The sequence below is a fragment of the Phodopus roborovskii genome, unplaced genomic scaffold (genome assembly GCF_943737965.1).
Source record: "Phodopus roborovskii unplaced genomic scaffold, PHOROB, whole genome shotgun sequence".
NCBI classification, from domain to species: domain Eukaryota; kingdom Metazoa; phylum Chordata; class Mammalia; order Rodentia; family Cricetidae; genus Phodopus; species Phodopus roborovskii.
In genome coordinates, this window is record NW_026125700.1 from 1,797 (window position 1) to 73,885 (window position 72,089).

Genomic DNA, 72,089 nt, shown 5'->3' on the forward strand with positions numbered 1-72,089 from the left:
TGAATTGTAAGAAAGTTTGAATTTACATAGATTCCGTGTTTGTGTGAAAGAATAAATTGAAGTTCAAAAGAACATTTTTTCACACTAATAAATAGCTTATGATTTGAACAATCATTTGCCCAAATGGGAAGAAAAAAATTAAACATTAGTGAAGCTGAGTTCATTTTAAATGCCAGTTAGATTAGACTTCTTAAACTCAAGAACAATTTTTTATGCAGTCAACTTTGAAGCAACATTTATTTGTTTAATGAGGTACAATTGAATATATATAGTCACATAGTATCATTTCGTTTGTTAGAAACATTTTTTATTTTTACATACTTGTTACAAAGTGAAAGGTGAATTTTCATAAATCAATACATGGCAAAACATGTTGTAAACATGTAATTTATGTGAAGATTATACAATGATTGCAATCTTTACTACACTCTATTAGCATAAATATTTGTAATGACTGTCACTGGTCACTGAAGGGAGAAGTCAATAGAGCACACTCAGGAAAAATGGACACAGCTTTTTAAACAATGAGACCCACACACATTCAAACAATAAAATAGAAAAATATTTCACATTGATTTTAACAACAAGTATGGCTATGGAAGGGGAGTTTTCTGCTGACTTCATTTTCTAGGTTTTTTCTTTCTCTTCATAAGGAAATAAACAAAATAATATGTACCATGTATAAAGAGTTTAAAATTCAGTAAAATTATCAGGAGAAGCACAAAAACATATCCCTTTATTTGAAGTTGGTTACAGAATGCTACATAATCCTTAAGATCACCAACAGATTAATGTTTTTAAAGAAACAGAAAGAAAAAAAACAGGATTAGAAAAATTATGTACAAGATTAAAGAGATAGCTCAATGGTTAAAAGCATTGGATAGTCTTCCTTTTTTCAATACACAGTGCCCACATGTAAGCACATAATCTTTGAACTTCAGTTCTAGGGTATTCAATATTCTCTTCTAGTCTCCTCAGACAAAACACCTATGAACATTTATAAACGTACACTAGTAAAGATCATGGTATGTAATATGGACATGGTATTTCATTTTAAAGTTGTAAGACTTTTAGAAATAAGCATGAAATAACTTGATAACATTGTAATTTAGTACAATCATGATGTTGACCCAACATGAAGTACACAATTATGATGAATAGAAGAATAATGAATTTGATGTTATATTTGAAAATATATAACATGTGAGTATTATTAAAATTAGAAAGAGACATTTACTTTCATAATATAGCTCCAAATTATATATCCACAAATGATAATAAAAATTTAGGAACACTCAGTTGAAGCTAGTCTTGGTGATATTAATTGAAATTTCAGCACTCCAGAGGCAGAGTTAAGGAAATTCATTCAAGTTTGAGGCTACCATGGTTTGCATAGTTAGTTCCAAGGCATTCTGCCACTAAAAAGGTATTACTATCACACACACACACACACACACACACACACACACACACACACACACACAAATAAATAAATAAATAAATAAATAAAATAGCAAAATAATTTAAACAGATGCTTTGCTTAACAAAAACAGTAATTTTTTTAAATCAAAGACATCAAATTTAAAATACAAACCCCACAACTAAATGTTACTATAGTTCTGTTAGAATATTGGTGCTCATTTGGTTTCATCCTTATTTTCCTTTCTTTCAAGGATCCTAGTCCATGGTAAGATGTCCCCTATATTCATAAGTTTATATAAGAAATAAGTAAGTTTGGGGAGATACAAGTCAGTAAAGTGTTCTACAAGCATGAGGAGCTGTTTTGTTTTGTTTTTTTCCTGAATTTTGTCACCTAATACCGTGCACATTACATTCTCACTATGAATGAGCTAGCCTAGAGGGATCTTTCAGCTCCATTCCAGGTTGATTTTCTTATATTCCTTATCCAGGATGTGTAGTGTCTTCAGCAATATGGTCTTACTGTCTCCTTGAGTGGGCAATTGACTCTAGTTTAGGGAACCTCTGGTCACTGGGAATTTTACTCTTCATGGATGATTAAAACAGTTTCTAACAAATCATAGACTTTTCAATAAGCATCCTAGTTGCAGTTCTAGGATGTTCACTAAGTGCCCACATCATTTGGCTTACAATCACTATAAACTCAATTTCCAGGGGAGCCAATGTCCACTTCGTGTGGGAACCTACTCACTTATGGTACACATACAAACAGGCAGGCACACACACACACATACATAAAATTAACTAAAAATCTAGATGTGGAGGCACTCATCCATAACCTCAGAAATGAGGCAGAGACAGATAGATTTTTGTTGCTATCTGGCCTAATCAAGCTAATTTTAAAGTTAAGTTGGAAAGTAACTGTGGAAAGCACCACATGTCCACCACATATATGGACACAGATACAAGCAAGCATGTCTCAAAATCTCTCTTATTTTTAATTTGATGTTTAGAAACAATAAGAATAATGTTAAAATGTCACCTCCATCACAACCATTCAAAATGAAATCTTATCACACTGAAATGTAACTCTATGAATTTTATGCTTGGGCACGAATGTTATAATGTATAGCCAAATTTATTTCTACACAAGTAAGTTACATATATACTAATATAGTTTGAAATGAATAAACAGTGTGGCAATTTAAACTACCTGCTAAAAACGTATTTTGCAAAAGTAATAAGATAGTGATTCTCATTGTCTTCTTCGAAATCTTCACATAACTTAAATGTGAGATCAGGAAGGAGGGAGTGTAAGGTCAGAGTTTAGAAGCACATTGACATTTATTTTTTCTCAGAAAAATAATGACCAGATACATCCATTCAAAAGAAATTGAAGGTGGTTATTTCTAGATTTTAGCAACAATATACTGGTTTAAGCAGATCCAGGTTGTAATGACAGGACTGGACCTCTAACTTGTTCATTTAGGAAGACCTGTAGGTATACTTTAAAGTTTGGCTCATGCAGATATGAAAAACTCTCTAGTCACTGAGAAAGAGGTTGACTTTCCTTATAAAGTTAAGATTTTTATATCTACTTACAGATAAAGAAGTATATGATTAAACTTTCACTGGATTAATTATAGTTAGCTATAATATTCTTAAACCATTGTACACAAATCATCATAACTGACAAAGCAATAAAATTTTAATTGAGACTACAAGAAATTTATTAGTAAAGTATTTACACTATTAATGCATGTCAGCTATAAATGTGAAAAACAAGTAAGGATTTTTATTTTCTTATTTCTATGTACAATGTTTTGAAATAGCTTCTCTACAAATAGTACATTGCTGCATATGTCCTACTATCATGCCTGCTATCACTAGGCATATCACTGGATTCCCTGGAACCAGGGATAAGGACAGTTGTATTTGACAATGGGGATAACTGAACTCCTGCCTCCTGCAAGAGACCTATGAACCATGTCCCCATTCCCATTTAATCTTAAAATTGAGGGCAGCAGAAGCTGGCCACAAGAAAACAAAACAAAACAAAAATATATGTAGAATCAATTATTGTTTAAAATGTTCATTTTTAGTGTGTGTGTGTGTGTGTGTGTGTGTGTGTGTGTGTGTGTGTGTGTTTATGAGTTTCATATGTGTAGAGATCAGAGGACAACTTTTGGAATACAGGTCTTTCTTTACATCTTATTGATGAAGAGCCTGTTTCACTGTTTTTGGTGTGTGTGTGTGTGTGTGTGTGTGTGTGTGTGTGTGTGTGTGTGTACTCCATAGTAGCTAGCCCATAACTTTCCAGGCAATTCTCTATGGCTACCTTGTATCTGAATATGGGAGTGCTGTGATGAATCAATATTTAACTTTTTCTGTGTTCTTGGGGCCAAACAATAGTTATCCTTGTATGCTATTTTTTTATGTTTGTATCACATCACTGACCTTAAATTATTCTTTTAAAAAATATGTGTATATGTGAATATATAGACCATAGAAGAAGCTCAGATCATCCTTAGGAATCTTATGTACATCTTTAGAGTCAGCATCTCTCATTGCCCTTAACCTCACCAATTGTGCTATACAGGAGGATCATTTTGCAGGCCTTATCCTAGTGCTGTGAATACAAGTACACATCACCATATGCAGATTTTTTTTGTGAATTTGGGAGATCAAACTCATATCCTTCTGCTCAAAAAACAACCGATTTACAAATTGTACTGTCTCACCACTACTAATATTAATTAACATCTAGTCACACTGTATGTCTTTCAAAGCATCAACAGGGGAATTTGTAAATATTGTATGTACATTAACTGTTATGGGACATTTGTGCACTGTGTAAAGATATATTGATGTGGTTGGCTTAATAAAGAACTGAATGTCCAAAGCTAGGCAGGTGAGAATAAGTAGGACTTCTATAGACAGAGAGGAACTGAGAAGAGTATGAGGTATAAAACAAACCAGTGAGACACTGAGGAAGTCAGACATATAATATGTAAGATAGGTAAACAAGCATGTATTAGAATATAGATTACTAGAAACTGGATAATTTATGTTATAAAGAGCTAGTTGGTAACAAGCCTAAGCTAAATCCCAAGCTTCCATAATTAATAATAGGTATCAGTTTCATGTATTTGGAAGCTAGTGTTCTGACAAGAAAGTCTGGCTACATTTTCAGAGAAGGCTACAGATGCACATAAAGTCATGTCCAGTCTATGGAAACCACTTGACAGGTACAATATATTTGGAAATTTGCTTAGATGCAGATTAAAGAAAACAAAATGTGTATAGACAGTAACAAAAGTAAATACTTAAAAATATTTTTTTAAAAAGGAGTTAAGTAGTGTAAGGAGACTAAGCCACCTAAGGATGGAAAGTACACAGAGCATCTGGATAATACATGGTGCTTCATTGACTTTGATTCACTTGCTGGAGAACCAGCTGCACCCTGCTCCGTGCATGGCTCTCCACAGCTGATGGCTTTTGGATTCGATATAGGCACAGAAAGACTCATCCTCTATTGGAGGACTGATCACTAGGAACTTTTCCATGCTGCAGTGAATATATGCACAACACAAAACGGATTTGTTTTTGTGGGTGGGAGGTCAGAAGGGTAGAGGCAGACATGGAAAGAGAAGAAGAAGCCATAAAAATAATTCAAAGTAATAAATATATCAGAACTAAAACTGATGCCCCTGACCTTATAAAAACAGCTTTAAAGGATATCAAAGACATATCAGTTCGTGACATAATAATAATGGGTGATTTAACATCCAAAATTTTTATGTGTGTTGTACAACCCAAAATAAAATCATTTGTGTAAGAGGGAAGTGTAGCTTCTTACTGTACTGCAGTGATTTTAAGAACAGTGGTCCCTTTACATTGATAATTTTATGCTTGTTCCCCACATGGAGGATTGTTAAGAAAGAATTAGGTGGGGACTCATAGATACAAAGTGATTTCTCAGCTACTGCCCCCCAGCACCATGCTTGCCAACTGTCAGTCTATTCCATGATGGTCATGTACATAATCCCCCATAAAATCCTTTCTTTTGCAGGTTGCTTTGGCCATGGTGTCTCCGCACACCAATAGAAATGTAACTTAAATATAGCCCCTCCACCTTGAAGTTCCCTGAATCTTGGATAATAGGAGGTTGATATAGGTGTCTCACCAATATTTGAGTACTCAGAATCACTGATAATTGTCATTTTTGCCATGTATGGAATTTTACATTAATGATTACCCACTGGGGAAAAAGCTTTTCTAATCAAACTTAAGTACAACACAAATGTATGACTATAACATGAACAGAGCATAAATATGTAGAAAACCCACAGTAGTTTGCCCCCTGCAGCCTATGTCTCCATAGTCATTTTTTAAAAATAAGATTTATAGTTCTAGAATAAAAAACCCTCTTGTGGTGCAGATCTCATGCCCTGTGAGAAACAGGTTGGTTATTTCCTGAGGTAGATTGAATGAGAATGTCACCACAGGCCCTTATATGTTGCAAGATAATCTTTTTGTGCACTGTCTTTTCCAAGGCACCTTCTGATTTCTTTAATAAAAAGAGTAATGGACATATCTAGGGAGACAAATCTTATAAAAGACATCTCAGCAGAGTGAGAGGGAGATGAGATGAATCTAGGCATGGGAGATGCAGGACATGCAGAAGAGGTAAAAGCAAAAATGCAGTATATAGATGAATAGAAATGGGTTAATTTACATTATAAAAGCTAGTTAGAAACAAGCATAAGCTAAAGCTGAGCTTTCATAATTAATAGTAAGTCTCTGTCATTCTGAGCTGGTGGCCTAAAGGAAAGTACTTCTACACTTACATTTAAACACTTTGTTGCAAGAGAGTATAACTCATTGGAAAGATCTGAAAGGTGTAGCCTTGTTGGAGATGTGTCACTGGGAGTAGGTATGTGTTTTAAACAGCTTACTCCTATCTAAGTATCTCTCTCTGTCTGATTATCCATCTCTCCATCCATCCAACAATCTATCTAATATCCCTATTTATCAGAATGTAAATCTCTCATTCACTGCTCCAGAACCATCTCTCTGTTTCCCACCATCATGGTCATGAACTAACCCCCTGAAACAATAATTAAGACCCCAGTTACATGCCTTCCTTTATAAGTTGCCTTTGTCATAGTATTTATATACCATACTAGAACAGTAACTAAGACATCTCCATAATTATCATGCATATTATACTAGTAGGAACATTTTTTTCCAGCCTGTTCAATATTGTAGCATGCAGTTATAGCACTACATAAACCCACTGATGTGTTTTCTATACCAGCAGTCTACATAGTCCTGTGTTCTGGTACTATGTAAATTAGAATGTAGAATTAATGTAAGAGGAAAGAATTTAAGAACTGGTTGGTCATGAGAAGAGTTCTGAAGTATTAACTTTTGGACATTATAAGCCTGTTAGAAACAAAATCCCACAGCAGCTATGTATATCTGAATGATACCTTCACAAGATCAAATCAATGAAAATTACAACATGAATGGGGGAAGGAATACTGTGGCACTTTGCATAGCAATTGAGCTAGTGGCAGTTGGTGGATGCTGAAAAAGGAAAAGGGACTAGTTTTTGGGACATGGCCAGTGGCAGGCAGGCTGTTCATGCCCAGAGTGGGTGACCAACCACTCATCCATGTGTTAGCAGCAGTAATTGTACTTAGAGGGGTTGTTAATAACAAATAAAGTAAAGGAGGACATGAAGTTGCCAGAAAGATGTATATGAGACAGTAAGGGAAACCCTAGGGGAATAATGGTAAGGAGATACAATCAAGATACTTTGTATAAATGAATGTGTCCAAGTTTCTTTTTCTGTTGATGTGATTAAACACTAAATAATAAAAATTTGGGTGAAGGAAATATTTATCTTAGGTTATAGATTGTAGACTATCACTAAGGGAAACCAAGGAAGGAGTCCAAGTCAAGAACCTCCAAGTAGAGCTTTGTGGTAGTGTTCTACCACAACAAAAGAAAAGCAAACTGACAAAAAGTGGTACCAAGAAACAAGGGTGTTGCTGAGATGTACAAGAGTATTGTGGGAAAATTTTAAACTTTGAACTGGAAAAGCTTTTGAATGTTTAGTGTATAATCCTTAATAGGATATTCTTTGGGAATTTGCAAGATAGAAATACTAGAAAAATGTAGTTTTTGGAGATCTGGATGGTGAAGTTTCAGAGAAGAGTTAGATAGTCCTTCAAAGCTACATCTGGGCTAGTTGCATGCTATTATAAATTATGAATCTATGGTCTCTGGTCAAATGATGCTGGAGAATGAGCTTTGGTAAACAAGAGACAACTACTCCAGAACCAAACCCTTTGCCTTACTAGGAAAATTGATGCTCATTAGCTGGGGCTGAAAATATAACTGTGATTAATAAGAGATCAGCATCATTAAGTGAAATCTTCTAAAAATATTTCCTCAGGGATAACACACAGAGGCTATGGAATAGGAAGCCAAGGCTTTACCACAAACTTCAGTCAAACATGTAAAATTAGCTATACATGTTATAAATCTGAAGAATTGCATGGGATCAATGATTGATATGCGAAGGTCCAGCACATTGTGGGTGTTACTACCTTGGGCAGGTTTTCCCAGGTCATGGAAGAAGTCAAGCTGAACAAGCCATGAAGAGCAAGCCAAAAAGCAGCTTTCCTACATTGTTTTTGCCTCTCTCTGTTCCTGTCCTGAATTCCCTCACTGAACAACTATGATCAGAATGTATAATGAAAATAAATATGTCCTCCAAAAAATTTTTGGTTAGTGTTTCATTCCAGAAACAGGAAACAAACTAGCTATGAAACTTTCAAAGAATAAAATTATGATTAAAATAAAAATACTATATCCTAAACAAAATTTACCTAGAGTTAAATATAGAGTACTTCATCCAACTGATAGAGAATACAGAATCACAATAACTTATGCTATTTTCTCTAAAATAAAGTTCATACTGGGTCACAAATAAGTCATAATAAATAGAATTGAATTCATTTCTTGTATTATGTCAACGTCAGGACATGAGGGAATAGCATTAGAAATCAAAGCCAATGACACCATAGAAACAATAAAAATAATTGAATACTGAACAATTCATATCTGAATGAAAAAAAATGAATCACTGAGGAATTCCAGTAGGATATGGTAATATCTTGCTTATACTCTAACACATAAAGATTGCCTGAAGGTCAGAGCGCAGAACAAGCCACTAGCTAACCATAGAGCTCTGGAGGTCTGTACAGACAGACAGGAATTGATATGGCTGGTCAGATAAAGGAGTATAAGTTGGGAGGAGACAGGAGCTTGATTTCTGTCCAGTCTGAGAATTTTGTAGAGGTAAGAGCTATGGTGGCTGGGTGCTCTGCTTTTCTTATCTTTCAGTTTTCATCCTCTAATATCTGACTCCAGGTTTTTAATATTAATAACAATTAGATCTTGTGCTACTGCAGGAAAATTAAATGTTCTTAGAATCAAACAAAATTGAAACCCAATCAATAAAAACTCCTGGGATACAGCTAAGGCAATTATAAGTGGAAAGTTTATAGCCATGAAATATTCTATTTTAAAAAATCAAAAATAAATAACACATTGATGTACATCAAATTCTATTCTTTCTTTTTCATTTAAATTAGAAACAATCTTATTTTACATATCAAGCTTAGTCCCCTCTTTCACTCTACCCTGTAAAAGAATAAAAATAAAATCATATATGAAAAAAAATGAAGTTACTCTAGTGCACAAAGGACTTTAGGAGCCCATTTCCCATGGAGGGATACTCCCTTAGCCTAGAGACACTAGGGGAGGAGGGGTGGCTAGGCCCTATCCTACATGACTTGACAGATTTTGATGATTCCTCATGGAATGCCTCACCCTCCCTGGGGAGTGAATTGGGCATGGGATGGTGGTCAGTGCAGGACCTGGGAGGATGGGAGGCACAGAGAACTGGGATTGATATGTAAAATAAGTTTGTTTCCAATGTAAATAAAATTTATAAAAATTAAAAAAAAAAATTGGGGCATTGGTGTTGCACTCCTTTAATCCCAGCACTTGGGAGGCAGAGACAGGTGGATCTATGTGAGTTTGAAGCCAGACTGTTTTATGTTGCTTGTTCCAAGCCAGGCTCTAAATGAATATAGAGAAACCTTGTCTAGAAAAATAAAACCAAACAAAAACAAAATCAAAATAACAAAAACAAAACAAAACAAAACAAACAAACAAACAAAAAAAACAAAACAAAAAAAAAAAACAAACCAAGGAACTATGAAGTTCCAGTTGATCTAAATATCCAGAGGATCACTAGGCAGACTCATTCCTAAATCTGAAAATTTAGGAGAAATATATACATTCAATAAAATATATATAAACCACATTAACAAGTCCTGAACAAGCAAATATTTTGAAGAAATAATTGGAAATCTCTTCTCAAAGTAAAAGGTCAGGATTGGGGGGATGTGCTGCTTAATTTTAGCAAACATTAAAAGAAGAACTAAGATCAATATTCTCAAAGTGTTAGACAGAAGACAAAGGGCAAAATTCCTACGAGTTCCATTTACCAAGTCAATATTAGCCTGGTATTAAAACCAGGTAAGGATAGAGAATATAACTATAGAGGAATTTTTTGTAATGAATATGTGCAAAATTACCAGTAAATTATGCAAGCAATAAAAGTAATATGAATATCATACACCGTAACCAAGTAGGTTAGTTCCAGGGAATATTAATTTAGCTTCAAATAAACCTCATTGATAATTGTGATATATCACTTTAAAATACATAAAGGTAGAAATTACCTGGCTAGTTGGCTAGATAGAACAAAGGCCTTTGATAGTGTTCAATGAGTCTTTCTACAAAAATCCTTGAAGTAACTAGTAATAGAAAGAACATATCTCTAGCAAAATAAAATGAATATACAAAAAAGCTAGCAGAGAAAGAGTAAATGTTGAAAAACTCAATGAAATCCTACTGAAATAAAAAGCAATGCAAAACTGCCTTTTCTTAATATTCTTAGTCAATATGTGTCTTAGCAAAAATGATAAGACAAGGGAATGAAATAGCACAGATATGGGTAGGAAAGGAAATAAGAAAAGAACCTGTGTTTGCACATGAAATGTTCTGATGCTTAAAAGACACACAGGACTACTACAAAATCATATCTGATAAATAATTTCAGCAAATTAGCTAAACACAGCATAAACATGCAGAAATCAGAAGAGATAGTTGTGGTGTTACATGCCACTAGGATATGCTTAAGAACCCGAGGCAAGTTGATAATGAGAAACAAGTTGACTACATTTACACTAGTAATTAAATTTCCAAGGCAAAAATATAAGGAAAAAATAAACTATCCATAATAGCTTAAGCAACAGTAAACATATGGAGGAATAAGTTTAGCAATGGAGGCCTCAAAATTTATCCAATGAAAAATCAGCATTGGCAAATGGAAAAACAGACATTAATTTTAGTATATGGATGGCTCAAATGTAAAAATCTATTCTCCATATACTAAAATGATTTGGAGGGAAAGGGTTCACATAGTCATGATGGGGGTTTGGTAATTCTTTCCTAGTTACTGTTGTACAGTAGTAGGTGCTGGTGTGAATTTGATAGTTACATAAAAGACAAGTGAATGTGAATATTAATAATATGTGAGAAATACAGTCCTGTTCAACACACAGACAACATACAAACATGCATGCACATATGTACATATGGATGAATTATTGTACATATATACATGAGCAGTACAAAGTGTTTAGGGTCAGCATCAATATTACATTAATTTTTCAGTTTTCATTTCATTACACACTGGGGCATGCTTTTGGTCAAAATGAGTTTTTCAGACCGTGATCCAAACAGATTCTCACTCATTTTAGTGTTCCCAGATGCACAAATACAAACAGAGTTGTACAGATGGCAAACAAATAAGCCTCTGATCACTGCAGCCTTCATAGACCAAATCCTTCTTTGCTTTAACGCAGTATCTCTAAACACACTGCTCTACTTCATGACTGTCTCTGTCTTAGTTACCATTCCATTGCCATGAAGAAACACAATGTCCAAGGCAGCTTATGAAAGAAAGCACATATTCCATTGTGTAAAAATGCATCATTTTCATTTTCCATTCATTAGGTAATGAATCTTTAGGTTGTGTGTAGAATAACTCTGACAAAGTAAGAACAGGTATCTGTATAGTAGTACTTGTAATCCTCTGGGTATTTGCCAAGAGTGGATCATATGGCAGATAAATTTTTAGCTCTTTTAAAGTGGACATTTTCATGTTGCTTAACATGACATTATGACATTTAAAAATGTGGGACATCCTTTATTTAATGTATTATACACAAAAGGCTGAGTAATAGTTATCATTTCATTCTACTATATTTCATTTTAGAGTTTATCTTCAAGATTATTATTATTGTCAATATAATTTCTCTATACAGAGTGGTGAATTGACCCAATTTTATCTTTTTTGCATGTAGTTTGTCAGTTGTTCTAGTATTATTGATTAATAAGTCAATAATCTGACCTGAAAAAACAAAGTGCAGCCTTTCATGCACTTAATTGACAAAATAACTTTATCTAAAACACACCAATCATAAATGCAAAAATTATCTTGTTTCTTTCCATTTGTTTTATGGATATAAGTTTCCACACCTAAATCATATCATTTATTGTCATTATGATGGATATTTTGCAATAGGTATATGTGAATCGTCCAACATTTTTCTCAGTGTTATATTGATTCTCTCAGTTCCTTGCATTTTCATATGAATTTTAATATCAGCCAGTTAAATTTTACAAAGGAGATTCCAGTGAGTCTATGCTTTTTAATTTATAGGTTAATTTGGTTAAGACTTGCCTATTTCAGAATGTTTAATCTTTCAATACATAAACCTAAAATGTTCAAGTAAATTTATTTCTAAGTACCAATTTTATTCTTTTGATGCTATTGCAAATGGAAATGGCTTCATAAATTATTTAGGAGACTAGTAATGTATACATGATTGTAATTGATTTTTGGATATTGATGCTGTATGCTATTACTTGACTGAATTCATCAGTCATAATCAGATCTTGGAGAAAGGGAGTTCCTTGGGATTTTCCACATTTAGTATAATGATATGTATGAAAAAGATGGTTTTATTACTTATTTTCTGGTACTGATTCCTATTATATATTCCATTGCCTTATTTTGCTGAAAAGGTTTCTAATATAATGTAGAACAGAGATAATCAAAGAAAATATACTTTATTGTTCCTAACTATAGGAGTAAAGAATTTAGTCTTTCATCATTTTACATAATTTCAGCTGCAAGTTTTTAATGAATACACTATATGAGGTAGAGAAAGTGCAATTCTATTCCTAACCACTTGAGTACATTTATAACAAAATGATGCTGCATTTTGTTAAATTACATTTCTGTGTCTATTAAGATGCTAATGTGTATTTTACTTTATACTGTAAATATAGTTTACTAAATTCAGTGATCTTTCTGATGTTGTATAAACTTTTCCATTGTGAGGTATATTATGCTTTTCCGTAGTATACAAACACCTTTCCTCCAGTGCTTATTATTGTTTTCCAAAATTTACTAGATGTTTTATACCAAAAGATTGATTTTTGGAACACTCCAATTTATTTTCAAACCTGAATATTTTTATGCAGAAATCAGATTATTTCTTCTCCATGTTTTAGAATTTTACATACAAAGAATTTTTAAATGGATGTGGGTAAATTTTAATCGTTAATTAAATTTCTCTTTATTATAAATTTCTTCATACAGTTTGCTGTTTAGTAATTTAAAGTTACTATTAGCAAAGTTATTTAGATGACTGGTTTTCCTATCTTTCCCCCCCCCCCTTAACTTATTCGAACTTAATTTTTTCATCTACTAAACAGTTTTATTGTCCTCACAGCCAAAATCTCTCTTCTATTAAATTTCCATGCTACCTAATTTCAGAAGCTCCATTTGTGTTTCAAATTCTCTTCAAATTTTCTTCTCATCACTAAAGATTACTTCATTGCTATGTCCTGCCCTCAAGTTCACCGAAAATCTGTACTCGCTAGCATACCCTGGTCCCCTGCTAAAATATATTGCTCTCACCTTTTACTGTTTTAGATTATATAATTTTGATTTTATTTTTATGACCTTATCCATTTGGGTTTTGCCACTTTTGAATAAATATGATAAAACTTTAATTTTTAAAATATGCTTCTTTGAATGCTTATACATAGTCATAACTTCTGCTTTAATGTATTACCCACTACTGTGCCTATATTGCAATCCAGTCACTATGTTATTTGGGGGTATAAAACAAATTTTATATTTTTTTCCTTCTTCTCAATTACTTTGTTGACAGAAATTTTGCATGATGTATTATGGTAAATCTATTTTTCCATTGTTATTCTGTGCTTGTTAAATTAACATGTGTAGGTTAATTTAGTGAAGTGTATTTTCTTTGCCTGTTGTGGTTGCTACTATTGAAGCTCAACTTAAAATTCATTAGTCTGCTTAATTATTTATTCACTTGCTTAGTTTACTTTTATTTCATTCTTTCCCCTTGAAAATTGTCCATCACCAAACAATATACATCTCTTAAAAATAGTTGTCTTCATCTAACAGATTTTCTTTGTAACACAGCAACTTCTACAGCACTTCTATTTTACAATACAGTTATGTATTTGTTATAGGAAATCACATTAAAATTTCAGAATACTACTAAGGAAACCTTTTTGGATAGCAGTTTAAGATCTCCTATGTGCATCCTCAGGTTTAGTTGCATTTATTGTCTTTCATATATATATATATATGCACATACTTTTGAGTAAGTGTATTCTCACTCTATATACTACACTAAACATGAATCAAAGTCATTTGTCCCTCTTTGACAATCTATATCTCAAAATTTCATCTCTATTCTTATTCCCTGTCAAGTTCTTTGAACAATAACAACAATTACCTATCAATCAAATGGCATCTATTGAAAAAGTAGGTAGCACTTTAAAATATTTATATTAACTTTTCAAGTGATAAATGGATTTTATAAAAGATTTGCCAATATGTCACTACCAAAAAAATATCCAATTTTTAAACTTTTTCACAGTACTGTTAGTAGAATGAGCAGAAGAAAACTTGGCTTATCTGTGATTCATTCAATTTAATTGCTTTAAACATATATGTTCACTTTCCTCAGGAAAACAAGCATTTTTTTAAAAAATTAAGGTGTTTTTATACATGGTTCTCTGAAAAGTAACTGAAAAACACATTTTTCTTTGTAAAAGAATGACAAACACAGTATATCCTTCCATGTGGTTTAGCAATTCATCATATTTATCAGCACTCACAATTGAGCTGTGGCATCGTTGCAAAAGATTTAAAAATGCAGAAATGGCATTTATGCTGTTAATTGAATTAACGAAAACTCTTCAAATTATTGATTAAGTCATATATTGAGAAATTCCAGTTTCAGAAGATTTTAAAAATCACAAATTAGATTTATGTGATTTTTCCCCAAAGGAAATAGTTTATAATGTTGTTGTTTATTAATAGTACATTAGAATTTTGAAGTGTTCATAAATAGAACACTTAATATCAAAATTAAAGTACTTGGATATGATGTGATAAATCTTTGTATTATAGGAAGGTGTCTGATATTATTTATGTCTAATTTTAATGTCTTAATTTAGGTATTGTTCTGTAATGAAAATGGATCTGAAAAAAGGGTATACTTTTCAGTTTTTCAAAAATTTCCTTGTTGTCATAACAGAAATTGTAATTTTTAAGATCATTACATACAATATCAGATAAATGAAATCTTGCAACTACTTTAATTTCAAAATGCAAGGTAAATTTTTTGAAACAATACAATATTTAATTAATAAGATTCTTTTTTATTTTATATAACAAAGTCCAATTAAATGAAAACAAACATTTATACACAATATTTGGGAATTTGGGCGTTGTTCTTTCCAAACTACTTCCTGCTGGTAAGGGGCACTGTCATGGGGGATTCAAGAAGATTCAGAAATCCTGGCTGTAGTCTGTAAGGCTGCTTTGTCCAGCTGTTTTGAATGTAGGATCACCTCGTACTCGGTTTCAGGCGGTCTGGCGTGATCAAACCACATTAGTCTGGAAGGAATCCACATCTTTTCATTTTCTGTGGAAACAAAAATAGAAATCCTTTTCCCCAGTACCTTGTCCTTGAAGTTAAATTTTGGAGTCAAAACATTTTTTTAATTTAATTTATTATTTTACATGTTGATCCCAGTTCCCTCTCCCTCCCTCCCTACCTAACTCACTCCCTCCTTCCCTCCCTTTTACCCTCTCTGCCCTCTCACATGCACTCTAACTACCCTCCCTTCCCATCCCCCCACCCAAATCCCATTCAATTTCTATTGAAGATTTATTTCTCTTTATTTATTTTTTATTTTACATGTCGATCCCAGTTCTCCCTCCTTCCCTACTTCCCTCCCTCCTTTCCTCCCTCCCTCTCTTCTTCTTATTCTCTCTGCCCCCTCACATGTACCCTGATCACCTTACCCTCCCATCCCCCCTCCCCAATTCCACATGTAGGGTAATAACATCCAGGTGTGGCAATGTAAATCTGTCAAGTCATTTGAAGTAAGGACTAGGACTTCTCTCCTGTCTCTAGGTTAAAGCAGTATCCCTCCATGGGGGTTGTGTCCACAAGGTCCTTTTGTGCACCAGGAATACATCCTGGTTCCACTGTCTGAGCTCCCTTAGACTGCTCAGTCCTTCTAGCTGAGACCCATATTCAGGGGGTTCTGAGTCAGTCCCATGCTGGATTCCCAGCTATCAGTCTGGGGGGCCATTAGCTCCTCCTTGTTCAGGTCAGCTGTCTCTATGTGTTTCTGAAATCTGGACTTGTCCTCTCTGCTGTCTGAAAGACTTAGTGTTTGCTTCTGTTTCCAACAGGTACTAGATGAGGGCTCCATGGTGGTGGATAAGTTAGTTGTTGATCTCACTATCTGGGAAGGGCATTTATGGTAGCCTTTCCACGGTTGCTAAATTATTAGTTGACAGCAGACTTGTAGGTCTCTAGACATTTCTTTAGGTTCAGTTTTCTTTTCAAAACAATAATGGCTCCCTCTTTTATGTTCGTTCTCACTCTTTCTCTCTCTCTCTCTTTCTCTCTCTGTCTCTCTCTCTCGGTCTCTTCTATTCCTATGTTAACTCAATCTTCCTAGTCACATGTGCTTTCCTCTCCTCCCCTTTTCTTTCTCCCAGTTCTCTCTCTATTCCCTGCCCCCCTACTTCCCATGTGAAGGGGGAAGGGACAAGTCCCCCAGATTTTTATTTATTTTTATAAGTTCTTTGAATGTCACTACAACACTGCCTATGAAGATCTACTTATAAATATCTACAAAGTCGCTAAATCCTAAGAAGTTATCTGATGATTTTGTGATGATAGGAATGATGTACTGAGGTTTTCTTTCCTTTTCTTCCTTTTATTTATTTATTTTTCTCATGAATATGTCATGTGTAACATATGGCATCAGCTTATATACTCAGTATATTAAAAGTTTCGATGATAAAGAAATAGAACACGAGGTCTAATTTAGAAATGAATTAATTATAATGTTTTGTTTTAAACCAACACATTTCTAAAGTAACTGGTACATTAGACTTAAAGTTCAATACTAGGCACATTATGCCATTGAGATTTGGTACTCAGAAATGACATTTGACTATTCTTTAAAAGTGTTTTTTGGTACACACATTAAATAAAGTGTTGAATACTTAACTCAAATTTTGAATAAAAGATTCAACCCAAAAATGAATCTAAATAGGCATAAAATGTATGCATTTGCTTTTTTCTAAATAATATGACATCAAAATACAAATAGATGCTTTTTAAAAAAAATACAGCTCAGCTAAGTGCTTCAAAGGACTGTTGAAACTGAACAGAATTCCCGATATACCCTAATGTAACATGTTGTTATGAACAATTTTCCTGCAATCCTGTTCCTACAGCTGTATCAGCAATAAATAACACACAGAGACACTGTATTAGATATAATGCTGTTGGCTTGTTACTAGCTTTTCTTATTGGCTAGCTCTGTCTTAAATATTAACCTATTTCTATTAACTTAAGTATTTCCATGTAGTCTTATCTCACAGGAGAGAGGGTCTGGACCTTCTTCCCCCTCAATTCTCTACATGTTGAATCTTCTCCCTATTACTCTCCAAATCCCCCATGTCTCTTCATCCCCCATATCTTGCCTTCCTATTTGCCAACAGTGCTTTATTCATTAACCAACAAGAGAAACATTTACAGAATGACATCTCCCAAAAACATGTAACACAAAATCTAGAAAACTCCAAATTGATTGGGAAAATCTTAAAGAAAAACAACCAGAGGATATACTCACATTTATGACTATGTGTCTTGAACTACCAAGAGAAATATCTATTTACAATAATACTGAGGGATATTTCTCAGCCAAGAAAGATATCTGGAAATACGGAAAGAGCTCAGAACATATAAAATAGTACAAAGTAGATGGAGAAACTAAAGGAGTGCAGAATCTGAAATGCCCTGGCTGATGACAAGGGATGGCAAAACAAATAGAAAAGAATAGATTACATGTAGAGAATATAAAGTGATGAAACAATTTAATATTGCAATACCCCTTAGAGAAGTCTGTTTTATTCTTGGCAAGACATCTGGAATATAATTGTTTAGTAAGTAAGCTTTCCTCCTCTGGAATACTAACTTGTATTTTAGATAATGCAAAGCTGGTAAGATGTTTCCACAATGTGATGTGAAGCCCAAGATTCTTTCATCTTCTCTGACTCTTCATACATATTAAACAGTGTTTTATATCTCATTGAACTTAGTAATGTATTTATTACATTGCTATTTCTCTATGCAAACAAAAGTATTCTGGTTTTGATGGCTTGAGGTTATGTATTTTCTGTTTTCTCATGTGTGTAGTAAACTTCCTTATGTTGGAGTGTTCTTTGTAGCATCTTCTGTAGTAATTGGTTAACAGATATTGTTTAAATTTAACTTTATCATGGAATATCTAATTTTCCAAATGTTGGAACTGAGTAACATAAACAAAGTTAAATAGCTAATAATTGACTGTGCAAGAATTTGAATACACATAGTTACATTCCAAAATCTGTGCAAGACTGAGAACCACACTCTTATATTTTCTAGTGAATAAACAATACATAAAAGCAACAGTGAATAAGCTATGCATTAAATGTAAATATAAGTTAAAGCAAATGGATTACTCAGGAAGAAACTTGTATAATTCAAAAGAAAGTATCCTTTGGGCAATTAGTTTTGAAGAGATTTCTCATTTAAGATCTTATTTTCATTTAATTGGACTTTGTTATATAAAATTAAATAAAAAATACTCTATATGCAAAAAAAAAAAAAAAAGATCTTATTTGTCTTTCTTTGTGTACCCAAAATATATTAGTTTTGATATATACCTGTACATACGTATTTTTATAGCTGTCAGTGTTGCTTATTTTATGGTAATACAAGATTGGAAAACCCTGTTTTGTACCTCTTAAGTATTTATTCAGTAAATAATTGATTTTAATAATAATATGAATCAACAAATTTAGTAAGATACATAATGAAGTTAAAAGGCTCCTGAAAGTGTAATGGAAGATCTTATTTTTGAAACACTGCCATTAATCTTAAGTATTTTAACAAGCAAAGTTCTAGTAAGTGTAATGATCAGGAATATGTTGGTAACATCAAATATTTATATAATTAAAATATTCAGGACTTTCTGATATTTTCAGTTAAACAATATCAACATTGAGGTATAAATATCAGATTCAGATCTGTCTGTAATAACCGATGATAATTAGCATGACTTATTATTAAAGTTAAGAGGCAATTAAAAATTAGTAAGGAAAATTATGCATATTTTACTTTGAATATTTTACTACCACCTTTCAATGAACTGTTTTATTGCACCAAATTTATCATAACAAGTAATTTATTATAGTTTTTTATTTTTGTTTGATACCAAGCTCTGTGAAAAAATAATTTATATTTTCCTGACATTTACTTGTTGATAGTAGTTTTTATAACCCTGCATTTTGGGTATACAATTTATTTTTATCCATGAGAATTTGTGATTTAAGATTGCATGGCAGCCTTCTTAGTTTTATGTCTAGTGAATCATAACACTGGCAAACTATCTTCAAATATAGGAGGTCAATAATAGAATGAAAATGTGCTATATAGTTAACACAAGGTCTGAACATTTTAAACAAATCTTATCCTAATAAGTATCACATATATTCATTTTGATATTATTCATATTTTCAGTCATTTGAAAGATATAATTCATATTTAGATGGTAATTTGTGGTAGACTGTGCTCAATAAATCCTGTTATTTGTTTGGCTGTATCTCATGGTCCAAATAAAATTTTCTAAATAAAAGGAAATCCAAGAGAAATGATTTCTTTACCGAGGGAACTAAGCTTCATAACTATATACTGATTAATATTAATTACAATAATATTTTCCTCAAAAAACTAGAGAAAACAAAATGATGCTCACCATATACTGTTTATTAAATATATTTCATATTCATTCTAACTCATTATTATATACAATGCCTGAACAGATATTTCAATTACTCTAAATGCTTTGTTGCATCACACTGTTTGAACATAACCTTTCCAAAACATATATTTTAGACATTGCTTTACTTACTTCTTAAATTAAATTTTAATATTTTGAATTGTCAGGTATGTTTTATTGCTAGCAATGTAGCAGGAGAATTAAAAGACTGTTTCAAATGCAAAGATAAGTCATGTTGAGGAGTTTTCCCCAAACACTAAAAGGGTTATCAAAAGAATGTCTAATTAGTAGTATAAGAGGGACAATAATTTTCCTTTTATATTTGTCTACAACAACAATTAAAACACTATTATTTAGTGTCACAATTACATTATTTTTCTATTATGAAATAAAGCCCCAGGCTTCATATTTTGTGTGTTGTTTTTGTTATTTTTTATTTTATTTGAAACATATTTTTTGAACTTTTCATGTAACATATTATGGTAATTGTTTCCCCTTCCCCTACTCCTCCAAATTCCTCCTCACCTCACCTTCCATCTGGATTCATGTTCTTTCTGTGTCTAGTTAGAATACAAACAGCCATCTAATTGAATTGGTATTTATAACTGCTGGGATGGAAAAATCAGTTTTTTCCAATAGACTGACACTGGTATTTCAACCGCTCCAGGACAGGTCTCATGCTCAGGAGTAGTGGACCAATACATAATGAAATCCTCAGTTTTATTTTGTATACAGTAATTTGTTTATAGTTTGATGAGGTTTTTAGGAGGGTGTGATTTAAATTCACTTTCTTGTTTTTATAGTGTTGTTGTATTGAGTTTCTATTTGTTTTTTTTTTTTTTTTTTGAGAAAAAACTTAAAGTTGGATCATTAGGAAGGGAAAGAGAATCTGGAAGGTCTTGGGAGAGGAGAAGAATGCTATCAAGTATATTTATGTTTAACCATTGTTTTAAATAATAAAATGTAAAATAAATAAAATGACAAAATATGATAAATTGTAATATATCATGAAATGCATATAAATACAGAGACACACACATACTCAGGAATCCCACAAAAACCTAATACTGGAAGTTGTAATATATACACAAAGGATCTGTAAGATAGGGCACAAATTGCACTGACTTAACTTTATGAAAGAAAGATCCTCTAATCATGCCATTCTGTTTTGTGTTGGCCATCTATTACTGGCCCTGTGGCCTACTATTATAAGTGGTTTGCTTCCCCAGTGAGAGTACCTTGGAGAAAACTATTGCATTAGCAATCAATTGAAGATGGGTGAGCATGTCTACTTCTATCATTTCTAGGTGTTTTCATGTTGCCAGTCTCTATGAGTGCATATGTGTACCATCCCTATTGTATCTAGAGGGCCATGATCACATGATGTCCTCTGTCCCCTCTGGTTCTTACATTTCTTTTGGAAGTTGATATTTATTTTTAACAAACAGAAATATTTGTTTACAAACTGTGAAATCAGAAAAAATTATGGAATTTTGCAATCTAGTTCTATTCCTTTTTTAAGCATGTTTTAAATTTTTTTTATTTTTACATTTTTCCTTCTTTATTTAAATTTGAGACAAGGTTGTTTTACGTGTCAATCCCAGTTTCCTCACCCTCCCCTCTTCCCCTATCATCAAATCACCACCCATCCCCTGCCATTATATATATATATATATATATATATATATATATATATATATATATATATATAATTTCTCTTTTTTAAATATTGATCCTAGTTCCCTCTACCTCCCCATCCAATCCCACCCACTCCAACTCTACAGGGAAGGTGATACCTTTCAGGAGGGATCATCAAAATCTGTCAAGTCATTTGGAGTAGTGTCTAGGACCTCCCTCCTGCCTCTAGGCTAAGGGAGTATCCCTCCATGGGGATTGTGCTCCCAAGTTCCTGTTGTGCACCAGGGATACATCCTGGTTCCACTGTCAAAGATCCCTTAGAAGGACTGCCCAGGCCTTTTAACTGAAACCCGCATTCAGGGGGTATGGGTAGATCCAATGCTGGTTCCTAAGCTATCAGTCTGGGGGGGGCCATGAGCTCCCCCTTTTTCAGGTCAGCTGTCTTTGTGGTTTTCTGTAGCCTGGTCTTGACTTCTTTTCTTATCACTCCTCCCTCTTTGCAGCTGGATTCCGGGAGTTTGGATAAGTGTTTAGCTGTGGGTGTCTGCCTCTGTTTCCATCAGCTGCTAGATGAGGAAGCTATGATGATATGTAAGTTAGTTATCAATCTCATCAGGGAAGGGCATTTAGCTTCTTTAAGGCAAAGGACTCAGTCGACAAGACCAAACAGCAGCCCATAGACTGGGAAAAGATCTTCACCAAACCAACTTCTGACAGAGGGCTGATCTCCAAATATACAATAAACTAGTCACCAAACACCAAATAACCCTATTAAAAAATAGGGTACAGAACTAAATAAGGATTCTCAATAGAGGAATCCAAAATGGCTGAAAGGCATGTAAGAAAGTGCTCAACATCCTTAGCCACCATCAGGGAAATGCAGATCAAAACAACTCTGAGATACTATCTTACTCCTGTCAGAATGGCTAAAATTAGAAACACCAATGAAAGCTTATGCTGGAGAAGATGTGGAGAATGGCGAACACTCCTCTACTGCTGGTGGGAGTGCAAACTCTTACAGCCATTTTAGAGATCAGTATGGAGCTTCCTCAAGAAAATGGGAATCAATCTACCCCTGCCTGATTTTTGACATAACAGCTAACATTATACAATGGAAGGAGGAAATCATCTTCAACAAATGGTGCTGGCATAACTGGATAATGGTGTGTAGAAGACTGCAGATAGATCCATATCTATCCCTATGCACAAAAATTAACTCCAAATGGATCAAAGACCTCAACATAAATCCAGCCACACTGCACCTCTTAGAAGAAAAAAATGGGTGGTACCCTTGAACAAACTGGTAGAGGAGACCGCTTCTTGAACATAACACTGGTTCTTACATTCTTTCTGCTTCCTCTTCCACAGAGTTCCCTGAATGCTGAGGGAAGATAGTTGATGGAGACTCCTCTTTAGGTTTAGTATTCCAAGGACTCTCACTCTGCACATTTATTGACTTTGGGTCTCTGTATTTGTTCCTATAAACTGCAGGTGTAAATTTCTCTAGAGATGGCAGAGGGGAAACCACTTATCTAAGTATCGCAGAATGCCGAGTACTCAGAAGCAGAGGTAGGCAGATCTCTGTGAGTTCAAGGCCTGCCTGGTCTACAGGGCTAGTTCCAGGACAGGTCCCAAAACAATATAGAGAAACCCTGTCTTGAAAAACCAAAATAGAAAAAAAAATAGTATAGCAGAATGTTGTTAGGAATCTTTTTATTGCTGTGTTCTTTTAGTAGTACATTAGTATTTAGTCTTCCCCTATGTTCATGTTCTCCATTCCTTGGCTACCCAGGCAGAGGTGGGTAAGGGATCCATCTCACAGAATGATACTTAACACAAAGCAGACATGTTTAGATTACTCCCATATGGTTTGTGCTACCATTGAAACAGAGTGGATGTTTATGTAGTTGAGTTGGTATTTACCTTTCTCCTTTGGTAGACTTCAAAGGACCTTCCAGTACCATGAATAGTAGTCCATAGCAGTGAAATATCTAGGTGAGTACCAGCTTGACTTCTCTACGTTTAATGAACTGTGTAAGTGTTGTCTTCAGTAATAGCATCTTACTTTCAGTTTGTAGAGAAAAAAAAAAAATGTCTTGAAATGTAGAACAAACAGGGAAGGATGGGAAGACATGGTAAAGAATGATTATGATGAGGAGCATCTAAAATTAAGAGCAATTTGGGGAATCATGTGGAAATTAAATATAGTAGACACTACCTGTAATACATACATATATAAAATATATTATATATATATATATATATATATATATATATATATAAAATCATCAAACACTGGGTAAGACAGAACCACAGCATCTCTTATTATGATTCTAATACTGAGAATGGTTTACATTTAATTGAGTTGGTGGCCAAAGTGGTGCCCTGGAACACCCCCAAAATTCCAGGCTATGTATTGGGTATTCCATCACATGGAAATCTGTCACTATTGATTAAGCTACAGTTCTACTTTGTTCCTATCCATTTCTCAGACTGTCAAACTACTGATATACATTGTTTCTATTCTTGTATGTATCTTTAAATATATTGCAATATCAGCCATAGCAATATATTTGGCAAGAACCATTTATACACCAAATATATATTTTCAAATGATGCCAACTCAACTAGATTCCCATAATAACATTAATGAGCTTTTTCACTGAACTATTTTGTTTATATCCATTCCTCTTAAATTATTAACAGAAATTCAAAATCTGTTAAAAGATAATGTTGTCTCAACTCATTTTTAGTTACCAACATAATAAGCAAACCACAGAATACTAACATTTGAAATTTTATGACATGCTACCACATATAGAAAATAAGTTTTTTTTCATTGCTTTTACTACTGAATATATGGAATGAAATATAAAACTGGTATACCAATGTTTCTTACTTATAAATATAAACAATTCCTAGGATATTACTTACCTTACAAGTACATTTATTAATTGGTCACACAAAGATAAATTATAAATTTCTTAACAAGATAGGTAAGTTATCTAATGTACCTTTCATATTCAAAACATGAAAACTTTGTGCACATTATTCTTTCAATGGTCCAGCACAAATTTGACCTCATAATTTATTGCTTTATCATAATTTATTGAAGAATTACAAATCCAACAAAATACTTTTAATTGAGTGATATTAAGTAAACCGAGAAAGCAATAATCTGATCAAGGAATTCTTCCCATCTTTTATTCGTGTACTTTGAATTCACTTGTACTCTATTTGTGAGCTGCTTATCTAAGCATGATTCATGGGAGTCACCTAATAGAGATGTAATTTTGATCTTAAAAGGTTTGTACCAGAACAAGTTCATAGTTTGAAAAAGTGTTTGACAAACTGTTTCTGGGAACACTTAAAACTATGTAGTATGCTAAAGAAAGAAAAAAAGGGGATAGTGAGATTCCATGACTCTTTCTGTAAAGAATATGTATATGTACACACACACACACACACACACACACACACACACACACACACACATTATTTGATTTCTATAAATTTCTCCTAGGCTTTAAAAAATTGTAAATCATTTGTCTGAGCAACTTAAAAGACTTCCTCATCCAAATCTGACTAAACTGGAATTTACCATTTAAGTATAAATGCATAGAAATTCAGAGAAAAATTGTTTATGGTGTTATTTTTAATAACTCACTCTAAAAAGAATTATTTCAAAATAAATATGTGGAAAGAGAAAACATTGATTTATTAGGAAAATTTAAGATAGGTTTGAAATGCACATCCTAGAAATACATTGAAAATTAAAGGTTAGTTAAAACCCGCAAATCAAAACTTCAATATTTAATGCCATATGAACATTGAAGTCTACTTGATTATATTAAGCATATATCTTTTCCTGCTACATTGAGAATATTTGTCAAAATGACAAATTGTTCACAAGTATGAGAATTAAGTTATTCAAAACATTGTTTTTCCTTTCTGAATTTTATTTTGAAGCGTACATACAATAGGTGACGTTTTTATTGTTTCAAAGATATTAATGACTGAAGAAGAAATGGTTTGATCGTGATAAATAGGTTTTTACTGAAAAACATTTCAAATTATAATCTATAGAGCTCTGTACTACTTGCTGTCCAACAAGGTCACAAGGTATTATTGAGTATATGAAAGCAGCTATTCCCAATAAAATACCCTTTATTTCCAAGAGATTGGTGTCTTTGACCACATCTAGGAAGATTTGACATATAGAAAACTTAAAGCTCTATGACTGAACATTTATTAATGGAAAAAATGATATGATGATAAAATCTTTTCTCTCAAATATTAATCTTACAGCTATATCTCATGATAACATGAGTAATTCAGGCAGAGAAGGGGATATCTTTTCACCACAGCCTTTATCCTTCCTTTTAAAAGTAATGTTATTTACAACTTCAGAGGGTTTTTATTTTGTAATTAATAATGACCATTAAACTGAAAACAAGACTTAAAAAGCACATGAGCAGTATATTTAATTTTACCCAGCTTAAGAACATCTTTACAAAAGATCTTCCATGATTTTCTTTTCCTCTCCTCATCTGCTTTTTCTGAGAATGCTATGTCGTAAAACCAAAACAGGTAATATATATATTTAATTTTTTTCTAGTGAAAACAGGTAATAGTTCAATCTCAAGTTCATTTCTGTCAACAGTGATACTACTACACTTCCTCAGGTATACCTACCTTTCTGTCCTCCATACATATCAAGGCTTTGCAAATAAGAAAATAATCCCTGAAGACAACACCCACAGAAACAATTGAACATAGAGCAGTCAAGCTGATGCTAACATAGGAACTTCACCATTTTATCCTATTGCCTTTGGTATATGAAGGGACTCTATATGCTACCACAAGATAAAAGGAAACACCAATCAAGCCACAAACCCTTTAATATATAGTCTGTTGTGTCTGAAAAATATGGTAGGACAATGGTGGCAAAATCTTGTGGAAGTAACTAATAATATTTATTTTACTTCATAGCCACTCCAAGAATAGGAACCCTTAACTTGACACTACTTGGGAGACCAAGAACCAGAGACTAGACCCAGACTCCAGACAGCTCAGAGTTCTAAAGTAAAACCAAATACTACTGGACTTTAAAAAAGCAGTGATGATTAAATAATCCCTAATAATATCCTGCTATAGTCATAGATCAGTAACTTATTTAGCCATCATCAAAGAAACTTCCTCCTGCAGTAGATGGGAAGAAAAGCATACCCACAGCAGACATTACAAAGAGAGGGGGGAAGAAGGGAGTGCTTGGAACACTCAGCTCTAAATGATATATATCCATCTAGTTCTTCCCCTCAGAGCTCAGGGTACCCTGTGTAAGAGCCAGAGGTGATGAAGGACACCAGGAAAACAAAACCCTCTAAATCAACTAAGCAAAGCTCATATGAGCTCACAGAGACAGAAGCAGCAAGGACATGACTAACACAAGCTTGGACAAGGTTCTCTGTATAGCTTTCAGTTTAGAATTTTTATGGGAATCCTGAGTGTGTGTGTCTCTAATTCTTGTGTTTTCTTTTGGTTTCTATTTTTTTCCCTCAATTAGTTTTCCTTGTACACCTTCGATGTGCTAGCTTATCAAGTTTTATTTTGTTGTTATTTTGTTTTGGTTTGTTATCTCAGAATCCCATTCTTTTATAGTGAGAGACATAAAGGGAGTGGATTCAGATAACAGGGGAAGTGGGTGTGACTGCAAGGGTAGAGGGAAAACAAACTGTAATAAGTTCATATTTTATTTAAAAAGAATCTATTTCCAATAAAAGGGGGAAGATTGCACTGAGCTAGAGGCCAAGGTCAGGGAGGAATGGGTGAGCCTGTTTATTGTCATGGGTGTGTATTCCCTCTTATGTTATCCTGGCTACACAGCTCTGGCTCTGCTGAAGCCATGGCCAGATGTTTGGCCTTCCCTAGGGTTCATTAGTCTTTAATAACTATTTCTACTAAAAATAAAGGTACACACTTTTTCTCTTTTTTAAAATTAGTTTTCTGAGAATGTCATATAATGTTTTCCTGTCCTTTCCTCTCTCACATACTGAACTGTCTGCTGATCCAACTCATCTATCCCCCATAGTCACACAACTTTGTGTCCTTTGTCTTTTATTTATTTCTTTTTTAATTTTTATTTTACATATTGATCCCAGTTCCCTCTCCCTCCCTCTTTTCCTCTGTCCCACTTTATCATGCCCCCTAACTACCCTCCTAGTGTGGCTTGCTCTGAACTCTGTTTTTCACACAAGATTTATTTGTTATTTCATGAGCAAAATATCACCACAATCTATGAGAACTTACTGACTAGTAACCACCCTAAAAGGAGTAACCCATTAATGGCACTTGTTCTTTTATTTGTTTGCCTCTTGTGTCTAGTGGGGCATTATTGAAATGTTTAATATTATAGGATAACTCCTCCCTCCCTCTGTCCTCTCTCTCAATCTCTGTGTGTGTGTGTTTGTTTGTGTGTGTGTGTGTGTGTGTGTGTGTGTGTGTGTGTGTGTGTGTAACAGTTTCTATGGAATTACGTTTCCATATGACTTTTTGGAATATTTGTAATGTTATTTATCCCTTCCTATACTCCCTCCTCTCCAGCTCTCCAACCAAACATTTCTATCACAATATGTTCTTTTAAGCTGTTTTACCAGTGTTTTTGTATCCTCTTAGTAATCTCGTGAACTCTATGTGTATTCCAAATGAAAAATATTTAAATATTCAAAGCCAACATCTACAGATGAGAGAAATATAACATATGACATTCATTTTTCTGAGTCCAGATTAATTCAAACTTATTATTACCTAAAAGTTTCACAATTTCATTTTTCTTATTGGTTGAATATTTGATTGTGCACTAATTAGTTTGTGGGCATATAGCATGCTTCCATTGTCTGGCCATTGTAAATACAATAGCAATGAATATGGATAAACAGATATCACCTGAGTTGGATACAGAGTCCATTGGACATACACACAACAGTATTGTAGGTACATGATATAGCATTATATGGTATGTATACTTCTACTTTTTGTTTGTTTGGGTTTTAGGGGGCTTCACACTATTTTCTACAGTGACTATACCAGTTTACATTTCCACCTGAAGTGAATAATTCTGAAAAAATCACATGGTAATATTCTCTATTATTATGGCAATACAGTTTGGAATGCATAGTTTACTCCAGAACTGTTTTTCCACTAAGTTACCAGCTTTTCATTATTTACATTGTTTATGTCACCACCAGTTATATTTGCTTTCTAAGTGTTGTTTGCATTACTTTAGTGTCATAACATTACATTAAGTGGGGACTGTCAGTGCACATATGTAAAGAGTACGGTTTTTCCACCTGCCGCCTGGTCTTGTCCTGCTGCCGCGCCAGCCCCAATTAACACACAGAGACTCTGTATTTGATATTATGCTGTTGGCCAGGTGCTAGTTTCTTATCAGCTAGCTCTGTCTTAATTATCAACCCATTTCTATGTATTTCCACGTGGTCTTACCGAGAGCGGAGGAATGGCGGTTCTGTTCTCTCCAGGTTCTCCATCCTGACTCCTCCTTACTACTTCCTATTTCCTCCTTGTCTCCTAGTCCCTCTTATCTTCCTTTCCTATTGGCCAACAGTGCTTTATTATTAACCAGTATGAGAAACATATACATAATGGCATCTCCCATCACACATATAAGAGATATTGGTCTCAATACAAAAGTGGAACATTTAGTCCATAATATTCAGAAAAAAACAAAAAGAATCATAATCTGCTTATCTGTCATTCTCCATCTTCTTTTTACGAGTTTACCATACTGTAAATGAAAAATCCAGTATCAATAACCAAGTAAACCTATCACAAAATCCAGGATCATGTGACAGAGGGTACATACAGAGTAGTAAACGGGATGATACCTAATGCTAAGGATTTTTGAGAAAAAGCTATTAAGAAACAAAATATTTCATATGTGTGTGTGTGTGTGTGTGTGTGTGTGTGTATTTAATTGAAATTACTCTACTAATGGGATGATGTCCTTCCCTGACTTATAAATTGTCAAATAAAAGGTACAATGTTAGATGTGACATACAATTACTTGGTCACAGTTTTTCCAGTGACCCTAAATCACTATAACATCTTACCATTGCTTATTTGCCCATTGGATGATAGTCAACCCTTATTGCTGAAGACACAACCCATTTTTATTACAGTACATGGAGAAATCAATTTGGAACTGATAAAGAAGTGGACACCCTGAGGAGTAGCTTTCAATGTACTGGAACATGCTCTGTAAGCTTTTGAGGGGAAAGTCATAAATACTCTCATTCAGCTGTGAACTTTGTGAAATGGTCCAATAATGAAAAAAATCTTATAGAGGAAATTAACTGCTTCCTGATTGTATTTAAAGGAAGAAATACACACCTGGAGCTGGAAATCTGGCCAAGAAATTATGGTGGGGAGCTCACAGGACTCGGGGTTAAACCTATTACCAGTTTTCTACTAAACACACAGTAACAAACTGTTATCTAATTTTCACTTCTAAAAATTTTAGATTAGTGCAACTCTCAAATATCATCAAAGATGTCTATTTATGCAGTTGGGGTGGTTAACTAAGAAACTCAAAGCTGGTCAAAATTCAGAAAGTAACTTATTGGAGTACTCATCCACAAATGGTATATCTACATTATCCCTTACACTAAGGCTCAGTGCCCATTGCAAAATTGTAAGAGACAGATCCAAGGGAGAAAAAGACTGAAAATGAATCCTCATGAAATTACAAAAGCTGTTGTCATCTCCATAAGGCAGCTTTAAATATGACCAAGCCAGTCAACATTGCAGCATAGAGTGGACAGCCTGACATACCTAGATATATGGGCATTTGAACATATTATCCACTACATTAGATACCTTAACATGGCTTTATTATATGGGCGACACAAATTGAAGTTGAGGAGATAGAAAAAAATAAAAGGGGGGAGAAAGTTGGGGTGGGGAGGGGACATGAGGCACAGGAATCAAGGATGAGTTAGAAAAAGGATTGAGAGGTGAATACAACCAAATACATTGTATGAAATTAATAAAAAATGAAAATATTAAATGAAAAATTATATGTTATAAATATATATAATCATATATGTACTTATGGATCTGATAGTAAAAAACAAGGTTCAATGTAATAGCTAAAATAATACATAATTTAACAAAAACATTTTCATGAATTCTTTTTTTCACTTCTGTTACAAACTGCAGTCAATTAGAAGCATAGTGTGTAATAAAAGATGATCACTATCCCAAATCAATTTTGAAAATAAATAATTTGGAAATAATAAGTAAAATAGAATTATCAAATCTGAATACTTACAATATTGTGAAACTGACACAGGTAGGAGTGAAACTCTGCAACTTAAATTCTCAACAGATATTGGATTGTTGTAAAACTAGAGGAAAATATTCATAGAAAGATATCCAATAAATTGTGTACTTTTTCACTTTGACTCTATACTTTCCAAACATGTTTAATAGAGAATTATTGAAGGATTTTATGCATGCTCACTGTTCTTTCATTTTTGAAAATCCCAAGACAGACAGACAGACACACACACACACACACACACACACACACACACACACAGCTGTTAAACTACAAGATAAAAGGAATTGAATACCATCCAACTAAAGTCAAAAAACACAAACAAAAGTTCTGCTTTGTGTAAATTAAAAAAAAATAATTTTCCTTAGGAGACACCTATATCCCAGTCAGTATATAAACACTAGTCCCAAAGAACTACTATGCCCAGATCCTGCGATGGATCCTAGGCAGCAAAATAAAATCCCTTATCTCCCCCTGGGTCACAGAACATAAATAATATCAACACAGAGTTAATAAGTGGACTCATATTACCCTTTGCTCTGGCAACCTTTCATCAAATTTATTGCCAGAGCTGCTGCATATTATTGTGTTCTTTATTAGGCATTCTTCTCCCTAAAGATTAATTCAGGGCTTTATGAAGCTGCATGTTCCAGAGGAATAGATGATTCCAAGTAAGTTAAGAGGTGTCACATTCACATCAATATAGACACACATAATTGTAGTCAAATATCTGGTGGCATTCTTGACATAGCCCACTGGCTTAAATTTACCATGACAACTCTGTCTCTCTGACAGGGCTGTATTAAGAACCTTTAAGGTGCATACATGTTGAGGTAAGCAGATAATACAGACCAACTGTACTGTGTGCACTCAGCTACATCTACAAGATGGCAGGGTAGCATATACAAAAATGAAAGATTCAGTCACACCACATGTTCCTGGTTATATCTTTGAATATATATATATGTGTCAAAAATATATGCTGCATTGAACTGAGGTGGGGTGATCTGCCAGATGGATTACATATGTTTCACATACTGAACTTCTGAGAGGAGGTATTAGCACTGTCTTAACTTGTCTTTCTGATGCCAACATTTAAGTTATAATAACTGACTGACCTCAATGAAAAATGTAATCCATTTACTCAAAATGTAATCACATCCTTCTTTTATCTATCCATTAAGTAACTGTTGAATGCCTATGGAGGTATCTACTAAATATTTAGACATAAGGCAAACTGCTTTGTATTGTAATTTTTTTAAAGTCCTGCATTGTTATATGTTTAATATAAAGGATTTATAATTAAAAGCTTAATCATTTAAAAGTTTTAAATGTCGTTGCATACAGTTCCATTCTAATGCACAAGGCAAAACACTGCATAGATATTTAAGGAGACTGTTTAGCCTACTTAGAGATCATCTATATTAGATATACTGCAAAATGAATTTTATTGTGTTGCCTGGTCAAAAATATATAAAATTCAAGTTTTCAGTATTTATAAATTCAAGTTTTCAGTATTTTTTTGATAATGATTTCTAGTGTTGAAATTATTATCAAAGGAGATATATATATATATATATATATATGTAATATTGGTAGCATATGTTTTCATTCCATTTTCAGTGAAATTACCATCAAATAAAAGCTATCCTTTAGAGAAAATACAAACACAAATTTACTGGTAGTTACTATAAACATTTTACATGTATTAAATATCAGCATATGGTAGGTACTAAAGAAGAAAATTGCAATAGTTCACATATACATAGAAAAGTAAATGCATAGTTTTAAATCACTAGAAAAAAGGAAAGAAAGAAAGAAAATGGAAAAGGGGAGGAGAAAGTAAAATATGAAAACTATATATTTAAAACTAATAATCAGTAAAGGCTTGTACAGACTAAGTTATGTATGTAAATCCACAAAAAAGGATCATGATGCTTTTTAATTTACCCATTCTGACAGGAGTAAGATGGTATCTCAGAGTTGTTTTGATTTGCATTTCCTTGATGGCTAAGGATGTTATCCACTTTTTTAGTGTCTGTCAGTCATGTCAGATTCCTCCACTGAGAATTCTCTATTGAGTTCTCTACCCCACTTTTTAATTGGATTATTTATTGTTTTTGTAGCTACCTACTTGAGTTCTTTCAATATTTTGGAAAGCAGCCTTCTTTCAAATGTGGTAAATATCTTTTGCAATTTTATGAACTGCCATTTTATCTTGTTGACTGTGTCCTTTGACTTTCAGAAGCGTCTCAGTTTCAGGAGGTCCAATTTATTAATTGTCAATCTCAGTGTCTGTGCTACTGGTGTTATGTTCATGAAGTAGTCTCCTGTACCAATTCATTCAAGGGTACCTCCCACTTTCTCTTTTAAGAAGTTCAGTGTAACTGAGTTTATGTTGAGGTCTCTGATCCATCTGGACTTAAGTTTTGTGAATGGTCATAGATACAGATCTATCTGCAGTCTTCTACACACCTACACACCATCATACAGTTATGCCAGCAAAATTTGTTGAAAATGCTTTCATTATTGTTATTATTATTATTATTATTATTATTATTATTTTACATGTCGATCCCAGTCCCCTTTCCCTCCCTCTTACCCTCTCTCTGCCCTCAACATGCACCCTGACAACCCTCCCCTCCCAACCCCCCACCCCAATTCCATATGTAGGGCAATGCATTTCCATTGTATAAATTGAGCCTCTTTGTCAAAAATCAGGTGTTCATAGGTATGTGGGTTAATATCATAATTTTCAGTTTGATTCTTTTGGCCCTCCTGTCTATTTCTATGCCAATACCAAGCTGTTTTTCAGGACTATATCAGTATAATAGAGTTTGAAGTCAGGGATGGTGATGCGCCCAGAAGTTCCTTTTTGTACAGGGATTTTTAGCTATCCCGGGTCTTTTGTTTTTCCCTATACAGTTGATTATTATCCTTTCAAGATCAGTGAAGAATTGTGCTGTGATTTTGATGGGGATTACATTGAATCTGTAGATTGCTTTTGGCAAGATTGTCGTTTTTGCTATGTTGATGCTACCTATCCAAGAGCATGGGGTATGTTTCCTTTTTCTGGTATCTTCTTTAATTTCTTCCTTTGACTCAAAGAAGACTCAAAGTTCTTATTATATGGGTCTTTCACTTGTTTGGTAAGCATTACTCCAAGATATTTTATGTTGTTTATGGCTATTGTTAAAGTTAATGTTTCTCTGATATTTTTCCTCAGCCATTGTATTTATTAGGGCTACTGATTTTTTTTTTAGTTAATCTTGTATCCTGTCATTTTGCTGAAGGTGTTCAACAGCTTTAGGAATTCCCTGGTAGAAATTGAGTCACTTATATAAACTATTATATCTTCTGCAAATAGTGAAAGTTTGAGTTCTTCCTTTCAAATTTGTATCCATATATATATATATATATATATATATATATATATATATATTTAACAAAACAGTTATCAAATAAGAACCATACTTAACAATGTTCAGTCCATTAACATTTTGCAAGTTTAAAAGAAAATATTCTAACATCTATCCTATCTTTGTGAGTCTAAAGACTTATATGTAACTTAACTTTAATCCTAACGAAGAAAAACTATAAACATAACTATCTGTTTTCAAATCCATCAAAGAACACAGAAGGATAAACTCTAGAAATGACAAAGACATTGCTTGGTCAGTCACCCTATGTTCTTCTATAATATTTCATCCTCAACCTATAGGCCAGAGTGTGTCTGGCAGACTCTTCTGCAAAGTATTAAACTTTAAACTGTCCACCTGAATTGGCAGTTTGTCAGTCACTTTTTTCTGTGTCCTTCAGAATGTCTGGCAGACTCTTCTATGAAGCAGGAATCCTGTAGTGATGTCCATCTTGAATCAGCAATCACCTTTCTGTGGGTCCTGCATGTTCAGTTTATACAGAATAAAGTCAAATAGTCCAGACAAGAGCAGTATCTTGTTAAATGGTTTGTCTTGCTATATTGAAAGTAAACTCCATAACATGTTTCTTCCATGTTCATCTTCCTTTCTGACGCAGGTGGTGTTGCCAGGAGCAGTTATGTTTTGCTGTTAAGAAAAACCCTAAACCATTTAAAATGTCATATTCTGTAGGTCTTTGAAAGAATTGAAGAATGCCTATTGATCTCAAATACATCTTTAAAACCTAACTGACTTAATTCTAAGTTTGGACTATCATAGGTAACTATCTATAATCTGTGCTAAATTATACATTAAATTTTTAAATGAGCTATATAAACACAATATCTAAGCAAGAAGAGAAATATACATGTCACAATATTGACCTTAAATTGTATCAATAAATAAAAGTCCATTCCAAAACAAAGTAATCATAATTCCAATTTTACCTTTAAAAAGAGATTGGTTGTGGTCATTAACCATTTATAACAACCAACTCCAATTAAATGAAAACAAACATTTATAGACAATATTTGGGAATTTGGGCATTGTTCTTTCCAAATTGCTTCCTGGTGGTAGGGGGTGTTGTCATGGGGTTCCTAAGAGGACACAGAAATCCTGCCTCCAGTGGTCAGTAAGGCTGCCTTGCCCCAGCTGTTTTGAATGTTCACCTGGAACGTTGTTTCAGGGGGTCTTACTTGATCAAACCACATTATTCTGGAAGGAATCCATAGCTTTTCATTTTCTGTGGAAACAAAAATAGAAATCCTTTTCCCCAGTAACCTGTCCTTGAACTTAAATTTTGAAGTCAAAGCATTTTTAAAAGGTATAAATTGGATTAATCAAGCAGCATTTGTTTTAACAGTTGTTGCTATTTCTTCAGCAGTCAAACAATTTAAAAACAATACAATAGCATATAGTATACAGAATACTTTTGTGCTTTCCATCTTAATGTGGCTTTTTATTACTCTCTTTCTTCTACTTCTATTTTTGCATTTATTATTTTTCATTTTTATTTTACATATCGATCCTAGTTCTCTCTCCCTCACTCCCTCCTTCCCTATATCCCTGTCTCCCACCCTCCCATGCCCCCAACCACCCTCCCCTCCCACCTTCCCTCATTACACATGTAGGGTGGTACCTTCCAGGAGGGGTCATCAAAAATCTGTCAAGTCATTTGGAATAGGGACAAGGCCTCTTCTCCTGTCTCTAGGTTAAGGGAATATCCCTCCATGTGATACCAATACACGTAGCTAAAAATAGATGAGAATTATTGGTTAATTTAAGTAGCAAGGTCTTGATAATAATAAGACTGAGAAATTGGCCAGATGGTTTATAATTAATAAAAGCCTTTGTGTTTTTACTTTGGATTAAAGGGCAATGGGACCGGACAGGAAAGAAACTTCCAATCTGCATCAATGTATATAAGAAATCCTCAATTTCTTTGATGCCTGTCATTAACTCATCACCCTAAAGCAAAAACTATTTTGTGCACACGAACACACACACACACACACACACACACACTCACTTGTATATAGTAATTTTAATACATTTATGTTTTCAAAATCCAAACTCATTCTAGAAACTAAAAAAAAAATTATCTACTCACATTTACTTAAATTAATCAAAATACATTTTAGACTTGTACAAGTTCCAGCTAGTAAAAATGAAATTTAATTCCCAATTCAGATTTTAAATGCAGTTATTTTACAGTTTTACAGTTTCAGGACAGAGTTTATTAAGTCAATTTGTTCATGCAACCAATAATCTTAAGGTGAATGGTAAGTACTTTAATAACAGTATTTTATGAGATAAAAGAAAATTGTGATGAATTGACTCATGTTCAGCAGCTGTATATTCATTGCCCAGCATATTCATTTTATTGCTTCTAACTAATTGTTATCTTGAGTTGTTTTATGCATCCAAATTTCTCCTAAATTATAACTTAGAGGTAGATTTATGTTGCACTGACAAATGATTGATGTATTTTTGTTTCTAAAACACATGAAAAAGATAAGTTAGAATTATTTGGAAACATTCATGAAGATAGAGGACAGTGCTTTGAAAAGGATTAAATTTCTCAGGAGCTTAAATGTTATTTCATTGAGTTTCTCTTCCATCATTCTTGCTTAACTGCTAATAATTACTTGCATTAAGCTAAAATAGCTCTCTTGAGATGACTGTGGGTACATTAAAACACTGATAATGATGGACAAAAGTTTGGATCTTTTTTATTTTTACTTATCTTCTTAGATTTGGGAAAATTGTATTAAAAGTGGTTTTGGTTAAATTTAAATTATCTTCTTCAATTTACATCCTGAAATAGACACACTGGAAAAAGAATAGTTCCATAAAATATCGAACTGTGACTCAGTTGATAACCACTATTTGCCTATTCTAAATTGCTTGTATTTGCAGGTCAATGGTAAAAATTCAACTAATTTCTATAATTTACTAGACATTAGCAAGTTATATAATAATGAAGTGGCTGTTTTGTACTCAATTAAACATTGTTGGTTTCTAAACTAAATGGAAGGGTCATATTATTCCTGTGAAGTGTAGTTGCCTCCATAATTTTACTAGTTTATTTTAAAGTTGTTTTCACTAAGCATGTATTAATTCTAGATAGCCCTGAGTTTCATAAAGTCATTTTACTATAGTGAATAATTTACATTAACATATATTAAATATGTTACTCTTTATTGACCAATTTAACAACACTAAGTCAAGTAACTTAAGAGATCATTCATTGGTATTATTTCAGAGTTCAGAGAATACAACCTATTAACACAGTGACAGGAATAGGAACTCACAAATGAGACTAAGGGAGATTGCTCATATCTGGATGATGGACAAAACACAGAATGGGGTAGTGCTCAGCTAGCATAATCAAATGTATAGTTCCAATATTCACAGCTCCAGGTTTGTGGATAAAGTACATGTTTTTAATTGTTTGGTATGTAAGCATGTGGGCTTGTTTTAAACACCTAGACCCCATGTAACAAATTTGGATGTCAGTAACAGATGAGAGAAGCCCTCTCTTGATTTGTTTGTCAGACCTATGCAAAGTAATTACATATCATACAACCTATGCCTATTCTCCTCAAGTGACCTCCAGAGGTGGAAGGAAGTCCTTACTGTTAATGATACCATACACAGGAACCCAAAGCCCATGAGTTTGAATTGATGAATACCTCCTGCCAAAAGAGTAGCGTTCATCACACCAGACGGTATCATACAATCTTCCAAAGGATGAAAGTAAACAACATTTGTACCCATCTATAATGTTTATGGGTGATCATAGTGCCATAATAACCCTAAGGGAGAAGTAGTGGCACAGAAATTTTATTGAAAACCAATAGCTCAATAACTGGAAATAAAACTTGCTCAACAGGCGAAAACCATGTCTGATACTGGAAAGTTATCAAACTACTTTGTTAGGTGAAGTCACAGATCTTTGTAGTAAATTTGAAATTTACTAAACCAATATAATCCCTAATAACAATATAAACCTTTTTCCTTTAACCATAGACAAGTATAATTCTTAACACCTACACATCAAGGAAAATTGTCTTTGCACCAGGTTGAGACAATTACAGAAATTCATAACTATTAAAATGCAAGAGTCGTGAAGCCCAGTACCAATGGACATTCCTAGAAAACACTCCTGCACCTAAGGCTCAGGAAGCCCGATGAAAGAGGCAATAAAAAGGTTGTTGGAACCATATTATTCCAGAATATTTAATGAGACATTTTCAGTAATGTCAGAAGCTCTATTCATTAAGTCTCCCCAATATGAATTCCTAAACTTGAGTTCAACAAGTAAGATAAGAATAGACATACCAGTGGACAGGGTGAAACCTTTGAGGTCTCAACCCTACAAGAATTCCTATATGCAAGGAAAAGATACTTATAGTCAGAGAAAATACCTTTTCCAGGTATCTGATACCAATTAGTCAGCCCCAGTCCAGAAAACTAACATACAAGTACCATTATATAGGTTAAGCAGGTTATATGTAAGGCTATATTTGGGTGTGTATGTATATATGCATAAAATATCAATTACTGAAAAAGAGGCAATGATTTTGAAAGGGAGTGTGGATATTTGGGAGAATATTGGATGATTTGGAGGAAATACTAGGAAGAGAGAAATCTCATGATATAACTTCAAAATTAAAAAAAAAATGGTTTGAAATGAATTAGAGGGAAAGATAGGCCTAGTGAGAAAGGAACAATTCTCGAGTGGGTTAGTATTACAGTAGTCATATATGAAATTTTCAAAGAAAAAAATAATTGGGGATCTAACATTGCATGTTGTGCTCCTTTGAAGAAGGAATTTCCTCATAGGCCCATACATGGGCCTATGCTTTCCATTTGGTGGACATGTTTGGGAAGGATGAGAAAGTGTGGTCTTGTAAGAGGATGGTGTGTCACTGGGGCTGAGAGCTTTGAATTACAAAAAGAAATTGTGGCACTCCTATTGTTTCTTCAACTTTCAACTCTTTCTGCTGCCGTGTCTTTTTTGCACCAACAGAGGTTCTAATGCTCTGAGAACATAGCAGAGCTCTTCTTTTTGTAAATTACCTAGGTCTTGGTGTTTTGTCATAGTAATGGAAAAGTAATTAAGACATATCATCTCTACTTTTTTAATTTTATGAGTACCCTGTTGTTATTCTAACAATTACTATGTACATGTTATTTGTTTTTCTATTCTATTGCAGCTTTCAATAATCTTTTTTTCTTAATGTCCGTATATTTTATGTTTTATCTATGGTATGATATTAAAAGTATTTTTTTTTCATGTTCATTCTAAATTACCGTCTAAATGCCTCCTGCAACTGTCCCTTTCCTTAGATTTCTCATTTGATTTTACAGGACAGTTTCTATTATTTTAACTAACACTTCTACTCACTCTCAGCCATAAGTGTTGATCATTTTGGCTTCTCTGAACCACATCAAAATGATGTATAAATTTTGCAGACCATAAAGCAACCACAAGAAAATCACCAAAATCTTTGTCATATTCACCACCATGGATAAGAAAAATAATCCTCACAAGCCATGCGGTGGTGGCACATGTCTTTTATTCCCAGCACTGGTCTACAGAGGAAGTTCCATGATCTGCTCTAAAGCTATAAAGAGAAACCCTATCTCCAAAACAAACAAAATAATAATAATAAGCCTCACAAAGCATTCTAATTTTTTAGTTCTGTTATCAAAGAGTCTTTTGAAATCTAGTCACCATTCCAAAAACCCAATCACTGATTAAAAATGAGCATATACAATAAAATGTTATTGAAGTTTTTATATACATGCTAAAAAGAGGGAAACAAAAATATTTGCAGACTAAGCATTCTATCATCAGTATGCAAGAGAAAGAAATACATACAATAGTACATATATATATATATATATATATATATATATATATATATATTCTGTATAATACAGACTTAAAGTTAAATAATACTGAAACTGTAGACAATCTGAATTGAGTTCCTTTTTTTAAAATATTAAACTGAATTCTAAATTTAAAAGACTTAAGTTGCAAAAAAAGATTCTTAATCATCAATAATTAACTTTAAATAGTGATGCTATATTTAAAACAATATTTTTCATCAAATAGCAGAACACATTATCAAATTCGTTACCTTTTCTTCTTAAAATATTAGTACTTGAAGTTTTAAGTAGCCAAATATGGCATGCATTGGACTTTTTCATGATGATGGCTGTAGTAAAAAGGACCACTGTGTGAACAGATACTTATAATAGAGTGTTGTGTATTGAAATAAGGGTGTTAACAAATCTCCTTTGTATTTATGACACCAAATCAGTATTATATATTGCATTCATCTTTCATTTTCTCATTTGCAGTCATTTTTGAAAGATGAAAGAAGTATAACATCTTTGAACAATATGAAGGCTTTGCAGGGCATCACACAAAAGAAGTAGAAGTCCATTAAAGGTGTTTATTTAGCAATTCCTCTCAGTTATACAGTGTATTTGTGAAAGTTTTCTTCAGGATCCAATTAATTAATGATGTTATTTTGTTCTTTTGGTTAAACAGCCTTCCACATATAGTTTATAACTATAGATTAGTTATGGTTTTAATCTTGGCCAGAGAAGCCTCTTTTTACAGGAGGCAGTAGTGGGAAAGAGAAAGTGCTTTGAATAAATGACTATGGAGAACTCAACCATACATGGAAAATACATATTACCTTCTCCTCTGAAGGCTCAGGGGGGACTGCAGAAGTTGCAGAAACAATGTAATATCCAGAGGATACGACGTTCTCTGGAATTCTTTGGGGATGATATAGCTCTTCCATTCAAGAATTCTTAACTTTTTGTGGTTACTGGCACAAGATCTTGCACAAATGGAGCCTTTCAATACTCCACTAGGTATGGGGGAGGAGCATATGAGGCTCCCCCACTATATGAGGATCTACTGACACCTAATGGTTGTTGGGGAAGTGAGTAATTTTTCCTCAGGGTTGTAGATGTTGTTAAACTGTTCATGATCCAACAAATAACCTCAGCCCCATGTACATGCAAGAATTCAAGTGAGACCAGGATAAGGATCTGAGAGGGGAATGAAAAGTGAATGTGATCAAACTATTACAAAAATGTAGAGAATTGCTGAATAGTAAATGAAGAATATATTTTAAATATAATCAAAGAAAAACAGGCTACATGTTAAAGATGGAGTAAAGGGACAAATAGGAGGAAACTGAAAGAGGACACATGGGACATACTGGCTGTGTGAAAGACAATGTGTGGTATAATTGTATTCTAATTAAATTATTTTTATTAAAATGTGTTAGGATGAGAGTAAAACTTACTTTGCTTGTTTTTTATGGTAAATTTTATATAAAGGGATATTAAAGGAAGAATTACTAAAACTAATTAGTAGACTTTAATGTCCTGGATAATTACAATAACAGGGAAAAGAATCAATGCAACATATTCTATCATACAACAGTGGAGGTTAATAGGGATACCACATTTATCATAAAGTCAGCATATACAAACATGAGTTTTACCAACTGTTCTTCTCCATAGTTTCCCATTTTCAAACTTCCATCATGATCACATCAAGATTTTCTCATTATCTTTGTCTTTTTCTACTTAAACAGTAAGTTTTAATTGGCTACTATGACTTATTCACTTGTCTCTGATTTTTTTTACATTTTAAAATATTTCACATAAATTAATAGATGATGTTCTGAAATCTATCATTTCTCACATTTTCTCTTTTTAGGTATTCTGTTTGTGAGAAAAATATAGATAATTAACACTACTACTGTTCAGAAATAGACTGACACATTTAAGTTTTTTTACTCTTTAAAACCAAGTTTCATTAATTATAAATTTGTTTTCCTTTTAGAGCTTGGAAATACAATCACATAATATTTTTTATAATTAACTACTGGTAGCAAATTTAGTAAAATAACATAAGAGTTTATGTCAATATTTTCCTCACTCATGAAGTAGAAAAAATTATCTTGAAAAGTAGTTTTAAAAATGAAAACAGAGAGGCATGCCCAATGCATAATACCTTAAAGTATACTGAGAATGTCCAACAAAAGTGATTCCACTTTGTCCCAATTTTCTTTTTAACCATTCTAATCCCTCATAGTAAACATTTCAAGTAATGTGAAGGCTTCATAATGAAAGGCAAAGGCAATTTTCTCTCTTAAGATGCAATTAAAATCTCAAAAATTCCACTGTTACATATCCATTTATATAACTGACATTGTAACACATTAATACCAATACTTTGATTTGTTTGTTATTCTTAATATTTCTGTGATTTTTAAATTTGTACATAAAGATTCAATGTACTTATAAAATTAAGTATAGCTATATTGTCTGTAAAAAAGTAAAGAATAAAAACCTAATAAGTAGAATCTATTCCTCTTATTACATGATAAAGGAAATGTACTTTGTTTCCTATTTTTCTACTTTGAAGATATAATGAAATTACATTAAGTATTTTATAATAGATATAATGACAGATACATTCCTCAGAAAGGAATTTCTTGAGTCATACAATATGCCTTGTGTGTGTGGCATATATATGTGGTATATTTATAAATAAATGTTTGTGCTTGGAATCATGTTCATTAATGCTGAGGCCAAAGTTTTCTCTAGATGTTTTGCTCTATCACTCTCTACTTTACACTTCTGAGAAAGGCTGAAAACCAACAAGCTGCAGCAATCTATCTTTGCCTACTACAGTGCTGGGGCTACAGGGGTGTATTTTCATGTCTATTTGATTATTTAGATTCCACGGTTTGTATTCAGATCCTTGTATAGCAAGCACTATAACCTACTGAGCTTCCTCCATAGCTGCAAAAAGTATGATTTTCAAATATGGACAGATATTATGACGTTGTTCTTAGGAAATTTTTACATATGTCAATTCTTTTTGAGTATTAAAGTTATTAGCACACTTCTCTAACTGACACATAAAAATCTAAATGTATTTTAACAATTACTTTTAAAAGACTTGAGACATTCTATATTTCCGTGCTCATGTTATTTATGTTTCTGTGAGTTAATAACATTTATTTATTTTTAATACACAGTTGTGTTTTATTGACACATTTGTAGAAAGTTCTTTATACTAAAAATCGGTTTCTCCGATAAATTAAATTTTAAATGAATGAATAAGTTTCTATTATTTTCTAAATTTGTGTTTTTTAAATCATAAGTAATTTATCAGTAGTTACTCATCACTTTTACAAAGCAAATTAATGAAATGTTGATTTATCTGAACTAATATAAATGTCTCCACAGTAACAAAAAAATGAAATAATTGTTCAATTTCTCTAAAATAAATGCATATAAAGTTATATAATAGAGGAAATCTTTCAAAAACTTTCATAAAATAAATTTATATTTGAACTGAAAATCAAGTTTCTTCATAATTTTCTCATTAACATATTCATTATTAACTTATATTAAGCAGAAAGAAATTATTTACTGTGGCCCTGTCATTCCTTGACTACATGCAGATACAATAAAGTAAATTTGTGAATTCACTACTGATATTATGACTAAATACTGAAGTTCCTGTGTTGGTTCCATGGGATTGATGTTTCTCTATAGCGTAAGTTATGTAATTCAATAAAGTATATAACACTTATAAAGGTGATGTAAAAACTGTGGGAGTGGCTAACCAATGACTTGATCAGCTTGATACCCATACTATGAGATGGAGCCCACTTATGACACAGCCTGGATGGCCATGAGCCAGAGGCACAGTAGCCCAAAGACTTAGGATATTACTAAGCATGAACTGAAAAAGTCAATGAAATGATTCCTAAAGATATTCTGCTATAGTCATAGATTGTTGCCTACCCCAATTGTCATCAGAGAAGCTTCACTCAGCAACTAATGCAAACAGCTGCAGAGGCCCACAGCCAAACATTAGACAGATCACAAGGAATCTTGCAGAAGTGGGGTAGCAAGTATTGTAGGAGCCTGAGGGGTCAAGGACATCATAAGAAAATCCACAGAATCAGTTAAGTTTAGCGCATGGGGGCTCCCAGAGACTGAACCAATAACCAGGAAGCCTGTATGGCATTGACCTAGGACCTCTGCACATATGTTATAGTTGTGTAGCTTGGTGTTATTGTAGGACTCCTAACTGTTGGACCTGTGGCTGTCTCTGACACTTTTGTTGGCTTTCCTCCTACCAGGCTTTTTCTTTTGGGCCACCATCCAGCTCCCAAATCATGACACAGAGACTTATTAGTTATAAATTCCTGGCCTTAGTTTAGCTTATTTCTGTCCAGCTTTTCTAATTTAAATTATCCTGTTTCATTTCTTCTATATCTTGACTCTGGGCTTTGTTTATCCTGTATGTCTGTATTTCCTTCTTACTTCGTGGCTGGTGGGTGGCTAGGTGGCTGGGAGGCTGGGTGGCTGGGTGGCTGGGTGGCTGGGTGGCTGGGTGGCTGGGTGGCTGGGTGGCTGGGTGGCTGGGTGGCTGGGTGGCTGGCCCCTGGCACTTCCTTCATTCTCACATCCTTTTTCGTCTCTTGTTCTTCCTTTCTTGAGCTTAGGATTCTCATCCTATTGGCCATTCAGCTTTTAAGTAAACTAATCAGTTGGCTTAGGTAGACAAGGAAAAATAGATGCAACACATTTCTATGTAATTGAGAACACATCCTTACATCATTAAACAAGTGCAACATAACCAAAAGTAACCCATTTTTATACAATCCAAGTCATAATCGGCATCATGAACAAACACATCTTTGCCCCAGTTAAAATAATAATCCATAGCCTTAATAAGAAAGGAAGTGCCTATGTATTTAATATTCCATGTTTGCATCATATCCATGGGAGACCCGCCCTTTTCTGGCGAGAAGAGGAGGAGAGGTTTGGGGGGGAAAGCAGGGATTTGATAGGGAGGAACTGTGAGGAAAGGAGGATGGAGGGCATACAGTGATCAGGAATTAAAAATTGTATATGCAATTATTTTATGCAACTAAAAGTCATTTGCTAACTTTAAATTTTAAACTGAATAGTTAAAAAAGATTTGTAGTTCCATTACTTCTCCAAATACATGGCCAAACTGAAAAATAAATCCTTTTACACAGAAATATCAGAAATCTGTTGCTAATATGTCATAACTTATGGAATAAGTTTCCTCATTTTTCATTTTAGTGTTGACTGCTCTCTGACTGTGATGTTAAACTAGAAATCAAAAGAAGAAAAGAATATGCAGAGAATGGTTATAGGAATAACCAACCACTTTCAGTTTAGGCTGAGGAGAAAAACCAAAAACTGTTTTTCTGCTAAAGGATCATAGCAGTAAAATCACTACTAATGGCATTCTTCTATACTGACAGATGATTTTCTTGCTCAGTTGTCATCAATGAAACTGCCTTTTGTAATAAATGGAGAGAAATACAGGGGCCAACAAAAAGGCAATGAACAGAGACTGAGAAAACTTGGTATTTTCAGTTCTATATGGACTGTGTCTATCAAGACCTGCCCTCCTGTTTCAGGGAGCTAAGTGGAAGAGAAGCATGAAAGATTGCAAGAGCCCGAGGTGAAGGATGACTCCAAGGAAACAGGGTTCTGTAGATATATTAGGACATCAGAGGCATATGTGAACACAAACACACTGTGGTGGCATCTATAGAGCCTGAGAAGATTCAAGCCAATCCTATCCCTGCACTGGGAGGAGGAGGTAGACACATCCTTCTACACATATCCAAAAATTTATTTTCAATGAATACTTGCCAGCAAAGAAAGAATTAATTTTCTTCAGAGGAGTATCACTGGGTATATTAAGGATACATAATGGTAGAAACAATATCTAGCAGTAGTTGGCAAAATAAAATGAACTTGATGTTATTTGTGTATATTATTTCTCTTAAATTGTTTTGTTAAAGGTTTTTTCTCTTATTTGTCTTTTTCTTATTTATTTTTATTTATGTTTATGTGCATTTCTCCGTGAGTGTTGTATATGTATGTGTCTGTGGGTGTGTGTGCGTGTGTATGAGTGTGTGTGTATGCCTCTCTGCATGTGTGTGTAATTTTTGTATTCTTTTGTTCGCTTGTTTTTAAAGGAGGAAATGAAACAGAGTTGAGTGTGTAGGGGTTGTGGCATAAAGTTGGTTGGATAGATATATCAGAGACATTGTGAGAGGAATTGAGGGAAAGAGATGTACGATGACAGTTAGTTAGAGATCATTGATAGAGGTTAAGATAGAGTTTTTTGTTTGTTTGTTTTTGTAAGGCATTTCTTTATTTAAGTTTTCTAGAAAAGGGAAATCTTTTTTATTTTCAGTATAGAAGCTTTTTATTTATTTTTATTTATTTTATATAACCAAGTCCATTTAAATGTAAACAAACATTTATAGACAATCTTTGGGAATTTTGGCATTGTTCTTTCAAAAATACTTCCTGCTGGTAAGGGGTGCTGTCATGGAGGATTCTAAGAAGATGCAGAAATCCTGGCTGTAGTCTGCAAGGCTTCTTTGTCCAGCTGTTTTGAATGTTGGATCACCAGCGACTCTGTATCAGGTGGTCTGGCTTGATCAAACCACATTAGTCTGGAAGGAATCCACTGCTTTTCATTTTCTGTGGAAACAAAAATAGAAATCCTTTTCCACAGTAACTTGGCCTTGAACTTAAATTTGGAGTCAAAGCACTTTTTAAAATGTAATTTATTATTTTACATGTCAATCCCAGGTCCCTCTCCTTCCCTGCCTCCCTCCCCTCCAGCCCTCCCTCTCTCCTTCCCTCCCTTTTACCCTTTGTGCCCTCTAACATGCACTCTAACGACCCTCTTCTCCCATCCCCCCACCCCAATTCCATATGTAGGGGAATGCCATCCAGTTGCGGTCATGTAGATCTGACAGGTCATGTGAAGTAGGGACTAGGGCTTCTCTCCTGTCTTTAGGTTAAGGCATTTATCCCTCCATGGGGGATGTGTTCGCAAAGTCCTTTTGTGCACCAGGGATACATCCTGGCTCCACTGTCTGAGGTCTCTTAGACTGCTCAGTCCTTCTGGCTGAGACCCATATTCAGGGGGTCCTGAGTCAGTCCCATGCTGGTTTCCCTGCTGTCAGTCTGGTGGCCCGTTGGCTACTCCTTGTTCTGGTAAGCTGTCTCTATGTGTTTCTGCCGCCTGGTCATGTCCCGTCCAACTGCATCTGGGTTCTAGTTCGACTAGCCAGTTTCCATAGTGTAATGGTTAAGATGGAGTTTTTAAATCAGGCTTTATAAAAGACAAAGTATAGAATACCAGAGACACACAACCCTGTGAAACTACTGCATCAATCATTCAATAAGGCTGAACGGTATTCTATCATCTCCCTACACATGAGAAATTTGATTGCAGACATATTTTGTAATGAAATCAAACTTATTTTTGAAGATAAAGAAACTTGGAATCTATTTCATCTTATCTAGCTAGTATCTGTCAAAGGAAAACATACATTAAATATAAAACCTAACTCAAACAATATCAGCTATGGCAAGCTAGCAAAATAAAAACTTATATACTTAAAATATAAAGTATAGGTGGTCTAAATCATCATAAGTTGAACTTTCTTCTTCCAATACAGTATTACCCAAATGACTTTGAATTAATTCTTTGTCTCTATTATATTTCTTTCTAATGAGCCCTAAAATATGTCCAAGTAAAACATGTATATAACACATTTATTTTAAAAATGTAATTATTTTCATTAATTAAATTTATTCTTTTACATCCCAGTCACAATTTCCTGCCATCTAAGCCTCCCATTCCTTTTCCTGCCTCTGCTTCACATTTCCTTCCTTCTGTTTCTATTCAGAAATGGATAGGTCCCCTATGGCTCCAAGAAGTATGACAAATTAAGTTAAGGTAGTACTAAGCTCCTTCCCTTTTATTGAGGCTTGGCAAGGCAAACCAGTATAAAAGACTAGGTTCACAAGAGTGAGCCAAAGCTTTGGTGACAGCCTCTGCTTACACTGTTAGGAGTTCCACAAGAAGACCATGCTATACAATGATCACATAATGTAGATGGCCTATGTTTGTCTCATGGAGGCTCCTAGGTTGTTGGTCCAGATTCTCTGAGCACTTATAAACCCAGCTTAGTTGTTTCTTGAGGTTTCTCATGTGATGTCCTTCAGCTTCTGGCTAGTACAATCTTTCTCTCTCTTCAGGAGGATTCTAAAAGCTTGTCCCAATGTTTGGCTATGGATTTCTGCATCTGTTTCCATCATTTACTGGATGAAGACACTCTGATGACAATTAGTAAGTCACCAATCTATGAATGAAAACATGTATAGTACATTTGAAAAAAAAAAACTTAATCAGAATCTATACTGTATTAGGTTAAACATATTATACTATGATTTTCCTAACGGAAAACAGATACAGATGTCCAGTATTAAGAAGCCTGCTTTCCTAATTTTAAGGGTGGGAGGAAGTGAATAGCAAATGTCTGCTTTTAATCCATTCTAAATATAACATTAGGAGTTTCAGTTTAGAAACATATAACAAAATAACTGAAAAATGACAAATTTTCAATAGAGGCAATGCAGAAGGCAACAAATATATGAAGGTCATAATGATAATTCCTAAAGCATGCTCTTAAAAACTGAAAGCTGTGATAGGGCATGTAATCTTGCTGAGCTACTCAGCTGTTGCTAAAAATGACTTTATGAAAGAGAAAGAGGAGAGAGACGTAAAAAGTAATATTAAGATAAAATCATAAACATTAAGTAGAAATAAGAGTTTGTTCTTCAATTGTCTCAAATGCTGCATAAAACCAGGAAGGAGTCATTTGGAAATCTGTGATAAGTTCGCCATAATTAATAAAATATCAAAAGTGGCCAGATAAAGGAAGTTTCAAACCACCACATCTACTTTGCTCATCCTAGTGATAAAATATAGTCCATCTTTGTAACACTGATGTTGAAATGTTCTTTGTAGGAATTACTTTTTTAGTATATTTCTAGCTGCTACAGAACTGATATATAAAGTGTGAAGAGCAAGAATAGGAGGCCAGGCAGATGCAGAGGGCTAGCCACCCAGACACACAGCTAGTCAGGAAAGAACAAAAGCAAGATACATAGAATAAAGAGAGGAAAAAGCCCAGAGGCAAAAATTAGTTAAAGAGAAATGAGACCATTTTATTTAGAAAAGCTGGGAGCAACAAGAAAAGCTAAGGGCGAGAAGCCTCTCTAAGGCAAAGGACACAGTTAAAAAGACCAAAAAGCAGCCCACAGACCGGGAGGAGCTTGAACACTCTCTTGCTGGCAGGAGCAGAGAGGAGAGCATGCAGAGGAGAGCATTTGGTGGAACTTGCTGGTGTTCATCTGTCTAGGTTGTAGGTTATTTCTCCCTAAATAAGCATCAATTCGGCCTATTTGTTTATCCTGATCCTTATTAAACCACAATATTAGCCTTATTTCTAGATAGTTTTTTTTTTAACTTAAAATAATCCAGTTTTATCAATCGAAGTGCTAGGTGTCTTCCCTGCTTTCCTGCTTTCTCTGTATCTGCCAGGGTGCATCTACAATCAGGCTGACCCTGGATGGATGGCTAACTCGTGGTTTCTCTCTGACCATCAGATCTGCCTATGTCTCTTCTACCTATCTACTGGCCGTTCCGATTTCATTTGACCAATCAGGTGCATTATGCAGGCAAGGTGAATCAGCGACATATCTTTACATAGTTAAGAAAATGCAGCATAAACAAATGATACACATATTTTCATAGTTAAATTATAATTCTAATCCACAGCATTGAGTCTTCTACAATATATATCTAATGTGTCTACTTATTTGCATTTTCAAGTAAACAAAATAAATTTAGCAATTTCTTTCATCTTCTAAACTAAGCCTCACCTCCTACATCTGTAATTCTGTAATATAGTTTTCGTATTCCCACAATAATTAATATTTAAGCAAAAGAGGTTAAATCTTCCAAAAGTTTTCCATCATGCCAAGCATAAACTATGAAATGTGAACCATATTTGAAACATAGTTTTATTTTGATCTATTCATGTTTTTATTTGCTTTTTTCAATACTGATTACTCATTATCCATATCTATGAGTGAAAAAATAAGAGATAAGTGGGTATCTCATGATTTAACTTTTATAATTCCTTCAAACATTTACAGAAGTAAAATAGTACATACTTTCATTTACCTTCTAAAATAATTAGATCGTTGTAATTAAAGCTTGGTTGATGGTGTAGTTATTTGAATAGTGTAATAATAATAGTGATTATTAAAAGTATAATTTATAGAGAAATCATCAACAGACATCATTGTTTATGTTTCACATGTTACTTATGTCAGTGTTACAGTAACTGTTTGAAAGATTCTAGTAAACTGAGACAATTTGCAGACAATTATGTCTGTAATTTATTAGCTGTAGTTCATATTTAATATTGTTTTATTTTATGGGTTGCTTTTTACTATAGGACAGATTTTTTAAGATTGACTATCTCCTAAAAGAGTTTAATTTCTTAAGTCATACAATGATTTTACCAAATAAGCTTTTAAAAATATTTATAATAAGAATTTATCAAGAAGTGCATGAAATGGCTCACAATTTTTATGAGTATGTCCAGTCTCCACACTTTTGAGAGTAAAAAGCTGATCCTCATCTTCTGTGGGATGTACTGAGACTTAGAATTTTCATGAAAATTTTGTCTTAATGAGAAGTAGAATATATTTTGTTCAACGCATTAATAACATCACTATCATCAGAAAAAAAAACAATTTAAAATTCATTGTTTCCTGTTCTATGAAATAATCTATGTGATTCATATAAATAACTTCTAGTAAATAATAAAAATCAAAGCAAGAACAGTAACAAAATCCTAATAGCACCACCTGCTATACTTTTTTCTCCTTGATTAATTAAGAGTAAATTCTTCCATTAGGCAAGCAATCTCTGTATCCTCAGTATAAAGTAATATTTAGTATAATGGGTTTTAATTGTCCTTAATTATTTTATATCCAAATTGTCATATACTGCAATGTAATTAGAACCATAATAAAGACATATCTTATTATCATAGTTTATTGAAATACTGCCCTCAGCTTTAGATTCTGGATATCATTCTGAGGTCTAACAGGACCTGTAAGTCATTCTACTCTCATAGTTGAAGTGGAAAGCTACAATGGAGCACAAACTGTGGCAGAAAATACGCAAACTTTTGAAATCAGCTCCAGTAAAGACTAAACCTTTTTCCATTTATCTTTTTTTATGATGAGCTTTAGACAACTTATCTATTCATCAATGACATAATTAACATTAAGAATGAATTAATATATTTACATTTTAAACATTAAAACCATTATTTTCATACCTAAAATAACCCAAAACTGAGTTAAAGGGAGGGAATATCAGCTTCTTTAATAGTAGTCATTAGATATTATATAGGCTGTTTATTAGGAGGCTACTATACAAGACTCTTTGAAACCAATTTCAGAATCTACCTTTTACTCAATAAAATGATCATTTAAATGAGAGTTTTTATACATTTAAGCACAATGAATGAAAAATTTAAACTGTGATGCAATAGTAATAATTGCAGCTTTAATTTTCACTCCACCACCACAGGTTATCATACTGCGTATTATGACATTTTTGTCTTATATGTGAAGACTTATACTCAACAACAGTAAATCAATTTTTGGTATATAGAAAATATAGAAGAAATTATTCCATTAGGAGGGAGATTCCTAAGAATGTGACCATTGACCATTTTCTTTAAGGAATAAACTCTTGGGCTAGATCACCCACCCACCCACAAAAGCATGAAATTGTCTTTGAATCAAATGATATCAATATAGATATCAGTAGATTGTAGACAGTATACCATAGGAAAGCTGAAATCCCTTTTATAACATTATACATTATAAGTTAAGGAGCAAAACCAGCAACCTCGTTTACTTACAAAGTGGAGGACTTATAAAGAATATATAGCTAAAAGAATAAAATTTTGTCACACTGAATGAACTTACTTGCTTTTATTTCAGTACTCTAAATTTCTATTTTATTTGTGCCATTAGCCCACTTTTCATGCAAATTATCACAGTGACATATTTTGTACATATTAAAATTTCAATCAAAAACATGACTTGTCATGTTAACATTAGTATATTGTCAGCTCAGTGAGGGGGTGATATATTTATAAGATCAAAGGTAGACCATTCAAGAAATCATTCAGGAGATTATTGAATATCCATATCTCTCATCTCCAAGCTAATGTAAAATTTACAATATTTGTCTAAAAGTAAATTTTATATTATTTTGTTCATTTGTGCTTTTGTTATTTATGTGTAAACAATCAATAATTGAAGTTGGACATGAAGCTCATTGGTTAACAACATTTAATACTCTTCCATTAACCTGAGTGTGGTTTCTAGCCCTCTCTGGTCCTTAGGACAGTGTTGTGGTCCTGTGTTGCCTGGTAGAGGATGATTCTAGAATCCTGCTATGCTGTGGACTGGGGGTTCCAGATAGAATGTGTTTCTAGGCATTGGGAGCCAATACTTAGGAGTGGGGAATGGCTAGAAGGGTTGGGATGCAGAGGTTCACAGGAGGGAGGCAAGCAGGATGCTCCACCAATGTCGGCTTAATGTCCTGGAGATGGGGCCAGAGAATGAGGTGAAGCCAAAACAGGTGATCTGATACTGAGCTAGGGATAAGATCGAGACATTGAATGTGGACATGAAGACAGAGGAAAGATCAGAAGGTAACCTACCTGCCTCTCTGGAAGACATGGCTGGTAAGTGCTCAGTGAAAGCCTATTCGAGTTGGGGACGGAGACCAAGTGATAATGCCCATAGAAAAGTTTGAGGAGAAGATAGGCATGATTTGCAGAAGTTGGGAAAGGCAGAGAGGGAAAGAGATAGCACAAGGTGGTCTGCTACAAACCTAGCAGTGAAATGGGGGCATTGGATTTGCAGGAAAGGAGGGAAAGTTAAACATCTGAACTTAGTCTTCCTGATTCCCTGGCCTGGGTAGATGATATGGTCTTAATTTAGAGGGAAAAAGTTAAGCTTTAGTTTATTACCTTCACCTCAGTTTTGTGAAAACAAAATTCAAGTACTCCATTTTAAAGCTGAAAATAAAACAGTACATGCAGACATACCTTGATAAAATTTAAGGTAAACTCCTTAGGGTGATAGTTTCAAAAAACATATTTTTGAGGTAGAATAAAACAAAGTTTAGGAGATATAAGTAATCTGCCAAACATGAAACTTTATTTTGCCAATTCTAATTGTGATACTTTTTCTTCTAATGTAAAATAAGACAATAGATATTTTAAGTATCTAAACACGTTTAACTTGTTGAAATTACATGTTCTGTTTCATCCTCAAAATAATAATTTTCATGACAATTTGTTTTGAAAAGTAATAATTTGTTAGGTATACTTAATTTGTATAATTTGTTTGATACAAATTCTTTGTCTGTTGAAGATATTACTTTATTAGCAGTATTATCTTTTGCATTCAAAAAGGAAGTCCAAGATTTAGTTATTAAAAGACAATTACTCTTGGAATCCTTATAGGGATGAAATTATCTTCTGAACATAGTACATCAATCCAGTACTTGCCTTGAAATATTGGTAGTTGGCAGGCTTTATTTGTAATATGTTAGTTCACAGATTATATAGCCTTGTTGGGAAAAAGTTATTTAAATTAGTACACAGTGATAGAAGTTTATAGCAGAAGAAGACTATTACCAATATAGAATGTAAAAAAAAACATAATGGCAATATATGGGAAGGACACTTTGTTGTTATGGTCATGATTGAGATTCCAATGGATAAGACTTAGAGTGACACTAATACATAAGATAGATTATTAAAATACAGCTCATGTGCATAGTACATGTCTAGATGTGACCTTGAAAAATGATTTCAGAGAGCCTAGTTTTGTCTCACTAGAAACAAGTGGTGAAATGCCATTTGGAAATGCAATCCTTATAATTACCTTCATTAAGTTCTGGAAATAAAAATGTAGGTTAGTGTCTGAATTAAAAACATTACTGGAAACAATGCAAAACATCTACAATCTCTGTCAAAAAATCATATGACATATGGAAGAGAACTTGAATAGTAGACAATCAAAAACACTGTTTGCTCTGGTAGATTATTTACTGGACTTTTCATGAGAATCAGACCAATAAAATATTGTTTTATTGAATATAATAATATATTAGGAAAAAGTACTTAAATTAGTCTTCAAACCTTTCTTACTTTTGTCTTAGACTGATATAAGCAAATTTATTTTACTCCCTGCGAAGAAAAGGGAAAGTTACAGAAATCTTATTTTAGAGTCAGCTACTAACTGGAAAATTCATATTTGACACTAAGTGAGAGATTATCTGTTACTTTATTTTAATGTTTAACTGGACTGTATTTTGCTTGTTTTCCTTTAAAAATGAGTCTAGATGAATCCAAGAAGCATTCTAGTAGTTTATGAATAATATAATTTTTGAGTGAATTTCTTTAGCAAGCTAGATTGAAGATGTCGTTCAGATTGCATCCTGGTGCTACCATTCACATTCTAACACTTATATCCAGTATGTGTGCTTTCCTGTCAAAAGATGATTTCTTTGAAAGTAATATTTTAGTATGTAATCTCAGTGTGGCAGCTAATAAGTGTGAAAATTTCAGGAAATCTTTGTTTTACTAAAGATAAGGATTACCAATATATAATGATCTGCCTGTAAGACTCTAGGTGGCTGAGTAAAGGAGTTGCAGCATAATGACTTTTTAAGACACAGAGAGCTGTTTGTTGTCAGTCATAGTTCATGAATAGTTTTGATTTATTTATTTATTTATTTATTTTGCATTGTAGGAATGGGTACTTTCTTTTTTTCAAGTCCTGTGGCATTGTGGCATATCACAGTGCAGGTTGTATTTTCCAGAATCCTTTTTATTATGTATGGAGGCACAGGAATAAGACATTATGATGTACTAAAAACTAAATGTGGGCTTTTTTAATGCAGAGAATAGTACTTTTAAAATGTAGTGATATATATTCACTTCACGTGCCATATTTCCAAATCAGAAACATTTATGTGATTTGTAAGCAATTTTCTTTCTTTGGCTAAAGAGTTTACTCTTTATTCATGTAGTGTTGGCCAGATTACTTTCCTATAAATGAAGTTCTCCAAATACATCTCTGTCACCCCGTTCATTTTCCTGAATCAGCAACCTGATAGAGCTTTCTTTAAAGTTTCTTCAAAATATTCCACACTGGAGGGGATACTTTCACAAAGACTGATTCAGCATGTGGAGCAAGAAGGGGACTTGCAGATTTATTTATAGGGGTCTTTCAAGGCTGGAAGGGGCTTAGCTGATGTATAAAAGGATGGTTATGCAAGTTAGCCTGAGCTTTCAGAGAATGAACCTCAGTCACTTTTGGTTTGAAATGAATACTCTGCAGCATAGTGAAATAGTTTTCTGCTTATGCCAAAGCCTTGTATTATATTTTCCAGTGAATAATAATTCTCACTTTTCAAAATGTTTCATATGTGCCATTTCATATGTTCCTCTCCATAGACTAAGTAAGCATGACAGAGAAGCCTAATTTGACCAATGAAGATAATAAAACAGGTAGGCATTAAAGATTGTGTTGGAGATAATGAGACTAAACTAGTAGTGTTGCTTTACTTCTATGAACTTTTCAATTAATACATTGTCTACAGGTTTGTGCATGTGCATTCTACATAGAGAGGGTTCTTTATTATGAAACCCAGATTGTGTGACAGGCTGCAGTTTCCTTTATGAATAAATCAAATCTGTCTTCTAGACAAAGTGAGCAAAGAGATTTTAAACTCAGTAGTTTAAGTCTCATTCATACTATTGACATGTATATGAGAAAAATGCAGTCATTGATTATTTCATTTGAATTTGGGCATTAATTTCAGATCTTATGCTATCTTATTTGTAGAAATGCTAAAAATATTTCATTGTTCATCTATAATACCGCTTCTTTAATTCACAGTTCAAAATACAAACAGAATATTCCTTAAAAGTAGAGTTTCCTAGTGGTTAATATTAGTTAATATTACTTGTCAACTTGACTAGACTAAGGAATAGCTAGACAGACGATACAGTACAAATTGTGTGTATTTTCTCAGCGAGTGTTGGCGTCATTCAAGTACCCAAGGTCTTAGAACATAAGTTCAGAGGAAAGATGAATTATCTCTCTCTCTTCCTTATCTATGAAAATATTGTATTATCCATGGACATCAAAAGGCTTTCAGGCTTTCAGCTAGACTATACAACATACCCAGAATCCCAGTAATTTTGGTTTGTAGTTTACCCCTTCCAGAATCACATAAACTAAGTAATTTTTATCAGTATATATGTGCATAAGTATGCACCTATCTATCATCTATCTATAATTCTCTGTCATCTATATATTTATCATTTATAAATATTTCTCTCTCTTCCAGAAGAATGCTGTTCAGCAAAGGAGATATGCATGTGAAGCTACTGAGCTCTCAGGTACAACACTGAGTACTCATTTGACATGTCTCACAAAATACAGTTCAAAGTAGTAAGTCACAAGATATGAAGATTTCTTAAACTACACATGTATATATGCATGTGTGAACATACACATGTATTGGAAGATAACAAGAGTTTCCATAAGGCATAATTTATTCACTCATCTGTCCAAGAATCTGATTAGGTGAAACAAATTTCACATAAAATAACCACGATGCTGTGACTATTTTGCATAATGGAAGGTTAAATGGGTGAGGTTTAAGCTGTTTTATTTAAAATAGTCATTGTGCTAAGAACTAAAAAGTAGGAAGACACTAAATAGTCAGAGAATAGGATAGTGTATCACAAGCAGAATGAAGACTGTGTATAAGGATAATGCAAGAGGACACATTTGCTGACTGTATTAACAGCTCTTAATCTTAGCAAGGAAACCAAAGAAACAGCAAATTCATCAGTGAAAAATAGACTTTATTTGAATACGGATTAGTGGAGTTTACATAAGCATCCCTGGCATTCTTATGAACAGTGTTAACTCTGTAATATATTCTTTTCATGAAGGAATGAACTTTCAAATATTCATCCTCATCACCTATCCCAATTGTCCTATGGTAATAAAAGCAACGAGAATATAAAATATACTTACCTGTCTATTTATTTTTTACACATGCTATTTCTACTCCAATCTGTCTGTCAACTATGTACTATTCTTATCTACTGGCAAGCTAAAAGTGTTTGTTCTTTAATCAGGGACAAGATCAAAAGGTGGTGTCAGATTTTTTGTTGTTGTTGTTGTTGTTGTGACAAGTGATAAAGTATCTTACTCTATTTCAAAAAGCTATACAATCCATTCTAAGCAACAAGAGCTGGTCATTATATAATAAACATGGGACTACAGTAAAAAAGTCATCAAAGCAATTTAAAAGATCAGTTTGATGTTTGACAGGGAGTCAATATATATCACTATTTTGTGGTGACATGCTGAGGTAACAGTTTACTCAGCTTTCGCCTGTGCTGTAGTATCAGAAAATCAGGAAAGTCAAACAAAATCCAAGATAATAAAGCCATGGTGAAGACCTAAAACTAAGTGGATAAAGTTGAAATATAAATTCATATTGAATAATTAAGATATAGTGGGAGGATCATTGTGTATGTCTGACCTGCCTCCATTAACCAAGCTAGCCTTTCAGATCACTTTCTCTGTGTCTCCATTTTTTAATTAGGAACTATATAGGTTAGTAACACTTCACTTATTACACATTATGTATTATCAATCACCTCCATCTCTTCTTTCATCAATAGGACCAGTAAAATCTTAGAAGAGAAATCGGCCTAAAGTATAAACTCTGTATTGTCTCAGATATTTCCCCTTATTCTGAATAGTACAATAATGTACTAAATACTCTACATTCTAATTTGAGGCAATAAATAATTTATTAGAGAACAACTTACACATTTGATTATAGTAAAGATGTCAGAAATGTATCCCATATGTGTATCATAGTCAGCCTGACTCTAGCAATATCTGAAGTCACAACAACACAGATTTGAATACTAATCATATTAATAAAATATGATAAAATCAGTAACACATTAAGTACATGTTGGTACATTTATAGGGTAAATGGTAAATTAAATTTCTATTTCATACCTCTGAATTGACAATTGTTGAAAAGGTTTTATTGGCTCTTAGATTATATAATACAGTATATTTTTATCATATTAACCTAATCCCTCAATCCTTTCGAGAACCACACTCCATTCTTGATCCACAGAACTCTGTGTACCTAATTTATGCTACCAGTATATTTTTGGATATGTGGATCTCTACCAGAGTGTGGTCAATATACCTGAGGACATACACTTGATTTCAAGAGACTGTCCCGTTCCCACCAGCTACCCATTACCAATAGCTCCTTAGTTGGGAATGAAACATCATGCCTACAACCAGTTTCCATGTTGTAATTTTTGTCTGCAATTAGCTTTCACAGATCTTACTTATACAGTGACATATGCTACAAGTTCTAATGGGAGAATGACATGTTATGATCAGAAATCAATGTTTCATTCTATTCATCCATCATATATGTTGCATAAATGCCCCATTGTGGCTGTAATTTCTATAATCTCTTATTCTCTACACCGTGGTCAGTTTTGGTTCTCCGTGTTAAGCCACATATACTGCAAAGATCAATTTCTCTGATGAGATGTAGTAATCTACTGATACAATGATAAGTCATTAAGAGTGATTTTAATACTATGTTTATTTACTTAGTTTAGCAGAAGAATGGTGGTAGGTTCTCCTTTAGAGCCTATGATCTGCCTATCTATAGGTTCCTAGCTCCAGTGATGTCCTCTTTGTGTTTTATTTTGTAGATTGACACTTAAATCCAGTAGGAAAACATTTTCCCAATTATTCATACCATTATTTCACCAGTAAGCATGAGTAAGTTCATATGTCAATGAGTAAGACTGATGACTGTATCATCTTGAGGTATTCATAGCACCTTCTCCACTGTGGAAGTTAGCCAACAAAGATGATTCTAGATCAGTACCAGCTTTATTTTTCCATGTTCTGTGACTCAATGATTTGTGTGATTTGCAATAGTTTTGCTGTCATCTTCTGGGAAATCGAGAAAATAAAGAATTTCCAATAGCTTGGAAAGTTTTGGAGCCTATGCAACCTTGCTTATCTATAACTTCAAAATACGAAATTCATCCCTGGCATTGGGACATTCATTTACGTGCCTATAGTATATAAATAAAAGAGCAATGCCACTCATTACAGGGTGACATCCTTTAAACATTCCCATGCATGTGTAGTATATTTAAAGATGCTTATTATTAGTTAGAGCTTTCCTTATCATTTTTTTCAAAAGGTATTTAGTGTTAATAATTACATACTGTATTATTTTCTCTACCCTAGCCTTCTATTCCCAAGCCAATTACTCCTTCATGTACCATTATTCCCCAGTATCCCTTTATGCCAGTGGGTTCTACTTCCCCTACCTTCTTGATATTCCTTCTGAATTCCTGGACATCTGTGGGTATCCAAATGAAACACAAGTATATAAAGTTTCTAAGATAAAAGCCATAAATAAGAGAGAACGCTTAATATTAGTCTCTTGGGGGGGGTTGCCTCAGTCAGAAAAACTGTTCCATCACTATCCATTTCCATTTAAATGAGTTATAGTCCAATGTATACATTTACAGCATTTTGATTATCTATTATCATTTGACGGGGATCTAGGCTGTTTCTGATTTCTATGTTCTTTTAATAAAACACAAACGTACATGGGTGAGCACATAATTCTAAAATTGGAAATAGAGTCCTTAGTGCATATATCCAAGAATGGTTTGTCGGGATCATGATGTATATCTGTGCCTAACTTTCTAAAGAAACTGCCCACAGATTTCCATTGTGGCTACAACAGTATGAAATGTTACTTGCAGTGACATGGTGTTCCTCTTCACATCCACACCAGCATTTGTCTTTATTTTTGACAAGCACATCTGCCAGATGTTCTGTACCTAGACATACATAAGCTAAGTCAACAATCTTAACATGATAATGTTTTGTCATTCACATAACACAGAAGAGACAGAAAAATGCAAGAAAATATAAATATCACACACCGTATCAAAAGAAATAACTGTAGATACACTACAAAGGAGTATAACTCCATAGTCATTTAGGTATTTAACAGGGCCTCCATAGTTAAAATGAATATTAGGAAGGTATATGTAAGATCTTATCCTTCCCTTGAATTTTTTTGTCTGTGAATAAATTTGTTTCTGTTAAATTTTCTGTTTCTCAAGATTACTAATAATTGAAAATAGTTTATAAAAGTTATAATGCAAATATCAATATTAATGAAATAAAATGTGATAGATTTGAGAGGGATCATGTGGAAGGGAGGGCCTTCAGAGAGGAAAGAGAGGCAGCAAAATAATATAAACATAGTACGTATATATGTAACATATATGTAATATAATGTAAATATATCTCAAGGTAAACAAATTAAGAAAAAATATAGCGTAATATTTGAAAATGGATCAGAAACAATGAAGCACGTGCTCACTTCTTTCCCATAAGTCACAATTCACTTGCCAAACTAATTTGACCAAAGTGCTAAGTAGACTGTTAGAACCTACAAAAGAAATTATTTGCTTTAAGCGAGTGGCTTAGAGGACTTAAATTGGCAGAATTCAATAAGAAAAGACAGCCCACAAAAAAAGAAAATTTGAGTGTACTTTGAATAAGTATGATATTGTGAAATAAGAAAGGGTGGGTCAACCATTCTATTACTGGAGGAAAAGATGCAAGCAAGCACAATACTTTTGATGTTAATGGCTCAAATATCCATAATTTTCAATTATAATATAGCTGTGAGCTCTCCTGTGTTCACTCCATTTAATGAAGTTGTCCTGGTGACTTAGGATACCTAGGCAGAAACTTTTGCAGTGCACATGTTTTAAGCTAGTTGTTTATGTAACCTTGCATTTAGGCATACCAAAGCCAAAGTGAAATTAAATTAATTTGACCCTTAAAATACATTTATAATAAGGGGAACTAAAGACCATTAAATGAAGATAATACAACAAAACCAAAATCAAATTAAGACTCTGTCCTGAAGACCTTTAAGGTGGAGAGGGCCTTTGATGTATTATGAGTTATTAAATCACTCTGTTCATTTCACAGTGTCTTGCTTTTGATAGAGCCTATGATGAAATATACTTCACTGATCCTGTGCATAATTAATATCATTCTGTGGTCTTCATCAGATAAGTCACCTGTGAATGTAAAGTAAGTGTGTTTTCTTTGAAATCTTTTCTGTAATGGATCCTCAAAGCATAGATGAGTGGTCATAGACAGTATCTGAAAAACTATTTAAGGCCTGATTTTTAATGAAATTGACCTTAATGCGTATAATTTATCCATTCAATAATTTCTATCTCATTTTAAGCCAGTTATATATTTTTACAAAAATATAAGTATGCCAGTCTCCACTTCATCTATGGTAGTCAAGGAACCTTCCACTGACCCAATTATCAGGCTCTGCATTCAACTTCCTATTCAGTTACTTGGGTTCATATTCCTTCCTGTCATAACTAGTATCATGAATTTGAAGATGAATACAACAGGATCTTGATCAAGTTTTCATTATCTAACAGTAAAAATAACTATAAATAAACTATAGTATGATAAATATGTTACAAAAGTAGCATTGCATAAAGCATAAAAGAATGTCCCTTATAGAGTTTTCATCTTATTTTGGGGATTGTCTTTGTTTGCATGTAGAGTAATTTATGTTCATAGATATGCATGTTGGTAACCATTCACACCTGTAACTGTAAGTAGAACAGAAGTCAATATTAGTATTTTCTTGTCTATATCCACATTATTTTTGGAGAAGGGGATACCTTAATGAATGCAACTTTTCTGGTTCAACTAGACTAACTATCTGGCAAGGTCTTATTATTAACCTTGCTTCCCTTCCTTACTGTAGAATTAGTAGACATGTGTTATCATGCCCATCTTTTGTGTTAGTACTGGAGAATTTAATTCAGGGCATAATACTTATGCAGCAAAAACTGAGCCATCTACTCTTTCCCTAAAACTACTTTTATGATAAAAAAAAAAAAAAACATCTGCCCCAAACAAACCAGTCATAGTAAAATAATTGCCTTCAGACATTTAATCCCCCCATCATGAAAGATAAAAGCAATGCGTAACATTCACAGATTATATACTTTCTGCATTAAAAATGGTTTGCCAATTTTTCTCAAAATTATTATTTGTTTCACTTTTGAAGATCACACATGAGAGCCATTAATTCTGCCCTGAAGACCTAAGGGCAAAAGAAGAGATTGAAAAGACACGTTGGAGCCATGTAATGAGTGACATTTATGAGGGCATTATGTTTTTCCCTGTTAGTAAAAAAGAAAAGCTTTTAACATTTTTAAGCAGAAAATAGACAGCAACAATCATGCTTGAAATGTTTCTCAGATAGCAGTATTTAAAATGATAAAGGTCCTTAAAAAGGCATTGCAAAGTCTGAATAAAAACTTACATTTGTCAATAGGAACTTAAGTAGAAAATCTTTATCAAAATCTCCCTACTATATGATGATATTCCCCTACCCAAAATAAAACCCTGTATTCAATAGTAAGAGCAAATGGATAATAATTGATAATCTTCAATATTCAGACTTTGGTCTTGAATAAATGATGATGGCATATGTTAATACAGAAAATATTAATTTTATAACAGAACTGATTTCTGCTTGTGTAACTACTTTCCATGTATGTGATTGTGTGGGTGCATACCTTTCAAGTACAATGGAAGAAGACATAGAAAAACTTCCTCCATTGCTCTCCACATTTTCTTTCTGACAGTCTCCCCCTAGAGCTTGGGTCTACATTTTAGTGGCTAGAATAAACACAAGTAGAACCCCCAAAAGCATTTCAACTCCATTTCTACCCACTTCAGGAGCTAGGAATACTGTTGTTTCTGGAACTCTAGTCTTATTCAATGGTTAACTCTTGAGCCAGCTCATAGACACATCAACTAATCTCAAATTATTTTTGAAATAATTATTTATAAGTCAAATGACCATCACTTCAGCTATGATATATAATATTGAAGATTTTGACAGATACAAAAGTAAATGTTTTACAAAGTCTACCAAAGGATTACACATTCTGAACAAACAACAAAACAAAACAAAAGAGCTACAGCTTTGAAAATTAACCAAATATGACAGGATATTGCCACTAATTTTGTTCTTCGGAACTTGATATTAACTTTATTGCTGAAGACATCACATACTGGAGTCATAGAACATGATGAAATCAAGCTACTAAGGGACTGGAAGATTCATTCTTATTGGTGAGCTTTTAGAGAAGAAAAGCAATCATCAGTCATATGCAGCTGTGCCATCTACAACACACAATTTGTGGCTTGCCTGGTGAGAAATGCCCACTGATTCAATAGGAACAAGAATCACATTAAGCAACCAGTTGCTTTATATTTGGATATCAGGCCCACTTTAAAGTCATATAAGGCACCATTATTTCACCACAAATCTTGGATTTGTCAAGGCGCAGGCAACTAGAAGAAAATACACTACTGTTATGGTGCTAAACAGATACAGTATTCAACCAACTCCTGATGATTTAATGCTACACCTCTAAAACAACTCACTCTCAACCCTCAGATGAATATTTATATTTTCAGCAGATAGTGATTAATGCAGAGTCACACCACTGGCCAAACTGCAGAAAATAAGTGATTACAATCGTACAATGCTAAAGGGCTTGTTTATACCACACCATCCCTCTTACACCTCAGGAATCCCTATAGAAGAGGAGCAGAAAAATAGTTAAGAGCCAGAGGATTTTATGATAATCAGGAAACACCTTGATTCTGGGTAGTTTCTCATAGGAACTCTCAGCAGTCGTGCTAGCATGCACAAAACCTGTGCTAACTCCAAGCCGAACAAAATCTGAGCATGGAAATGAGAGTTTGACATGAATTGCTCCCTCCAGCCATGCTGATCATGACAATTGTTAGCTGCTAGAAAAGGAAGGGCAATTTGTCTCTAAGAGAGTAGTCCTTAGCAAGTCAATCAGACTCCAGTGTAAGATCAAAAAATCAAGAATATGTAGGCAACACAAACTGGCCTTGAAAGTTGGCTTGTTTGTGCCTTAGAAAGGACATTGTTAAGTAGATAAGAATTGAGGGGTAATGAGTATAATTAAATATATGGTACAAAGCTCTCAGAGAACTAACGCAGTATATTTATAAGAATTGTGCCTTGCCAGGCAGTGGTGGCACATGCTTTTAATCCTAGCACTTGGCAAGCAGAGGCCAATACGAGTTCAAGGCCAATGTGGCCTACAAAGTTTGTAGAGAAACCCTGTCTCATAAAACAAGAACAACAACAAAAAAAATGTGCCTCAGGAGAAAGGGTCTAGTTCCTACTCCAGATGACTCTTGACAGATTTTGTTGATTCCTCTTGGAAGGCATAACCCTGTGGAGTTATGGGGGGTGGGATGGGAGGAAGTTGGGGGGCATGGGCGGGAGGGAGAGGGAACTGGGATTGATATGTAAAATAATCAAAAATGTGCCTCAAGTTTCAGACATAGATAAAATTTCAAGAAAGTAAAATACTTTGCCTTTATGTGTTTCAATACTTTTCTCACCCATTCAGAATTCCATGAGAGCCTTCCCTTTTACTAATTGTATCTCTATTAAGTAGTTGCTAAACTTTTCTTTCCAAACTATCAACTCTCAATGCCTACAGTAGAGTGAGATGTCTTTCATTTAAAAGAAAGCAATAAATACAGTTCTAAAATAGAAATTATAGAATTTAAAATATAATTACAAAGATAAATATTAAGGAAAACGATAAGAAATGCAGCCAAAGAGACATGAAGAAATCAAAGAGATTTATCAAGTGCCTTTAACTCCAGGTCTAAGTGATCCAACACCGTATTTTGGCCTCCACAGGTACTTGCATGCATGGGCACATGTACTCATACAAAGAAAAACACACAATACATATAAACAAAGAATTGACTCTGTACTAAAAATTTAATTTAAAAATTAACATGATTGTTACTAAAGTTATGAAATGTACAGCCAGAGTCATTACATTTTTATCTGTGTTATTAGTTGTTTGACAGGAGTATATAAACAGGAGTAAATAAAAATAGTCTCCTATACATGAAAACTTTATTAAATATATAAACCCCTAAAGTATATACTTTAGTTGTAATTAATGATGTATTTTACCTATGTCTTAACCTATCTGTAGATGGAATTATATTGTACACTAACATTTTCTCAGGTTATTTTGTTCATAATCTTCACAGGTGTTATAATATTGTCCAATCTCAATAAATTTAATTAAGAAAAACTGTGATGTAGTAAATATTTCCTTATAGTTCATTGAATCTTCAGATATTAATATTTATGTTAACCAAAGTTTTGTCTTGTCCACAGTTGATTCCCACAGAAAACTTATTTGATTGTCTACCATTCGTTTTGTGCCAACTGTTGTCACAGACAGAAGTAGGCTCTGGAATGATAGTTATGTGTTCCTGAATATTTTTTTCTACAAAAATATTCATTTTAAATTAAGATATAGTTATAAAATTTCCTTCTCATTCTCCTTCATTCTATTCTTCACATGTGCTTCCCTGAACTCTCTCAAATTCATGCCCTTGTCTTCTCTAAACATGTTTGTAACACGTATAAATAAACACACAAATGAATCAACATATAAGTATAATCTATGAAGTTCATTGAATATTGCCTGTATGCATGCATTTCTGGGCTTACCACTCCATATTGGATAACCATTAGGAGGGTCATCTGTGGAACAGGGTAGGATTAGGAAGGTGAATTTATTTGACTTCTACAGAGTACAGGCCTAGTGAATCATGAAGAGCCTGAGATATGGATTAAGTGTGGGGTACAAGGAATGAAGTCTGGTCAAAATCACCATTCTTATAAAACTTTTAAGATATTTACAATGGTGGAAAGACTATATTTCAATCCTCATTTATTTATGTTGTATCTATGCTGATATATAAAGAGAAATGATGATACTGTGCTTATCATAGTACACTACATCTACTTAATGTTGTGAACTAAAATTCATACACTTTAAAAAGTATTTTCTGTTTCGGATGAAGAGAATGGCCTTGGGCATGTATTATTCTGTGTTGAAAAATAATTCTATATTACTTCTTCCCTTATACAACACTAAGCTGCATGGGTTTTATTAATATCTTTGTGATTCTCTTATCTTTGAAAAGCTGCATAATAGAATCATTCCGCTATTGGTAAGAGTTTAATACTTTCTGAGAAATGAATGTTCCTTTTTCTCCAAGGAATGCCAAATACTCGAATACTTCTCCACTCTCTTAAGCAGTTATATCTATATATCTGAAGGTTTAATCCAGATTAGTTCTTGTTTTTGACATATGGAGAAGAAGACTTTTAGGAACAAATTTTTGCAGTTCCACATAACAAGAGGACTCCATGGCTTTGTGTGTTACATTATTTCTAGATGAGAGTTTTTAAGTCATTCATGCTGATGTGTGTTTAGAATAAATAATATTAATATGTAGTGATTTAATTGTCTTATACGTAGCTGAGACATATATTACCACAGTAATACCTCAGAGTGCATCTTTGAAAATTCAGCACTCTATATGCATGACTACTATATTTGTGTTGTCAAAAAACAATAGCAAATATTGGGATTTATTTTCCTGACAGAAATATTTGACCTTGTATCATGCCAAGTAATAGTCTGAATCCATGCAATTTAAGTGGTATGTAAGAACATTCTGTAGCCTCCCACCATTTCAAATATACTTGGTATATCTCTGTATCATTGAATGAGTATTATTTAGTCTAAAGTGTCTAGATATGTTATATAATTAGATCTAAGAAGTCAATGTGCTGAGTTGTAAAGATTTTATAACATTTTACTGTTAAAATAAAGTCTTCACATTTCCATTGTATTAGGTATTATTATTAAATTTGGGTGTTGTATAATACATAGGAGGATGACATTCATAGTATATATGCATATTCTGACATTTTATATAGTGTTTTTTTTAGTATATGCTGATATTGATACCAATGAGTGGAGAATAACCAAGTCAGCATGAACATTGTGGAACTGACAAAATTTTAAATCCTTCAATACGACCACTAATTCCTAAAGCTGAGAGTTAGGGAATTAATTGAGCCCCTTTATTGCTTATACATTGCAATCATATACCTATAAACAACAATAAATAAACTCTATAGATTGCATTTATATTAAAATATTCTATAACTTAATTATTTTATGGAGACAACTTATTTAAATCTTTATAGCTTACACTCCTTAAACATTCTGGAATGAAATTGATGAGTAAGCAATGCCTTCTCAAATAGAGTTATACTCAGTATCATGATCATAAATTATAAGATTGCTTCCATTATGGGCATAGATAAATTTTGCTTGTTTAAGCATAACATAAGAAATATAAAAATTATGATGGAATCAAGACAGTTTCAATATTCTAAAATTTTGAGATTTATATTACTTATTCAAAAAACTACGTGGGAGGATTTGATTCTAGTGAAATAAAAAATCAAGTTGTTTGTCACTTTGGTTAACATGGAAGACTGAAGCCATGACTCTAACTTGCTTCATCTCATAACTTTATGAAAATTATATAAAATAATGCAGTAGAAGAAAATGGAAGAGGAGCAAAACAATTAAGATAGAAGAAGAACACCATAAAAATTATAACTTAAAACATTGAAAGTTGAGCCAGGCATTGGTGGCATATTCCTTTAGTCCCAGCACTCGGGAGGCAGAGGCAGGTGGATCTCTGTAAGTTTGAGGCCACGTGGTTTACATAGCCAGTTTTAGGACAGACAGACTCCAAAACAATACAGAGAAACCCTTTTTTGAAAAACCAAACAAAACATTGAAAGTAGAATAATGTAGAAGATAATAATAAAGTAAGCACTATGTTCAGAATCTAGAAATGACTCTCAAACCAGTTAACTATAAAACTTCTGATACTTCTGTTATGGGAAGTTTTATATATAAAAAAAAAAGCAGACATGAAAAGATCATTTCATAGTCTCTTGAGTATGTAACCACACCTTCTTATCATGTTTAAGTGGGGGGAACTGAAACAAATGAGATTTTTGGATCTGGTATTGTTGAAAGACATAGGAAAGAGAATGTCATAGCTAGCACCTAGACATTATCTGAGAACTTAGATTTTGAGTGATAGAATTTCCCCGGTGAATATTTGCCTTCAATTTTTAGAGCATTGTCAGTTGAGATTAATTTCTTAGGAAAATGATTATTGGATAATTCCATTATATAAGGTTAACAGTTCTAAAATGATGATGTATATGTAGTGGTTATAACCAGCCCTTTTTCCCCTCTTAAAAGGCTTGGTCAATTCAGCAGAGGCCACACATCCTAAAGAAAATAATTTTCCCACTCCAGTGGCTGTTAATTGTCAACAGTTCCTTAGTTTAGGTTAGAACTCTGTGCCACAGAAAGTGTGATCAAGAACTCCAGGGGAAAAGCTGTGTCTGCAGAGAATGACTGACTGATTAGAACTGTAGTACTGTGGAAAGTGGAATGTTGTAAATCCAGTAACTGACTACTTATCTTGGGCAAGTTTGAGCCCTCCAGAAGAGTCATTCCTTGCTTACCTCTGTCTGAAATAACATAGTTGTAACTAATAGATATTTTTTTTAATTTGGAAACTATTAACTTAGCAGACCAGTAGCTTCCCCCAAACAAAAACCTAGCAATATCATCCGGAAGCATCCTGGGCTCATAGAAATGATCGCCCCATCTTGCTGTTGTCACCTCTTTGAAGTAACTACAAAGGTATTAAAATTTGCCTTGATTTATGATGTTCTTGTTCTCTAAAACTGTAAACACTTCATGAAACTGCTTTCACCTTGGAACATGGAATTTAAGGTAACTTAAATCTGTGTTCTCAGGCCATGGCCACTGAAAATATCTTATTTTCTTTTAAGAATAAATAAATAAAAGAAAACAGATCTCTCAATTCATCTGCTTCTAGCTTCCCTCCCTCCCCCCTACTATATCACTGTCACCTAAGCCCCTAAATCAAGCAGAAACCCCTGCTAAGCCTCAGGTCTTTCCACAGACCTCCACTCTCTCTCTGTTAACCTAGGCACAATTTCTCAATCACCACTCCAGTGTAGCAACAGATCACAGGCTGCCTCCCCCACCCTGCCCACATGTCCTTACGATTGCACAGACTATCCCTTCCTTACCTGCATTCCCCCACTTATCACTATATCTCAGCAGGCATTCACTGTGAAAATACCAGATGAGAATGACAAAACACAGACATCCCACTCTGGAAATCTAGATAACAAACAGAAACTAAAGAACAAAGCAGCCACCCAACAAACACAAACCCAGAAACCAGCCCCTAGACCTATAATCACCCCAAAACCAGATTCCTACACAAAGGAAAAGAAAATAACTTCAGCCAAGGCAAAATGTCTCCACAAGAACACAGCTATACTACCACAGCAGGCCTTGAATATTCCAACATTGCTGAAACATGAAAAAGTCTTTAAAGCAACTTGCATGAAGACTGTAGAGTTCTTTAAAGAGGAAATAAATAAATCCCTTAAAGTAAGTCAGGAAAGCACAAACAATTGGAGGATATGAATAAATCCTTTAAATAAAACTGAAAAAAAAAATACAAACAGTTGAAGGAAACTAATAAAACTATTAAAGACCTGAAAATGGAAAAAGATGCAATAAGGAAAATATAGTTGAGCAAGTATCTTTTTGGTAGGATGGGTCACTCTTTGGGTGTATACCTAAGACTTGTATAGCTGGGTTTTTTTGGTAGATCAATTCTCAATTTTCTATAGAATTTCCATCTTGATAGCCGTAATAGTTGTACAAGTTTGCACTCCCACCAGCAATAAAGGAGTGTTCCTCATGCACCACATCTTTTCTAGCATAAGTTGTCACTTGTGGTACTGATTTTATTCACTCAGACAGATGTAAGTTGGAATCTCAGAGTCGTTTTGAATTACATTCCCCTGTTTGTTAAGCATGTTGAATATTGCTTTGTTTTTCAGCCATTTGAGTTTCCTTTGTTGCAAATTCTCTGTTTTTAAAAATTGGATCATTTCTTTTTTGAAATATAATTTCTTGAGTTCCTTATATATTTTGGATAACAGCCCTCTATCAGATGTGGAGTTTGTGATAAGATTTTCCCACAGATGGGCTGTTGTTGTGTTTTATTAACAGTGTCCTTTGCAGTACAGAAGCTTTTAAGTTTCATGAGGTCCCATTTATTAATTGGTGGTCTTACTGCATAAACTATTAGTGTGCTGTTCAGGAAGTTGGCTCCAGTGACAATGTGTTCAAGACTATTCCTTATTTTCTCATCCATCTGTTTCAGTGTATCTGTTTTTATGTTGAGGTCTTTGATACACATGGATTTGAATTTTGTGCTGGACAATAAATATGAACCTATTTGCACTCTTCAACATGCAGACATCCAGTAAGACCAGCCAATTTGTTGAGCACATTTGATCAACTATGTACATACCATCATTAAACACAATATCCAGAAACTGAAAACGACTTGAAATACATCAACAGAAGATGCGATATGAAATGTGGTATATGTGCGCAATGGAATACTACTCAGATATTGAAAATGACTTCATGAAATTAGCAGGGGAAAGGCTAGAACTTGAGAAAAAAAGTCATCAAGTCTAAATAACAAGGAGGGCTCTAAGGCAGATGCTTTTATCTCCTTGAAAGGGAAATAGAATAGAGATTGTGGTTGGACTTAGGGCAGATTGGAATGAGAACAGGAAAGATATGGTGGGACTATTTGTTAGGTGTGGAGAGAAAAAGCACAGGAAGATATGACTGGATTAGAGAGATTTTTCAATGGTGTTGTATAAACCCATTACAATAGAGACTCCCAGGATTCTACAGGGGTGACCCTAGAGAGGACTCCATACATAAGCAGGTAGATTTCACTCATGGGACTGGGACATTAACCCATCCACAAAACCGATCTAACATCTATCACTTCTGTAAGATATACAGGGGCAATGGATGTGCAGAAATTGTGGGAATGGCCAACCAATGACTTACCTTATTTGAGACCTGAAATATGAAAGGTATCCTATGTCTGACTCTGTCTGGATGACTAGGAAAACCCAGAGACCTAAAATAGAAAAAGAAATCAATATAATTATTCACAATGTTATGCTATATTCATAGATAAGTGCCTAGCAGAAACTCCATCAAAGAGTCTTCCTCCAGTAGCTGCTGGGATCAGATTCAGAGACCCACTGCCAAACATTAGGTACAAAGAAACTCTAATTTGGAGATACTCATGGGGCCAATTCCCTCAGAACTCAGAGAACCATACTGAAGAGAGGAGGAAGAATTGTGGGAACCAGAGTAGTTAAGGATGTGAAAATACCAAAGTCTAACAACTATGCAGAACTCATAGGATCTCACAGAGACAGAAGTGGCAGTCACAGAACCTGCGTAGGTTTGTACTAGATC